The 60948-nt window shown below is 34.4% G+C and overlaps 3 protein-coding genes and 1 long non-coding RNA gene across 4 annotated transcripts in view; all 4 read left to right on the forward strand.

Moving 5' to 3' along the window:
- Nucleotides 1–1005, forward strand: part of LOC122305734 (protein SIEVE ELEMENT OCCLUSION B-like) — a 4650-nt gene extending 3645 nt beyond the window's left edge. Inside the window, exon 7 of the mRNA XM_043118294.1 lies at nucleotides 374–1005. Coding sequence (XP_042974228.1) covers nucleotides 374–799 — 426 coding nt within the window. The 3' untranslated portion in view covers nucleotides 800–1005. The remainder of the gene's footprint in view (nucleotides 1–373) is intronic.
- Nucleotides 1006–33613: 32608 nt separating this feature from the next.
- On the forward strand, nucleotides 33614–34563 carry LOC122303036. Its single transcript, XR_006240590.1, has 4 exons — nucleotides 33614–33701; nucleotides 33794–33902; nucleotides 34030–34093; nucleotides 34323–34563. It is a non-coding gene; the product is annotated as an uncharacterized LOC122303036 (long non-coding RNA).
- Nucleotides 34564–36260: 1697 nt separating this feature from the next.
- Nucleotides 36261–36930, forward strand: LOC122305030 (arabinogalactan protein 20-like). Its single transcript, XM_043117296.1, has 2 exons — nucleotides 36261–36564; nucleotides 36691–36930. Exons 1-2 carry the CDS (start codon nucleotides 36276–36278, stop codon nucleotides 36762–36764), a joined length of 363 nt encoding a protein of 120 aa, XP_042973230.1. The 5' UTR covers nucleotides 36261–36275; the 3' UTR covers nucleotides 36765–36930.
- Nucleotides 36931–47484: 10554 nt separating this feature from the next.
- LOC122305031 (casein kinase 1-like protein HD16) lies at nucleotides 47485–59191 on the forward strand. Its single transcript, XM_043117297.1, has 20 exons — nucleotides 47485–47688; nucleotides 48376–48686; nucleotides 49313–49486; nucleotides 49567–49781; nucleotides 51019–51144; nucleotides 51249–51322; nucleotides 51400–51469; nucleotides 51567–51622; nucleotides 51727–51798; nucleotides 51881–51975; nucleotides 52086–52152; nucleotides 52711–52840; nucleotides 53029–53247; nucleotides 53317–53447; nucleotides 54089–54263; nucleotides 54356–54446; nucleotides 55106–55263; nucleotides 55349–55537; nucleotides 57360–57466; nucleotides 58731–59191. The coding sequence occupies exons 3-19, from the start codon at nucleotides 49384–49386 to the stop codon at nucleotides 57417–57419; spliced, it is 2031 nt and encodes a 676-aa protein (XP_042973231.1). The 5' UTR covers nucleotides 47485–47688; nucleotides 48376–48686; nucleotides 49313–49383; the 3' UTR covers nucleotides 57420–57466; nucleotides 58731–59191.
- Nucleotides 59192–60948: the final 1757 nt, after the last annotated feature.

A 60948-nucleotide genomic window follows, 5' to 3' on the forward strand; every position in this document is an offset into this window, starting at 1 on the left:
TGCATATTATACATGAGTAATGTCATGGACAAATTATAAATGTATAAATCTTGCGCAATTCTTTAATAAAAAGGTGAACCCCACAAATAAAATGAGTTTTTCATACTTTTTCATGGTTGGGGTCTGCTTTTTTATAAAAGATCTGTATGAAAATTATACAATTGGAACTTGTATATATCATTATTCATTATGTACGCTTATATATCACAAGATTTTGGTGAGAGATCTTTAGGGCGCAAGATGGACACATGCACTCATCAATTCATCATGCACTACATTCATTATATTGCATGCAATTTTATGCCCAAAATCATATAATGTGCATTCAAATAATTAAATTTGAGGTTTGACACATACATATTTGCTCACTCAGCTCAAGAGAATATACAAGTTCTACTATGGAGGCAAAACAGAGTGGATCAAACAATTTACCATCGAAAAAACTATTCTGGTTGACGATCAAAGGATGCGAAAGTTGGCATGCATAGAATTTTGTTTCTATGGAAAAGGCCGGCTTATATTCAATCAGGACAATAAATCCGATCAGTCTGATCAAGAAAAGAACATGAAGCTACGAATCAAAAGGGAATACTCTCATTTGCTTGATCAGATCAATATTAAGCATGGATGGCTAGTGCTAACCGAAGGGAGTACGGTACTATTCACTTTTGATCAGGGTAAGATAATCCTGAAGGTCTTTGAGCAGTTTTGCAATTGGAAGAACAAGGTGAATGAGCATAATTTCGATGCATGTTTCAAAGAGTACTATGACAAGCTTCTTCAACCTAGGCGGCCTTGACATATATGCCCCATGGCCCCATCGCAGTTGAAAAGATCCTAATTAAAGCATATGAAATGCATGCATGGCTGTTCTTGTGATCCTTATCAAATAATGCTCATATAATTATATATGGTCATTTTGGCTCCTCTTAATGACCAGATCAATAATGATGATCAGATATTTATATATATCATAAAAATAATTGGGCCTTTTTTTTACGGTATAAATAATGGTCAAAATGGATAAAAATATATAACCTCATTTAATTGAAATGCAAGTAGTCTTGGGTGATTTTACTCATTGATCTTGAATCATAACTCTTTCACATAGTCAGACTTGACAAATCATGTTCGTGATGAAAGTTCAAATAAGTCCTAATTTTCAGCTAAAATTAATGAGATCTATGATGTAAATGGGTGAGGGTTTTACTAACTTTGAAATTTGGATTCGGGAATTTTGAATTGTAATTTGGCTTGTGTTATGCCATGAGGATCTCGACTAGGGTTTCTTAACATAAGATTTGGCCGGTTGCTAAGTGTTTAGGTCTCCTTGCCCCTTGTGGAGGAAGTGACCGATTGTGTAGGGTGATGGGCCTTGGAGTCTTAATGAAGTATGATAGTTTAGTGTGCATAGAACATTACTTTAGGGAAGAATTTAACACATATATAGGGGGTGTTTGGATAGCTTTAAGACTTTGGGTTTAGATAGAAGTGGATTAGTTTGCATATGAATTGGACTGCCCCTTGTAGTGGGTTTCGGCCAAGACTTTCATGGATTGGTTTGATGGGTCCAACTCTACATGGGCCTAATGGGACGGACTTCCTATGGGGCAGAAGCGTAGAATCGACTCTAGATCGATAAAATCCTAAACTCTTATGTATCTTCTAGATCCTCATGCATTAATCATGACAAACTCTCCCCCTGCCGCCGTCTTGACATCCCCATGCATGGCGCCACTGTAGTTGGAAAGATCCTAGAGCATACGAAATGCTCGACTGTTGTTGTGATAATTTCTACAAGCATTTTTTTAGGAGCATTTTTTTTCTTTTTACGGCATGCACGAATATGGTCAAAATGGATCAAAAGTCATTAGCTCATGTAATTGACATGCAAGTCTTGGTTCTTACACAGTCTTGAATTGTAATTGATCTTTACTCAGTCGACTAGGACAAGTATTAGCAATGAAACATTGAAACTAGTTTAATAAGTAGTTTTAAATCTGAGCTAAAAAAAATGAGATTTATGAGGTCATATTTTGACGATTATCTTTAGTTAGAACTAGGAAACTGTTTAAAAAAAAAAATCTATTTTATAAGCTGGTGTGGATAACACACTTATTAAAACTTACGTGGCATAATTTGATTTAAAAAATAAATTAAAATTTGAATATTACAAATCAAATATTATCATATTATTCAATATAGTTAATGTGCTCTACACACCGACTTAAAAAAAGAATAACTCTTTTTTAATTTTTGTACTCCTATAATACATTTTTTTTTCTCGTCATAATACATCATTTATTTATAGCATGACTATTATACTTAATCATTTATGCTTTGAATTTAAATGTCATATTTTTATTTTCATGATTTGAAAATTACATTACAAAAATAAGAATAGTTTGGAAATATATATATATATATATATATTGTAATTAATCTAACGTGCGAACGTCGCCTAATTGCATCGATGAGACTTGATACATCCGATAGAACTAAAACTAATGCAATATAGTGGCATATAAAACACGCGCTGAGGGAGGTGTGAAAGGGGCTGTACTGACCCTGTCAAGTGCAGGAGTGATGGAATAAAGGGCAAAAATAAAAGTCATGGGTGTGAGAAATTAGAAAGAAGATTGATTAAATTAATTCCACTGGTACTTTATCCTCTTTATTTTTTGTGAACGGTTCTTCAACGTACAAGCGCTGGATAGTCACTGCACAATTGAATGATGTGGCAAGGGGCCACTTCAGCTCATATATATAAATAAATAAAATAAAAAACACAGCAGTCGAGAAAGCAGATGAAAACACCAAGTCCATCTGTTTTCGTTCTTCGTCAGTCTTCGTGTGGGAGTAAGTTGAAGGAGAGAGTCTTCGTCTGGTCCTTCATCTGGTCTTGTGATCTTCTTTGATCAACCCAATAGCAACTAGATGTGGTACTGTTAGGGGATGAAACACCTACTTCTTCTTCAAAATCGTCCGAGGAAGGTAGCCAGTTCACGTCGATACCTTGAAGGAATGATTTAGTCTCTACCCGGCATGATTTGGAGTTTTGATCTACAAAATTTAATTAGAAGTGAGAACAAGTGAAAGAGACTGAGTTTTTATCGTGAAGCGGATGTGAAGAACGTACATGAAATGCATGACTCAATGAAAGGTGGCTGATTTAGATAAGGCTTTGGATGTGAACAAGAGAAAAGGTTGACGGAAAATATTTACTAAAAGTTAATTGTTAAAGAAATTAAACATAAAATAGAAAAAGAAGTAATATAATTTTTTACTAAGGTCCTTGAAAAGAAAAGAAGAAACAAACAAAGAAATAAGGAGCTTGTTTGTTTCTTGGGAAACAAAGCGAGAGAAAAGAAGAGAATATAATTTGCTAGAAACTAGATCCGGTCAGACTTAGGGTACAAAGAAAAACATGTATAATATATGCACCTGACGAAGGGAAGGCCTCATCTCAAAAGGGCTATGGGAAGATGAAGGGAGAGAAGCGTTGTGAGGGAGAGTGAAAGAAAAAAATAAACAATTTATTAAATTGCACACTGTTTGCGTGCCGTTTGGCGCTTGCAAGAAGCATTTTTCTTTTGTGAAACAATGTAACCTAAATGATCCCAACATAATGGGCACATTTAGATCATTCCCATCTAGCTGAGCGTTTCCTACTTTTTGCCTAAAATATAGTCCAGACTTCGAGGAGGTTGCCCCCTTCAACTCTCATCCCATCCAATTGAGCATTTTAGAATTTAGTTTTGGAATACTACAGTAGATCCGTCCTTATATTTGGAGAGTTATTGTAGATCTCCTTTTGAGTTTAATATTCTTTTCCACTGTTGTGTTGTTCAACCTCCCACATTCAACTCTCTCTCGCGCCTTACTTGCTCCTGAGTCCCCTTTGCGTCCATCGACGACAGCCCCTCTGATCGTCTTCTACACACACACACACTCTCTCTCTCTCTCTCTCTCTCTCTCTCTCTCTCTCTCTCTCTCTATGCCAGAGAAATCTTCATGAACCTCGCTTGCTCTCACTCTCACATAGAACAAGTTCCACTTGATTTCACCGAATTTACAATCAATCATTGTACTTCTCATATGATGAAATCTCAAACACATAATTTTGGGCCTCTTTCTATGCTTATCCAGGGTTTCTATGTATGAGACTTTGATTGTAATTTGTGTGATTTGTGATAGATTAGTTTAGTTTTATGCCATTCGATTATTTTCCATGAAATTTGTGATTTTTGTGTGATAGATTAGTTCAAATTTATTTCTTGTGCCATTTGTGTGTTCTGATAGATTTGTGATAGATTTTCTTTGCAATTTGTGTAATTTAGTTAGTTTGTGCTTGTCTAGAGTTTATAGGTATAATTTTACTCGAAAATGTGATTGGCAATTTGTGTGATTTCTAATGATTTTCCCTCCATTGCTTATGCATGTTGTTGTGCTATAATTTTGGGTCTTCGGTTCTTCTCCCTTTATTGCTTATATGTTCTTAAGTTGCATATCTATTGTTGTGAGAATGATTGTTGTGGCAACTCTTGAGAGTGTGATTTGATCACTCTATTGTTAAAGATCTTGAATTTGTTGTTGGAACAAATATTTTGCAGGTTCAGGTGTTGATATGCACAAGCTGTCGTTGGGGTTGTATTTCTAATGTAATGATGGTTGAATTGAATGTTCAGAGTGTAAAATCAACAAGTATTGTGAAATAGACTTTATCTCTATGGCACGATAACCCGGATAGCCATTTTTATTGTGAAAGTTTCACAAAGGCAACCGAAATTTGCAGTCATTCAAGCTTTTACTCCTTTCCTCTGCCTGACCCTTGACCATTTGGAGCCCCTATATTATAAGTTTATTATACTTTTCTCTTGTTTTCTCCACTGGGGTAAGTTAGCATCTCTTAAAAATGATAAATGTCAAAAGCTTATTGTACTTTTGTTTTTTTATGCCATTAACTCAAGTTATTCTTGGGGGTGGTTTGGCTGCCCCTTATGCTTGAAAATTTATGGTCTGTTATGTAATTATTTGGTTGCTACGTTACTATTAGCTTTTGGACTTGATGTTCTTAAGTTATGCAATTAACTCAAGTTGTTGTTAGGGTGGATTGGCAACCCTTGTGCTCGAAAATATATGTTGGGTAATTATTTTCTTTGTTATTTGGCTTTGTTGTGCTATAATTTCCAGATTTGATATTCTTAAGTTATACCATTAACTCAAATTGCTATTGGGGTGGGTTGCCAGCCCATTGTGCTCGAAAATTTACACTTTATTAGGTAATTATTTTGTTGCTATGTTATTTGGCATTGTTTTGTTATAATTTCCAGATTTGATGTTCTTGAGTTATGCCATTAACTCAAACTATTGGTGGGGTGAGTTGGCTGCCCCTTGTACTAAAAAATTTACGCTTTGTTCGATAATTATTATGATGCTATGTTATTTGGCTTTGTTGTGTTATAATTTTCAAATTTAATGTTCTTGAGTTATGCTATTAACTTAAGTGGTTGGAGTGGATTGCCAGCCCCTTGTACTCAAACATTTACACTATTGGATAATTATTCTATTGCTGTGTTATTCGCATTGTTGTGCTATAATTTTTAGACTTGATGTTTTTAAGTTATGCCATTTCAAATTGTTGTGATATTTGGTTGATGTGATGAATGTCTATTCTGGAATTATATAAGGTTGAGATGAAATCAAACTTCATTGGGGGAAAAGGGAAATGGGCACAAACTTCATAGTAGGGTAACTAGGATGGCCAATGTCGATGTCAAGACCCATGCTAAGTGGCAATAAATTGTTGCAGCCATAGGAAGAAAAGCTACTTGTGTCAGCATGGTAAAATACAGGTTTAGATGTAATACAAGGGACTAATAAAAAACATACCCAACTTTGAGAGAAAAATCTATTATACTTCAATGAGTATAATCAAAGTACAACGGTGTGAACAATTAAATCCTTAATGCATTGGTGGTTGATGTGACACTTCCAACTCCTACGTACGGACATGTAGAAATCAAGGCATTGGGATGATGATAACACGGGTCACACATCCCATCACTAAGTGCTAAGTGTGTGTACATGCAACATGTGTACATCAAAATTAACACAGTGGGTAATAAAAGTCTTTCAACTAAGTACCAAAATTTTTGCTTAAATATAACCTCGCTTAAAACAAGCGTAATAAAATATTACAAAGTCCAGAAATATCATAAAACCAAATTACATAAATTAAAACCAGGGAAATAATTTCGAATAAGTAACCAAGAACACCAAATCAATCCTTCAGCGAAACCGCCTCCTCAAACTCAGCCTCTTCCTCATCTGCATCAAAATCTACGGTACCAAAGACTGTACCGCAAGTAGGTAATATTCTAAATAATTCACAAAATAAAAATACATTAAAACTCAATAATATGCATAAACAAGATGTCATATGCATAAGATCCAAAAATGATCTTTTCCCAAAATAAACATTTTTCCAACGCACGCCAGAAATATCCTTTTTGGTCCACAATAATTCCTTTAAAACAATTCCTCGTCATTATCCCAAATAATGGCCCAAAACAATAAATCCACTATTTTCCAAGAAAATGGTCCACAAAAATCCATTATAAATTCCCGCCATTTTTCCAAAAAATGGCCCACAAATATTCTTTAATCAAAACTTGTCATTTTCCCAGAAAATGACCCATAAATATCCTTTAACTGAAACTCGCAATTTTTTTAGAAAATTGCCCATATCCAAGATCCAATTATTGTATGCACCATGATCTCCCCTAAGAATCATCCACACACTCTGGCTCCTATATCATACCGCAGGTAACGAGTACGCATGTGATATCTATACGAGTAATACCCAGCTCTGTGCCCAGCACGTACCATGACCAGACATCCTTTAGTCCTCACCAACCGAGAGACCATGGAGACTGCACGATAGCGTTACCGTATTGTCCGATCCTGTTGTCGCCTAACAACAACCTAGAAGATGTCACTCAATATTTTTCGCTCACGAGTGACCATAGGAGTTCCACCGAAATAATGCTCCATCTCGGCTTGGAGTTGTGATGCACATGCACCCAAAAATCCATTACACGTAAAAACCAAGTTTTCAATTTCTAACACATGTATATGCATGCACAATGCAATACAAATGGCATGACACAAAATATCCAACAATCCAAATCATCCAAACATAAATAACTCTATCCTCAAATCCATCCGACCCCCGACTCCTCAGACTCAATCCGGCATAGCCAACCAATCACAAATTATTGTTAAAGCAAAAATATATTTAAATCTCAAAAGAAATTTAGAAAATACTTACAGCGTTATAAAATATTTTTCGAATGATCAAGGAGGTGCAAAAAGCGACGACAAAGCAACGTAACAATGCAAAATACATTGTGGCTGTGGGTCATAAATACCCACTTTTGAATGGGAACAAATCCAGACTTGGGAAGGCTATTTGTAGGGCTTATGGATGTTGATGAGGCTAATGGAAGTGGTGGTTGACCGTGGGTGGCAGCACAAACGATGGTCGAAAGCCAAAAAGGCTAAAACGGAAAGTGAGATGGCTAAACTTCACCAGAGATTCTGGCTACTGCTACGGTAGAAGAAAAATAGATTATTTGTTTGGACAAGTAAGAGAGTAAAGTTATAAAAGTTTTGTAATTGACAATTACTTGTAATTAATTTTTAAACAATAAGATTAATTTGTCTAAGTTTGTCTGTCCCGTAGGGTTTTATTTTTAAAGAATTCTTTAAATGATTTCCCTTTATAACCAATCATTGTATTGTGCAGATTTGTTTATTTTCTTTAAGAATTTGATTCGTTTAATAATCATAATATTGAGATCTAATCAATTTGTTGAAAGAAATTAATAGACAATTTCGTAATTTTATAAAGATACATTAAGAATTTGAGAGGTTTTGAACTCTATAACTCCATTTTAAAGGTTTGGATGATATCAATCAGACCACATACTTTGACAACTATTTTCTGATATTTTCTTTCTCCGCTAAGTGGTCGATAATAGCTTATCTCAATAGTTGTTTTCGGCCCGAATTCACATTTGCCACAATTAAAACAATCTTTTCCATCGACATATATAGTTTGCACAGGCATAGAAGTCATGGGATAGACCTTCGGCACTACTCATTTTGTTGAATCCAAGGTTTCAAACTTTGTGTAATTATATATCTACACATAAATTTTGATGATAACAAATGAATTCAAAGAATAAAGAAGTCTCAAACTCAAGTTGTCTACACAATAGAGTCAAGCACATCAAGAAAACAAGCATAAGCAAGAAGGGAACAAGTTCACATTAAAATTATAGAGTAATGTTGTAAATCTCTTCAAAATTCGAAATTAGGATTAATGCTCAAAATTAATATTTTATCATAAAGCATTAAAATACATTTTCTACATGTGCATGAATATTTTTGAAAATTAAATTTGAAAATTTTGAAAGATAATTGATTGTCATCTTTTACATGTGCATGCCTTGATTAAAGGGTTGAACTTTGAAAATATTAAAGATGATTGATTGTCATCTTTCACATGTGCATCTTTTATTTGAATATTTTCAAAAGTGATTGATACTTTTTTTTTACTTATGCAAAAGGTAGATGATTTTGTTTGAAATATTTGAAAAATAAAGTGTACTCCTTTTGTCATATGCAAAAAGTAAAAGATTAGGTTTGAATTTTTTGAAAAGTAAAGTGTGCTCCTTTTGTCATATGCAAAAAGTAAAAAACTAGGTTTGATTTGTTTGAAAAGAAAAGTGTGCTCCTTTTGTCATATGCTAAAAGTAAAAGATTTTATTTGAATTTTTTGAAAAAGTGAATGATGTTGTCTTTGACATCTGAATCTTTTTTAATTTGAATATGAAGTCTCATATGCCTATAAATAGATCATTTGAGAGCTTCACATTCACAACATCCAGAGCCAACATTCATTCAAAACTTTCATTCTCTCTTCTCTAAGCATTGAGTCTTAATCCTTGTTCATTTTAAGAGATATAGTTTGCGCTGTATTGTTCTTATTTCACTCATTGAGGAGTGTTTTCTGATAACTTACCCACTATCAGCTCTTGTATCAGAAAAAGGGTGTGTATAACCCTTGTGTGTGTGGAAAGTGTTATACACGGGGAATAGTTGAATCACCACGTGTAAGGTGATTGCAAGTGTAGAGGGTGTTCTACACGGATCCTTTGTAGCAGTGTTGTTCAAATGTGTAATAGGTTTCTATCTCCACCTGAATGAGGTTGAATAGTGAATTTGGGGATCCTCAATGGGTAACTTGAGGCGAGGACGTAGGCAGTAGGGCCGAACTTCGTTAACATACTGAGTTTGCTTCTCTCTTACCCTTACTCTTTATATTTATTACTGTTTCACATTTTATTTATATTTTATATTGTATATTTGATTTATAATTATAATTTTTTTAAATATAACTCAATTCATCCCCCTCTTGTGTTAGTCATCTGGGCAACAATTGATATCAGAGATAGTTGACCTGTACTGTTTATACAGGCAGATCACTCATGGGAACTCTCGCTTGTGACTGTGTCACCGAAGCAAGACTTTCCGACTATGAATGACGGTGCACCAGTAGAGATGGTGGTTGGCTAGTCTGGTAGGTACAATTGTTAGGTGACATAGGTGCGGCCTATGATCAGTAACAATTGGTATCAGAGCTAAGAGCTCTATTATAAGATTAACTATCTTTTGAGTTAAGATCGTATGGCTAACATTGCAGCTTCATTTGGTGAAGGTCAATCTAGCAGTCGGCCTCCACTCTTTTGTGGAGATAATTATTCATTCTGGAAAGTTAGAATGAGAATATTTCTTCAGGTTCAAGGTAGAGAAATCTGGAAATGTATTGTAAATAGATCTTATATTCCAACAAAAGTGGTTGATGGAGTAAAGGTCAAAAAGGAAGAAGAAGAGTTTGATCATGAAGATGATAGACTTTATACTTTAAATTTAACTGCTATGAATTTATTATATAATAATCTTAATGAAAATGAGTTTAATAGAATAATGAATTGCGCTACAGCAAAGGAAGTTTGGGATAACTTGGAAATAAATGAATCAAAAATTTATATTCTTATTCATGAATATGAAATGTTTAAGATGAATGATGATGAATCTATTTCTAGTATGCACATTCGTTTTACTAACATCATAAACAGCTTAACAGCTCTTGGCAAAATTTATTCCAAGGTGGAGATAGTAAGAAAAATTCTCAACTCTTTACCAAAACGTTGGGAATCAAAAGTTACAGCGATTCTTGAAACTAGAGACCTCAAGAAGCTCGAAGTGAATGAACTCATTAGGTCACTTATCACCCATGAGTACACATTGAAAAGAGGAGAAGAAGAAGGAAAGCCAAAGAAGAGCTTAGCACTTAAAGCTGTTCCTCATGAAAGTGAAAGTGATGAAGATGAGGAAAATGAAGATAAAGATGAAGAAATTGTGATGATAACAAGAAGAATTCAGAGGTTCTTGAAGAAAAATAGAACTCCTCCTAGGAAATCTTTCAAAAAGTTTTCCAAGAAAGATTCAGGTACAAATGACACTTTAATTTGTTATGAATGCAATAAGTCTGGTCATATCAAACCAGATTATCCTCTGCTAAAGAATGATCGAAACAATGGTAAGAAAGTAATGAAAGTTACATGGGATGATAATTCAAGTAGTTCAGATAGTGAAGCAAGTAATGAAGAATCAGCAAATCTTTGTCTTATGGCTAAAGATAACATTGAGGTAACAAATCTTGATAATATTGAAGATCTTTCATATGAAAAATTACAAAATATTTTAGAATAGGTATATGAGGAATTTGAAAAATTGAGTATCAAGTATACTGCTTTGAAAAAGAAAAATTCTTCTTTAACAAACGAAATTGAAATTTTAAGAAAAAAAAGTATCATTTTGAAATATGAAAATCTTGAATTAAATAAGAAGAAAACCGATTTAGAAAATATTGTTGAAAACTTTACGAATGGAAAAAGAAATTTTGAAAAACTTCTTGGTAGTCAAAGATGTGTTTTTGACAAGGCAGGTTTGGAATATATGCTAAAACAAAAATACAAACCTTATAAAAATTTCTTTGATAATCATTCTACATCAAAGACTAATATTCAAAATGTTTTTCATAAAAATAATTTTGTCAAAAAAGGATATTATTATAATCATTCAAGTTTTTCATATATGTTACATGTTATTTGCAATTTTTGTAATAGAAATGGTCATAATTATCATACTTGTCCTATTAGAAGAAATCATACAATTACTATTAGGGCCATATAGGTACCTAAAAATCTTGTTTCTTCTAATACTAAAAAATAAAGGACCCAAAGAACTTGGGTACCAAGAAAAATCATTTTACTTGTTTTTATAGGTATGCATGAAGTCATCCACAAGTAAAAACAAGTGGTTTTTAGATAGTGGATGTTCAAGACACATAACGGGAGATAAGACTAAGTTCTTTGATCTTAGATCTAAAGAAGAAGGACACGTGACATTTGGAGACAACTCGAAAGGGAAGATCGTGGGAATAGGTAAAATTGGTAATGAATCTTCTCTCATAATTGAAGATGTTCTACTTGTTGAAGATCTAAAACATAATCTTTTGAGCATAAGTCAATTATGTGATAAAGGATTTACAGTTACTTTCAAAATGGATAAGTGCATTATTTTGAATGATCATGATTGTAATATTTGTTTTATTGCTTTTAGAAACAATATTGTTTATACAATCGATTTTGAAGAAATTACTTCACAATATGCTATTTGCTTTTCAGATCAAAATAAAACTAGTTGGTTATGACATAGAAGATTAGGTCATGCCAACATGGAACTTATTTCCAAACTTTCAAAAAATGATCTTGTGAGAGGTTTACCAAAAATAAATTTTCTTAAAGACAAAATTTGTAATGCATGCCAATTTGGTAAACAAACAAAAACTTCTTTTAAAACTAAGAAACATATTTCCACTACTAGACCATTGCAACTAATACACATGGATCTTTTTGGACCAAATAGAGTTGCAAGTTTAGGAGGAAAATATTATGCATTTGTTATTGTTAATGATTTCTCTATATATACTTGGGTCATCTTTCTTGCTTATAAAGATGAGGCACATAATACATTTACCAAGTTATGCAAGAGAATTCAAAATGAAAAGGGTTATACTATTTCAAGTATCCGAAGTGATAGGGAAAAAGAGTTTGTTAATAAAAATATTGAAATATTTTGTGATGAAAATGGTTTTGTGCATAATTTTTTACTCCTCGAACTCCTCAACAAAATGGGGTAGTAAAGAGGAAAAATAGATCTCTTTAAGAGATGGCAAGAACGATGCTCAATGAGAACAACTTGCCTAGTTATTTTTGGCCCGAAGCGGTAAGTACTGCATGTTATGTTATAAATAAAGTTATGCTAAGGTCTAAATTAGATAAAACCCCCTATGAGCTTTGGAATGAGAAAAAGCCCAACATTGGTTACTTTCATGTATTTGGATGTAAATGTTTTATTTTGAATAACGGAGATAATTTAGGCAAGTTTGATGCAAAATCTGATGAAGGTATTTTTCTCGGGTATTCTACTAATAGTAAAGCTTATAGAGTATTCAATAAAAAGACTTTAACTGTACAAGAATCTATGCATGTAGTATTTGATGAATATAATTCTCCACTCTCTAAGAAATCTATTGATGAAGAAGCAGGAGGTATAAATAATACGGAAAGTCTCAATCTCAACAAAGAGAACACAATAGAAGAAGTTCAACATGGAACAATCAGGAAAAATCATCAAAATTTAATACAAAATGCAACCAAACAGTAGAAATTTATGAAAGATCATCCAGTTGAACAAATTTTGGGAGAACCTTCACGAGGTATAAGTACTCGATCATCTCTTAGAAATATTTGCAATCATACTGCTTTTCTATCTCAGATTGAACTCAAAAATATTGATGACGCACTTCTTGATGAATTTTGGATTCTAGTTATGCAAGAAGAGTTGAATCAATTTGAAAGAAATGATGTTTGGACACTTGTTCCTAGACCCAAAAATCATACTATTATTGGAACAAAATGGGTTTTTAGAAACAAGAAAGATGAGTCTGGAGTCATTACTAGAAATAAGGCTCGACTTGTAGCCCAAGGTTTTAATCAAGAAGAATGAATTGATTATGATGAGACATATGCACCTGTTGCAAGATTAGAAGCTATTCGAATGCTACTTGCATATGCTTGTTATAAAGATTTCAAACTTTTTCAAATGAATGTTAAAAGTGCTTTCTTAAATGGTTTTATAAATGAAGAGGTATATGTTGAGCAACCTCCAGGTTTTGAAAATCATATTTCCCCAAATCATGTTTTCAAACTCACAAAAGCACTATATGGACTTAAACAAGCTCCTAGAGCTTGGTACGAAAGACTTAGTGGTTTCTTGATTGAAAAAGGTTTTTCAAGAGGAAAAATCGACACAACTCTTTTCATTAAATATGAAAATGATGATATTCTTTTGATTCAGATTTATGTTGATGATATAATATTCGGTGCTACTAATGAAAATATGTGTCAAGTTTTTGCTAAGACTATGCAGGAAGAATTTGAGATGAGCATGATGGGAGAACTTACATTCTTTCTCGAATTGCAAATTAAGCAAGCAAAAAGTGGGACATTCATCAATCAATCAAAATATATTAAGGAATTACTGAAAAAGTTTGGGATGGAAAATGCTAAGGAAATTGGAACACCAATGAGCCCATCAACTAAACTTGATAAAGATGAATCTGGCAAGCCAGTTGACTCGAAGATATATCGAGGTATGATTGGTAGCTTATTATATTTAACAGCCAGTAGACCAGATATTATGTTTAGTGTGTGTTTATGTGCACGCTTTCAATCATCTCCAAAAGAATCACATTTAATTGCAGTTAAGCGCATTCTTAGATATCTTAGTGGTACAATTAACCTAGGGTTATGGTACCCTAAGCACACATCTTTCGATCTAATCAGCTACACAGATGCAGATTATGCTGGCTGTAAAATAGATCGAAAAAACACTAGTGGAGCATGCCATTTATTAGGTTATGCATTAGTTTCCTGGTTTAGTAAAAAACAAAATTATGTTGCACTATCTACTGCTGAGGCAGAATATGTTGCTGCTGGTAGTTGTTGTGCTCAAGTTCTCTACATGAAGCAACAACTTTGTAGAGAAGCAACAACTTGAAGATTTTAAACTCATGTATAATCACATTTCAATTAAATGTGATAATACAAGTACTATAAATCTTTCAAAGAACCCAATACAATATTCTAGAAATAAGCATATTGAAATAAGATATCATTTTCTTCGAGATCATGTGCAGAAAGGCGATATAATACTAGAGTTCACAAACACACACAATCAGTTAGCAGATATTTTCACAAAACCTTTACCAGAATATAGATTATGTATTATCAGAAGAGAAATAGGTATGATGCATGTTATGAATATCTCTTAAAAGATAGATCAGAGTCAATAAAAATATAGATAAATTTTTTAAATAGTTTTACATAAACTTGAAATTCTTAGTCTCATGTTTGAGACGCTCATTCTCTTCATACAATATCATGTCATTCTTATTCATGGGAACCAGCAAGCGGAATGAAGAATCTAATAAAGATTTCAACTGTTTATTCTTCTGCCGAATGATTCCTTCCCTTATGTGAGACTCTTGAACAATTCATTGAAGTACAAGAATTTGTTCTTTGAGCTTTTCAACTTCATGATTTTTGGCTTGTAGCCGCTGGAAAAAAGCAACAATAGAGGAAGAGTAGCGAGTCCCAAGACTCACCAAGTCATAGATAGCATCAGAATCTGACTTATTAGTCAGATTATTATTTTCTTGCTGCAACATGGCACCAATGGCAGCTGCAGAAAGGACAGGAGGTTGAGATACAGAATGCCTCATGGATGGATCTAGAGAAATGTTAGAAGAATGAGCCATTGAGAATAGAATAGAAGGCTTAAAATGAGAATGTTGAAGGAATGCAGATGAGTTATAGAGATGAGAAGAAAACTTGATGCAGATTGGATGAACTTTAAGATTGATTTTATAGAGATAGCATAAAGAACCAGACGAGCTATCATCTAAGTCAAAGAGTAATGTGATTTTTTTTTCCGATCAGTGAAAATGACATTTTTAAGAAACTTGGAGCTTTCAATCTCGTTTGTCAACAACATCAACCGATTTTTTCAAATCTCCAGCCACACTTGTCGGGTCACAGACGAATCAAATTTATTTATTTATTTATTTTCAACTATCTACAGTGTCTACTAACGCACCATTTTCTTCAGGTCCATTTACTTGTTGCGGATCCTTTTTAATGATGCCAAAAGGGGGAGAAGTGTTAGATAGAACATTAACATTGTTTGAATTGCTAAACTTATTATATATGCTTGGAATTATATTTATACTTTTGCTTGAAAAACTAACGCACATTCTCAGGGGGAGCTTAAGTATCAATACCGGATTCAGGTTCTATCAAGTATTTGTCATCATCAAAAAGGGGGAGATTGTTGAACCCAAGGTTTCAAACTTTGTGTAATTATATATCTACACATGTATTTTGATGATAACAAATGAATTCAAAGAATAAAGAAGTCTCAAACTCAAGTTGTCTACACAATGGAGTCAAGCACATCAAGGAAACAAGCATAAGCAAGAAGGGAATAAGTTCACATTAAAGTTATAGAGTAATGTTGTAAATCTCTTCAAAATTCAAAATTAGGATTAATGCTCAAAATTAATATTTTATTATAAAATATTAAAATACAGTTTCCACATGTGCATGAATATTTTTGAAAATTAAATTTGAAAATTTTAAAAGATGATTGATTCTCATCTTTTACATGTGCATGCCTTGATTAAAGGGTTAAACTTTGAAAATATTAAAGATGATTGATTGTCATCTTTCACATGTGCATGTTTTATTTGAATATTTTCAAAAGTGATTGATTTTTTTTTTACTTATGCAAAAGGTAGATGATTTTGTTTGAAATATTTGAAAAGTAAAGTGTGCTCCTTTTGTCATATGCAAAAAGTAAAAGATTAGGTTTGAATTTTCTGAAAAATAAAATGTGCTCCTTTTGTCATATGCAAAAAGTAAAATATTAGGTTTGATTTGTTTGAAAAGAAAAGTGTGCTCCTTTTGTCATATACCAAAAATAAAAGATTTTATTTGAATTTTTTGAAAAAGTGAATGATGTCGTCTTTGACATGTGAATCTTTTTTAATTTGAATATGAAGTCTCATATGCCTATAAATAGATCATTTGAGAGCTTCACATTCACAACATCCAGAGCATACAACATTCATTCAAAGCTTTCATTCTCTCTTCTCTAAGCATTGATCTTTTATCCTTGTTCATTTTGAGAGATATAGTTTGCGCTGTATTGTTCTTATTTCACTCATTGAGGAGTGTTTTCTGATAATCTACCCACTATCAGCTCTTGTATCAGAAAAATGGTGTGTATAACCCTTGTGCGTGTAGAAAGTGTTCTACACGGAGAATAGTTGAATCACTACGTGTAAGGTGATTGCAAGTGTAGAGGGTGTTCTACACGGATCCTTTGTAGCGGTGTTATTCAAAGGTATAATAGGTTTCTATCTCCACCTGAAAGAGGTTGAATAGTAAATTTGGGAATCCTCAAGGGGTAGCTTGAGGCAAGGACGTAGGCAGTAGGGCCGAATCTCGTTAACATACTGAGTTTGCTTCTCTCTTACCTTTACTTTTTATATTTATTACTGTTTCGCATTTTGTTTATATTTTATATTGTATATTTGATTTATAATTATAATTTTTTTAAATATAACTCAATTCACCCCCCTCTTGTGTTAGTCATCTGGGCAACACATTTTTTTCAAACAACTTCATAATTGTATTTAGATATCGTAAAGGCACACCATGTATTTTTCATTTTTCTATCTTAATATATAATTATTCTAAGCTGGAATAAATAATACAAATTTCATATTATTTACGTGATATAATTTGATTTATAAAAATTTTTATGAATCTTACGAATGAAATTTTGTCACGTAAGGAATATATATATAGTGTGTTATTTACACTTGTTTGCAAATCAAATTATATGATACGAGTGACATGGCATGGAGCTAGGGCAAAAACTAGTTGGTACTGTTGAAACTATGACTGTTCATACGGGCCGAGTAAAACCCGGCCCGCACTGGAACCTGGATAACTGGGTTTCTGGTTAAGGGTTTCGGACCGGATTGCATCCGGTCCTAAACCCGCATATCCAAATCCGGGCCCCTCTGGCCCGGATGCGGTTTAAACACATGGGTACCGGTTTTTAAATCTGGTACCCGGGTTTATTAACAAAAGAAGTTCATTCAAACACGAGCATTCAGATGCCCTAGCCGCAACCCCCATTTCCCCCTCTCCCCCCCCCCCCCAACGAAAAAACTCCATCGCAAACACTCGCTCACCTCTAGTCTGCTATTTGCTTTTGGCTCTCTGTCGCTCTTACTCCATCACCATGTATTGATTTTCACTCCGTCGTCTCCATCTGGGTCTTTCTCTCTCGCATCGTCAGGGTCCCAGTCCGCGACCAGGTGAGTGAAATTTTGGTATTTCACGATATGCTTGAGTTTTGTGATGGGTTTTGAGTTTTGAGTTTTGAGTCAGGGAAGATGAGGGTTGGACTGTTAAGTGCCAAAACCCTAGCCTTCCTCTGACAAGGGCTGAAACCTACTACTCTTAGATCTTAATTTATTTTCTCTTCCTCCCCATTGATGGACAGGCACAGGCATAAACCCTACTACATTTGTTTGGAAACCTGTTTTATTTTGTGGTTTTCGTAACACTGGTATGATTTGCAGTTGGGTTAATTAAGAGATTTCGTTGGGGGTCCTTTGGTGGTTCTTGTTTAGTTTTCTGTGAATGAATTTATTGAGAACTGTTGTTATTATTATTAAAAATAGTGTGGAAAAAATTTAATCAGTAAATGCATGACATGCATCTTAAACTTAAACAGAGGGTGGCTGTCGCTTTATCCTCGGTTTCACAAAGACAAGAAAAACTGATTTGAAGATATTGGTTTTATTGGGTTTGAGATGATATTTAGATGATATTTAGATATGTACAAATGTCAATGTTTTATGGGAACTTGAATTCAAAACAACGTGCTATGCCAGCTTTCTTCTTAATGAATGGTTTTAATGTCTAATGATGCAAAGCAAATTTGAGTTCCAATTAAGACTTCAAGAGTTCATAGAGTTGGTGCGAGTTGAAAACAAGTTGGGAGTTATAACATATGCACGGAAGTACCTTGCTCTCCAGGACAAATTATTTTCCTAGCCAGCTAATTACTTATTACAAGAAGTATGTTCTTTTCTTTTTTAGAAAGGAGGGCGTAGGCTGTTGTTGTTGCATGGGATTTGGACCCTTAGTACTGGAATTGAGATTGTTCGAGCCGTTTGAAATATAAATTTTAATTCTTCTATACATTCAGAACTTGCACTCTGTGCTTTTGTTGGCTGAGTAGTTGCCACTACAACAAAAATGTTTTTTTGGGACGAAATTACTTTGGGACGAATTTAAAATCGTCCCAAAAAGTGGGATTTAGGAACGAAATTTGAATTTCGTTCCAAAATGACGACGGTTATGCCAGACCGTTCGAACGCGTTCGAACGGTATTCTTAGGGACGAATATTTTTGTCCCAAATAAGTTAACCGTTCGACCGTTAATGATTAACAGTTGGAACGTTTAATTTTCACCGTTTGAACGTAATATTGGCGCGATAGGCAAAATTATTTTGGAGGGAAATTGATAAACCGTTCGAACGGTTAATATTAACCGTTCGAATGATGCATATTCACCGTTCAAACGTTATTTGAATCGGTCGAACGGTGACAGAGTTTTAATTTTTTAAGTTTTTTGCCAAATTATATTTAGATTAACTAGTAATTATAAAAAATTGGTTAATTAAATAATATGAATAATCTAAATTAAGAATTAGTTTAGAAAATATAAAACAATACTATTGCATATAACTTAAATACTGAATTTACAAAACACAAAATATTGTCCATAAAAAAAACAAGAAATAAATAAATAAAATTTATCATAAAGTAATTAAGACCCCAAGTCTTTGCACACTTCCTCGACTGCAGCTATACGTTCCTCTATTTGTGTCAGTCGAGTACTGATGGTGACCTGAGTCGCAGACATGGCAGCAAACTATGTACGAAGCTCAGACACAGTAGAATGGATCTCCATACGCACTGCATCGATCACTACTGATGTCTGCTCGCTGATCGCTGCACGCACTATGTCAGCCATCTCCTCACGAGTAACACTGTGGACTGATGCCTCGGCCCGTGTAGATGTCTCTGCAGCTGCAGCTGAGACTCCATGATCTCCCGGCTATGCATCTCTGTGAAGATCAACTGGTTCTGGAACATGTGCACGAAAACGCAGTCTCGAGTGTCCCGTGCTGCGTGAGAGGGTGGTGCTGTTTATCGGTCCCATCGGCTCCCGTTTACGCTCAGCAACATCTGGCACAACACCAGCACATAGTAGATATCGGGTGATCAGGACTCCGAATGGTAGTATATCCATCGAAATGTACCGAGATTCTGATCGAATCCTATCGAATATATACCCCACCAAGTCGATAGGAATGCCACGAGCAACCCGTATCATAAATTTCGTCCGATCAATGCCAACTTCTGTCTTGTGCTGCCGAGGGTCAATATTATTGGCAATTATCAAATTTAATATCTTAAAGAAAGAAGATAAATCTGCCTGTTTGATGCTCTTCGTCCCGTCATACGGTGGAGCATCTGGACCGACAACCAAATCCCTCACCTCGTGATCAGCAAGGGTATCGACCTCATCAGTATAAACTGATGCCTCCTCCTCAGCTGTCTCCGCCTCAACTGAAGGATCAGACTCTCTAGGCACCACATTCGGATATGCATCTGGCAGCCTAGGAATACCGAGATGCTCAGCAAGTCCATCTCGTGAAAATACAACGGGTACTCCTCGGACAGTGATACTGTAGGCCCCAGAATCATCTGCGCTGGCACTGCCGAGTTCTCTATAGAACTCAACAACAATGTCAATGTAGGAGACTGGCTCCCATGCTTCCTCCCGTTCATCCAAGATAGGTCCCCAACCACGATCACTGAATATTGAGGGCAATGAATGACCCTCCCAGAGAAGACTCTGGAAATCAGAAATCTTCACTGGTCGCTCCAGTGAAACTGTCCTCTCCCGAACTGGACCACTACTACTCTCACCAAGATTGCGTCGCTTACGTGCCGGTCTAGAAGTAGACATTATAATCAACCTGAAATTTATAATTACAAACTAGATATATAACATTAACAAGAAAAATACAATAAAGAACTATTTACAGTAGTTTGAAACAAACAGCAATTTAATAATATTTGATATTCTGAACAACATTATCAACAATAAATATGTCACTCAATATCAATATTAATAATATAAATATAATATTAAAAACCGTTCGAACTTTTACTGTAACGGTCGAACGGTTACAGACAAACCGTTCGACCGTTAAGTTATATCGTTCGAACGCTACGGTAACGGTCAAACGGTTACAGACAGACCGTTCGACCGTTAAGTTATATCGTTCGAACGCTACGCATAGCGTTCGAACGATATTCGTGTCGATCGGGATTCCAGGCCGAGTCGACTCGGCCATTGAAATCCATGGAATCCTTCGATTCCCTGGATTTTACACCAAAATAAATGCAATAGAAACCTAAATAAACGTTCCTAACATGGATTTATGCAAATCTACCGATTATTTTGATGTATAAATCGGTTTACCCTAAGTTAAACAATTAATCTATCAAAAACCTAAATCTAAACGGTAAAATGTTTTAAAAATGAAAAATACCGGTTGTTAGAGGTAGGGGCTTCGAGTGGGCACTGTTGACGGCGGCGAAGACGGCGTTCAACGGCGGAGATCGACGGTTTGGAGGCTTTTTCACGGAGGAAATGCGTGAAAATGACGTCGGGATGGGCTTATATATGCAGTGCCGTTCGAACGGTAAGTTATACCGTTCGAACGCATTAACTAAATATTACTATTTATCCCTAATTAATCGGTTTTCAAATATTTAAATGCAATATTCGGTATTAATTATATTAAATATAATAATTAATTCAATTATAATATATTTTAATTGTTAAATATATTAAATGCAATATATTTAATGCACTTATATATTATTAAACACTATGTATTATATATATAATTTTTTATATATATAGTATATATTATATTATATTTAATTAAAATATATTATACTATTGAATATTATATAGTATATAGTATAAGTTATATTATATAGTATAATTAATATAATATAGACTACTATATACATGAAGCTATGTTCATGTATTTATATAACATATATATTATATGTGATATTAACTAGTATCACATATATATATACTAGTATAGATGACACTATATATATTAATAGTAGATATTCTATTATTAAATATCTACTATTAATATTATAGAAATAAACATTATATATATATATGCATGTGATACATATAACCCTATGCTATGATACCATATATATGTTATATATAATAGGTTAATATATGTAGTACTTGACTATAATATTAGATGTAATATGATATTTTATACTATATATGTTACTAAACTATATAATATATGTTTGATTATATATTATATAGTTGTATTACTATGGCTCTAAACTATAGTACATTTAGAAATTATTATATTTAAAGGTATAGTGCAAAAAAAATACAATAAGCAACCATATAACTTAAACGTTTGAACGGTTTACTATTGGCGTTCAAACGTTTAATAATACGTTCGAACGTTCATTAAACAACCGTTCGAACGTCAATGTTCTGCATTTACACGACAGAACCTCACAATCTCGGACTCGTTTCAGTCGACCGAGCATCACTCCCACGCTCATTTTGTTCCAACCAACGCCATTATTCTTCAATCTAGCCCTCAAATATTACAAACTCCTATCAATCTCTTATATTTTCGGATTAAGAGGTTGTTTTTACCATTTGGTGAAGAGTTTTTACCGTTTGGAATTTTTGAAGCTTTATCTCTCCAAATCAGGTATTCTCCTTAAATTTGACCTCATTTTAGTTTTTATATAAGTGTTTTCGTTTGCTTACATGAGTTCGTCATATATTTTGCTATCTTTTGATGTAATATGGACTGTAAATTTTGGGGTTTTCGGAGGTTGAAGACGAGTGATTTCTGGAAGTAAACCGTTCGAACGGTATTCGTGTACCGTTCGAACGACTGTATAGGAGATCGAACGGTCACGAGCACCGTTTGAACGATTTCTTGGGCAGTGTTAAAATAATTAACATTTTAAATGCAGGAGTGTAATTAAAAATTAAATATATATAATCTACATTTAATAATACTTAAATACTTAAAAGATTCAAATAATCAAATGAGAATGAATTAAATTACAAATCATCTAAGATTTGTTACAAAACTTAATTATTTATGATGTTGAATTATTTGTTTGATACATGTTAAATATTGGCATATCTTATATTGCTTGTTCATCAATATTAGCCTTAGACCCGTTCGAGAGTTATCAATCCGCCTTAATTGAAAGATTGATAACTCTTGAATTGTCCAGAGTGGACAGTTTGGAATTGTAAGATCATTCTCGCAAACTATCGAGCTATATCTGTTATACGTCCAGCATTAAGATTTTGGCAGATTTATCCCTTGTTCTCCGGATATGCAGTTTCGGTGATGTTGTATCGACGATGGATAAGTCGGTGCACACAACCAGACGAGCATATTTGGAGAACTATGGGGAGATGCTGCCGAAATTTTGTTGGGCGTGACAGATTATAGAGGATAGGTTTGCGACTATGATCTTACAGTTCCGAATGGGATAGGACCAACTACCCGGTGTAAGGTGGCATACTCCTTGATTGATACATGATACATGCTTGTTTGTTGATGCACACGTGATTGTTTATAATGAAGATAGTCAGCATGGATAAGAGTTGGATGCGAGTTAGCGATCGTTTGGGTCAGAATTACAACGTATATGCTGAAGGTGTTAAGAAATTCTTAGAGTTTGCATTGGGTACATGTGATAGTGATGGACGTATTAGATGCCCATGTAAAGAATGTAGAATTTGCGCTCTCATAAGATAGACTTGGTGAGAGAGCATCTGTTTGTAAAAGGTATTGACAAGGGTTATACTGATTGGGTCTTACACGGAGAACCATATCCAACTTCATTCGATGCTCCACATGAAGAAGAAGCTATCGATGAAGATGTACAACCAGATGTTGTTGGAGATGAGTATGATGAGGATATGGAAGAAATGTTAGGTGACATCGGTGCGGGAATGTTTATGAATGAAGGTGGCACGGACACATCAAGTTCAAATGATGGGGGTCATAATACTTTTGCACGATTGTGGAATGAGTCACAACGTGAGCTATATCCAGGATGCAGAAGACACAGTAAGTTGTCATTTACCGTAAGACTGCTACACATAAAATCAATGTGCCGATTATCAATTAAGGCTGTCAATATGTTACTCGAGTTGTTTAAGGAGGCACTGTCATCAGATAATACACTTCCTCGTAACTTCTATGAAGCAAAAAAATTGAAACGAGGACTTGGATTTGATTACAACGTAATACATGCATGTAAGAATGACTGCATATTATTTTGGCAAGAGAATGAGCAGTTGAACGAATGTCCCATATGCCACGAGTCAAGATGGACATCTGACAAACAAAATGTGCCGCAAAAGGTAGTACGCCACTTTCCATTGACACCTAGATTACAACGATTATATATGTCACGTGCAACAGCTGCAGACATGATATGGCACTCATCAGCCAGAGTTAGAAACGATGATATTTTATCACATCCTGCTGATTCTCAGGTGTGGAAGGAATTTGATAAGGAGCATACATGGTTTGCAGAAGAACCACGTAATGTGAGACTTGGGTTGGCAACAGATGGATTTAATCCGTTTGGGAACATGAGTACTAGTCACAGTACTTGGCCAGTCGTACTTATGCCGTATAATCTACCATCGTGGAAGTGTATGAAAGATCCATATTTCATGATGAGTTTGCTCATTCCAGGTCCGAGATCGCCGGGAAATGATATAGACATACACTTACAGCCATTGATTGCAGAATTGAAAGATTTGTGGGAGAATGGGGTTGTCACATTTGATTCATCAACAGGCAAGTCGTTCAAGATGCATGCTGCGGTTTTATGGACAATAAATGATTTTCCAGCATATGGAAACTTGTCAGGTTGGAGTACTAAGGGGAAAATGGCATGTCCAACATGTAACAAACATACTAAATCTGAATGGCTCACTTACGGGAGAAAATTATGTTTCATGGGTCATCGTCGATTTCTACCTGGTGATCATAGATGGCGGGGAAATTCACAAATGTTTGATGGTACTGTTGAATGGGGCCAACCTCCACCATATTTGTCTGGTGAAGATTTACTTGCACAATTTGTAGATGTTGGTTGTAATGAATTTGGTAAAAAACAACGAAAGAGAAAACGAGCTACTTCTGAGTTGAATTGGACTAAGAAGAGTATATTTTTCGATCTTCCATACTGGTCAAAGTTAAAATTACGGCACAGTCTTGATGTTATGCATATTGAAAAAAATATATGCGAATCCGTATTGGGAACATTGATGTCAATTGAAGGAAAAACGAAGGATACATTAAACTCAAGGAAGGATTTGAAGCGGTTGGGAATAAGACCGGAAATGCAGTTGCAAGAAAATGGTTCGTCCGTTTACATGCCGATTGGGTGGTATACATTGTCAAGGAATGAAAGGGCTACTTTTTGTGAGTGGATAATGAAAATTAAATTACCGGATGGTTATGCCTCGAATTTGACAAGGTGTGTGCGAACAAATGACTGGAAAATAACTGGGTTAAAAAGTCATGATTGTCATGTCCTTTTGCAGCGTATCTTGCCTATTGGTATACGTGGGTACTTGACTAGAGACGTGCGCGTGGCTTTGACTGAGTTGGGTTTATTTTTCAAAGACTTATGTGCACGGACATTAAATGTAGAAGCTTTGGATCGAATGGAACGGGAAATTCCCATCATATTGTGTAAGCTAGAAAGTATTTACCCACCGTCATTTTTCGATGTCATGGTTCACCTGGCCGTCCATTTGCCACGTGAGGCTCGACTTGCAGGACCAGTTCAGTATAGATGGATGTATCCCATTGAACGATTTCTTGGGAAGTTGAAACGAACAGTTGGTAATAAAGCTCGCCCAGAAGGATCAATTGCAGAAGCATATATTGATGATGAGTGGCATACCTTCTGTTCCAAATATTTCCACGGAGTTGACACTAGGTTTGATCGGCCAGAAAGAAACTTTGACGTTGACAGAGCAAGACAACGAAATGTGTTTTCCGTGTTTTCCCAACAAGTACGTCCACTTGGTGCAGTGCGTGGTTATGACTTATGTGGAAGAGAGTTTGAGAAAGCTCAGTGGTACGTGCTGAACAATTGCCCTGACATAGAGATTTACTTGAAGTAAGTATTAATCTTTTCTTAATTTAGTATTCGCTCATTTACTTTCGCAAAATTCTAATAATATAAAATACATGTAGTAATCATCAATTTCAGTGATCATATTAACATGCTCAAGGAACTAGGAGTAAATGATATAGACCGGAAACATGAAGAGGAGTTTCCGAGATGGTTTGAACAACGGGTAATGACATTACATATGCGACACTTCATTCAATACAAATAGAAAATATTGATTGTTTTTTTTTATTGATATAATAGACGTTTTACTTAATATGTAGGTTGTACAAATGCATGCCAATAATCCAAACGATATATCAGATGAATTGTATGCATTAGCGCGTGGCCCATCGAGATGGGCTACAAGATATTCTGCATGTATTTCTCGTGGTAGTAGGTATCACACAATAGATCGAGATCATTATAGGAAAACACAAAATAGTGGTGTCCTAGTTGAGAGAAGTCATGATGGAGAAAATATTGATTTCTATGGAGTGATTGTTGATATAATTGGAATGAAATATTTGGGGGAGCTTGCAGTGTATCTGTTTAAGTGTGATTGGTGGGATTTAAGCAATCCTCGAACTGGAGTCCGTGATGATGAATATTTCTTGAGTATTAATACATCAAGAAAATGGTACGAGGATGATCCATTTATTTTAGCTTCTCAAGCATCTCAAGTATTCTACTTAGATGACCCAAAGTTGGGAACTCAATGGCGAGTAGTACAAAAATATGCTCCAAGAAATATATATGATGTTATCCCTCAAGCAGAAGGGCGAGATGAAGAAGAAGATGATGCCTCTACTCAAGAAGCATACCAAGAGAGTCAGCCCGTCTTTAATTTGTTTGTGGATTTGAGCCAGTATGAGATGATTCCATTGAATAGCGAAGATATTGAGGCTGAAATTGTTGATGCGACACTTGAGCAAAGTGTTGATTCATCTGAACTATCTACAGAAGATGAGACTGAATTGTCAAATGATACTGATACAGATAGTGATTGACGAATTATATTTTCACATTACGTGATGATGAGCACTATTTTACTTAATGAATATTGTATCAGTTTTTTGAAATTATGCCTCCGAAGAGAAAGGAAGTGCGCAACCCATCTCCACCTGTTCCTAGCTCTCCTTCAGACTCACCATTAGAGATTGACTCTACAGAACAAGGTAAAATTCTAATAGTCATAAAAGTTATTAATTAAGATTATAATAGAAAATTGATTATAATGTTATATATCATGATGACTTCACAGTACAATCTCGTCAAGGTCGAGGCACTACGAGAGGCGTGACGTTGGAAAAATATCGTAAGGTGGGTAAGATCAAAGTTAACATTCTTGATGAACATACCGGAGGCGAAGGACAACCAGCAGCTTGGCTTGCATCGCATGTGGGTGCTCTTACACGAACTTATGCACCTTTGGCAACAAGTTCATGGAAGAAATTCCCCCAAGATGTTAAGGACCTTATCAAGAAGCGTTGTTTGGTAATGTTTAATAAATGAAATTTAATTGGACTTATAATTTTATTTTACTTTAAAGTTAGAATATTATAAATGATAATATTTTTGTCCAAACTTTTTTCTGTAAGGATGATTTCGAATTAAATTTTGGTCGAAGAGAGGAGCGTAAAACTGTGGAAGAGCTTATGAGTAATGCATTCCGCAAGTATAAGGCGAGGTGTCATGAGCATTATAATAAGTTTGAGAATAGTGAAGAAGCACGCCAACATCCTTTTCAAGATGTGCAACCTTCTGATTGGGAAAAACTTTGTGACATGTTTGAGGATTCATCATATAAGGTATAATTAATTTAATTATTTTAGTCCTATTTTTAATTTCGCTTTCTAATATTTTCAATTCTTATGTAGGAGCGAAGTTCTATAAACAAAACAAATAGATCAAAATTGAAGATTACTCATCATGCAGGCTCAAGATCTTTCCACCGCCTCTCTAAAAAATTGGTATTGCTATTCTTTCATTTGTATATAGTTAACTGAATATATCAATCATAATGACTTTATATCTTAACAAATCTTTATTATAGCAAGATTCAGATGCCAATTATGATCTGACAAAATTATATGCTGCATCACATACTAATCGTAATGGAGAGTGGAGTCATCCTGATGCCTGTGAAAATTATGTAAGTATTATAATTTGTTTTAAATAAATATATTTGAATATTTATGATGATATTAACTCTTTTTCTTATGTGTAGGATAAAATGGTTGCCCTGCGTGCTGAATCTGCGTCAGATCAAAGTTCCTCAAATACAGATGTTGAGATTTTTACACAAGTTCTGGGTGAACGTTCAGGATATTTGAGGGGTTTGGGTCGCTGTGTAAAACCTTCTCCCTCTTCCTCTTCTTCCGGGTCTGCCTCTATAGTTCAAGAGAATGCGAATCGTAGAATTGAAGAATTGATTGCAAAACAACAAGAGTTAGAGGCTCAATTGGCGAGACAAGGAGACATGGAGATGCGCCTCAAACAACATGAAGAAGAACAAGCAGAGTTCAGGAGAGATATGCAACTCCAAATGCAACAGCTTATGCAACAGTACATGCCTCCAACCAACTGATGGTTTTTTACGTCTAGCTTATGACATTATCTAATTATGTATGAACAATGCTAGTTTTATGGTTATTTATTTCTTCGCACTTATTATAAAACTTTTGTGAGTAATTAAACAGTTCTTAATTTATATTTTTCAAATAATATGGATGTCTATTTAGTTTTTTTATAATTATTGGTTTTAATAAAAAAATATCCGTTCGAACGACCGAGTCACATTCGAACATTAATGGGCATGCCGTTCAAACGATAATGTAACGTTCAAACGTCAACTCGCAAACCGTTCGAACGATACCAGATGCTCAAAAAACCGTTCAAACGCATGACATTACCATATCGTTCGAACGTTGATCATCACCGTTCGATCTCTTATACCGTTCGATCGTCTCATTTAACGTTCGAACGTATTTCTACTGATCGTTTGAACGTATCTTGATAACCGTTCAAAAGAAACATTAACGTTCGAACGGTATATGAGAAGCATTCGAACGCAATTATGGGACGAATTTTAACCGTGACAAAAAAATCCATCGTTCAAACGGTATCGAACGGTCACTTTCAAAATCGTTCCAAAAGATATATTTTGGGACGAAATTGTGATTTTTGTCCCAATATATCTTCTGGAACAGTGATGTTGGGACGACCTTGGGACGAAATTTTTTCGTCCCAAAAAATCTTTCGGAACGAAATCGATATATTTTGGGACGAAAATTTTCGTCCCAAAATATGTTTTTTGTTGTAGTGTGCATTTGTTCTTGATTACATAAATCACACATCCAAAAAGCAAAGTTCCGCATAAGTTGAGGCGTATTTAATCTTACTCACGTTGAGGAGACTATGCTTGAGTGTAATGCGAGTCAGTCTTGGGTAATTGATACTTAGATATAAGAGCATTTTGTTGTCATTTTCGTCCGAGTTAAAGTTATGATATTAAGAAGTGTATTTTACCGATCAAAAAGAAGTGGGGCAATTGTTAGATATACACCCTAGAAGAGGAATTAGGTTCTACTATGCTTAGAATAAGCCATGCAAGTGCAATTTGGATGATAATACAGTTCATATTGCTAAAACCACCCACTGGATTTACTGGATGCTTTTCTTGTCTTTTGCAAGCATGCATTCCTATCTATGGTGCATGTACGTAGCTTCACTAGTTTGCCATCTGAGAACTTGGCTTGTTGAAATTAAGTTTCTATTGTATATTTGGGCTTTGCCTATTCTTATTAATACTACCATTTACTTTTCAAAAAAATTAAGTTTCTATGGTAACTCTTGATATCCATGACTTATCTCACCGAACCTTTCGCAGGTACACGAGGACAGCATTGTCAAGGTTGTTTGGGTTCCTCCAGAATATGGCGACGCAGTAGCGTGCATTTGCACTGATGCATTTACAATTTTCATTCTATTTTATTTTTTGCAGGATCACTTTGAGGCCAATCACTTTGAAGTTGCTATTTGGTGTGGAAATTAAATCATTGGTTTTGTAATTCATATATTGTAATTTAGTATTTTGTAATGTAATGTAGAAATAACAAATAATATAATATGTAATGGATTGTATTGTAATGCATGCATACTTTGCATAGAAGAATATTGGAATTTTTTTTTGTTTTACATGCATTTTTATTAGAGGCAAATTAAGTGGAACTTTGATATAGTAGTTGATATTTTTCAACCTCTAAAGACAATCAAATTTATTCTTTTGTTTTTTATTAAAAAAATCAGAGCCACATGTGAAAATATTTTCACATTAGATATATATTTAGGTTTATATATGGGCTTAAAAAAACAAAACCGGATTTAATCCGGAACCCAAAATCCAGGTTTTGAAAAATTCGGATCTATCCGGGTTCCGGCTCATTTCTGACCCGGGCTAACCCAGTCCGAATTTCGGCCTGAATTTAAAATCTGAGTTTTGGTTTGGATCTATCTAAATTTTCAGATTAAAATCCGGATGAACACCTCTAGTTGAAACTGGAAAGAATTTTCTTTATATGATCACATTTTTGTTAGCTGCTGCTATCCCTTTTAAACTATTCTAAAAACGTGGCGTATTAAAATCCTCCAATATTTTTGACCTTCTAATTTGACTTGTATGGGATGCCTGCTTTGAAAATGACCCAAATGCTCACGTTCACATTTCTTCCGGTGGCTGAGAAACATGTACATCCCATTCAAATTTTCAAAGCCTTTTTTTGTCCATTTGTTTTGGGACAGCCTTCTAGATGTGCCCCTTCCAAAAGTGTCCAGTAATAAAAGTCTTCAAATCATTACGATTAATGTTCTCGCCAATCTCATAAAAGTCATTCTTTTATAAGTTTCTTCTCAATTTTCTTATATTTTCCTCTTTTAAAATATAAAATATAGAAAATAATTTAGTCACAAAAAAATTAATAAAAATAATTTTACAAATTAATATAATTTAAAATACATCAAATTATAAAATTACTTTTATTATAAAATAGATTTAATTGATCACATAAATCCACGTCAATTTATAAAATTATTTTTATGTAATTTCTACTTGATTTAAGTACTCATCGCATTATATTGAGTTTATTTAGAAATCTTAGAGATTGTTTAGATAAGTTATTTAGATAAAAATCGAATTCATGAAGATCTGCATTTACCCAGAATAAAAACTGAACAGAAATCAATCACTGCAGAAGAGAGTTATCGCAAAATGTCAGTAATTTGTCAGGAGACATCCTCGCGATAGATTCTATCTATCAGTAGAATCCTACGTCAACTAGAACTCTTTCCAGATTGTTTATTTAAGAGATCCTATTGATTAGGATATGCAGATATTCAGATCTCCATATTTTCTAGAGCACTTTCTAGTGCATATTTTGGTGAGAAAGTTTCTTAACGAATTTTTATATTTGTGGTCTCTCTTTAAGTGTGATCGTGCTTCAAGTTGTGAATGACCTTTGATTGAATTTTAGCCACTGGAGTTTTAGGAGAAAATTTAATAGTTTGAAAATTGTCAGAGGTTCTGGCTGCTATTATTGTAGAAGACAAATAAGTCATCTGTCTGGACAAATAAGAAAGTTAAGTAACAAAAGTTTTGTAATTGAGAATTACTTGTAATTAATTTTTAAACAATAAAATTGATTTTTCTAAGTTTGGCTGTCCCGTTGGGTTTTACCTTTAAAGAATTCTTTAAAGGATTTTCATTTATAACCAATCATTATATTGTACAAGTTTGTTTATTTTTTTTAAGTATTTGATTCGTTTAATAATCATAATATTGAAATCTAACCAATTTGTTCAAGAAAATTAATAAATAATTTTATAATTTTACAGGAATACATTAAAAATTTCAAAAGTTTTGAACTCTAAACCTCCATTTTAAAAGTTGGGATGATATTAATCAAACCACGTACCTTTAACAACCATATTTTGCGATTTTCTTTCTCCGCTAAGTGGTCGATAACAGTTTATCTCAATAGCAGTTTTCGACCCGGATTCATTTGCCACAATTAAAACAATCTTTTCCATCGACATTTGCAGAGAAGTCGTGGGATAGACCTTTCAAACAACTTCATAATTGTATTTAGATATCGTAAAGGCACACCATGTCTTTTTCATTTTTCTATCTTAATATAGATAGTGTGTTATTTACACCTGTTTGCAAATCAAATTATATGATATGAGTGATATGGATATGGCATGGTAGGGGTGTGCATCCGGACCGGATTTTTTCCGGATCCGGTCCGGAAATCCGGATCCGGGTGAATCCGGGCGGTTATCCGCCCGGATTACTCCCGGGCGGATTTATAAAACACGGATCCGGTTGTAAAACCCGGTAATCCGTAACCGGGTTACGGATCCGCATGGTTTTATTTTTGCCGAAAACGATACCGTTGCGGTCTCTTTCATTTCTTTTCCTCTCAACTCTCTCGAAGGCTCGAACGGATTGCTAAGCCTCACTCAACTTCAGTCTTCTCTCAACCCTAGCCGTGCCGTCTCTCATCGCTGTCTCTCAACTCTCTCGAAGCATACGGTATGTTAATCTCTCTTTCTCTATCTCTCTCTCGGTTTGGTTGGTTTTTTTTTTTCTGGGTTTGTATTGGATTTTCGCTTAGGTCTGTATTGGCTTTTTTTTTTTTGGGTTTGTATTAGATTTTTTTTCTCGGTTTGGTTGGATTTCCTTTTTCATGCTTTTGGTCTCTCTGTCTCTGTCTCTCTATCGGTTTAGTTAGATTTTTTTCTGGGTTTGTGTTTGATTTGTCTCTGCCTCTCTCTCAGTTGGTTTTTTTTTTTTTTTTTTTTTTTTTTTTTTTTTTTTTTTTTTTTGGGTTAAGTACCTGATTAGTGATGTGCTCCCACGATAAAGGTGACCCCAACATTGTCTGTGTTGTTAGCATTATTCTGCCTGCTTGCGAGAGGGGTTTTCGTGGATCACTTATTCATATATTCTGTGTTGTTAGTCTTTGGAGTCTCTTCGATTAAGCCCAATATAAGGTAGGAAATGTAAACATGGGAGGGGTTTTCGCTGTTTGAAAATATAGCAGTCCCTTCTTCCTTGGCGTGGGCTGTTTGGTTTCTCAAATGTCTTTGGCTTATTTTATTGAAGTTGAGATAATTTATTTAATCTTAGCAGTATTAATGTCTCTTTGAGAGTTTAGATATTTCATTTTTTTTTTCAATTTTTTTTATTACTTCTCATTTTAATTTATTGAGTCTTCTTCCACTGTAGAGCCTTAGACAGCCACCTAACTTGCTTAGTGGAAAAGTTGGCTCTTATTATAAGTTGATTGAACTTTATACAAATTATATAATTTAATAATGAATCAATGATTATAATTTTATATCTGAAAACAACCAGCCATTTAATAAGCAAATCGAGATGATGAACTCAAATTTAACAAAGTTTTGATCCAGGCATAGGCATATATATTACGGATATATAATTGGATAAACACTCACCACAGCTTGCAACTTCTTAAAACATATTCCAAACGCCATATACAGGTTTTATTCAAAGATCAGATACTACATATATATCACCCATATATGCATAATCATACGGTTGCCTGCAGGCTTCAGCAAGCCCACTGCATGCCCACACGAAAGTGAAACTTACCTGCACATATATATATAATCTAGTTACCTTTCCCTCACCTTTCCTTATAGCCCAAGACTAAAGCAGAAAGCAGCATACATTTTAATCTAGTTTATCCCTGTAGTCTTCATGTGACACTGTTTTTGAGTTAGAAGAAGCTCTGATATTACCATAAATCTTTTGGCCTAACCTGAAATTTAGATATCCTGTTAGCCTGTCAGAGAAATATTTCACATTGCATTGTCTTTTATTATTAGTATTATTCTGCTTTTGACCATAAATGGGCTTATTGGATATTTGGTTGTGGCACTGGTGGAAATCTTTTCAACAGATGCCCGAGGCAAGGATCCAGCGTCCAGCTGGTTCTCTGTATTCAAGTTGTACTTTTGGCACTGGTAATATTGTGGAAGTGTTTTTTGTCTTAAATTCATGAGAAAAATTTCCTAATAAAGTCGATTTTAAAATTGTTCTCTGTTCTAATTTTCAGGCTTGTGGCAGCAAGTGTTCTTATTGTTTACTTGGCTGTAATTTATGGGACATACGTTCCTGATTGGAAATTCACTGTCCTGAACAGCAATAGTACTGTTGAGATGACAGTAAGCCTTGGCTTCCTTTGATCTCATTCTTTTAAAATCAACCAGTTCTTGTTAAATGACATTGCTATTTTTTTTTTGTTTACTCTTTGTTGTGAAAGTAATAATCTTGGATTCGTGTTTAATTCAGTATTGATCAACATGGGAGTTGATTTATTCAGCAACAGCTGGAACATTGCTTGATCATTCAAAGGGTATGCTTTCAAAACTAATAGAAAGCTTGATTAATGATATTTTTTAATATAGAAGAGGCTGAAGTTGCTTTTACACACCTTGTTTCAACTAAGCTCTATTAATGGGTTTTCTGAGTTAGTTCTTTTATTGTAAAATGAAAGTCTAAAAAATTCTTGAACATTGATTATACAGTTTCTTGAACATTGATGTTTGGCTAGTCAGTTGAATTTTGGTGTCCTCTTTGCCCAGGTCAAGGCTAAGAAACCTTCTTGGAAGATTGGTTCCTCGTTTGCTACCAAGAAGGCCACAAAAAGTTCACCTAAAGTCCAGATTGATGCTGATTTGGACCTGATAGACGAAGATAGCCTAAAGTCCAGATTGATGCTGATTTGGACCTGATTTGGTTCCTCATTGTAATTTTTTTTTGTTTTTTTTGAAATAGTAGCAGCATTATATTAGTTTAATTAGGTATAATGTATTATTATTTATTTTTTTCTTTGTAAATTTATGTTTTATTTTGTTCTTTGTAAATTTCTGTTTTGCATTGAGATTTAAACAAAAATATTATCTATTTTGCATTTTTATTTATTTTGTTCTTTAATTTACTTTTTTTTTTTTTAAACTTATAAAATGTGTTTAAATTATTTTTTAAAACAAATTGGGCAATTGAAACAGGATATCAGATTAAAATTTTTTTTTTAGAGTTTTAAAGTCTTTGAAAAAAAAAAAAAAAAAAACCCGGATTAAACCCGGTTATAACCCGGATATCCGGGTTTTAAGGTAAAATTTTCAAAAAACCGGGTATCCGGTTATAATCCGGATATCCGGATTAAATCCGGTTATCCGCCCGGATTGGAATCCGGGTGAATCCGGGCGGATAACCGCCCGGTTTTTAAAAGCCGGATCCGGATCCGGTTATGGCCGAATATCCGGATCTGGATCCGGTTGAACACCCCTATGGCATGGAGTCGGGGCAAAAACTAGTTGGTACTGTTGAAACTGGAAAGAAGTTTCTTTATATGATCACATTTTTGTTAGCTGCTGCTATCCCTTTTAGACTATTCTAAAAACGTGGCGTATTAAAATCCTCCAATATTTTTGACATTCTAATTTGACTTGTACGGGATACCTGCTTTGAAAATGACCCAAATGCTCATGTTCACATTTCTTCTGCTGGCTGATAAACATGTACATCCCATTCAAATTTTCAAAGCCTTTTTTTGTCCATTTGTTTTGGGACAGCCTTCCAGATGTGCCCCTTCCAAAAGTTTCCAGTAAGAAAAGTCTTCAAATCATTACGATTAATGTTCTCGCCAATCTCATAAAAGTCATTCTTTTATAAGTTTCTTCTCAATTTTCTTATATTTTCCTCTTTTAAAATATAAATTATAGAAATTAATTTAGTCACAAAAGAATTAATAAAAATAATCTTATAAATTAATATGATTTAATGTACGTTAAATTATAAAATTATTTTTATTATAAAATAAATTTAACTAATTACATAAATTTACGTCAGTTTATAAAATTATTTTTATATAATTTATATTTGATTTAAGGACTCATCACGTTAAAAATCCTAAACTTTCTTGGTACAACTTCAAGGAAAATGGGACAGACACACTTTAATTGGAGTATTTTTTTGGTTTGTGTTTTATTATTTTTTGTTTTGTGATAATTTTTTGAAAAAGTTTATTGGGATCATTCCCATATATTTGGTGTGAATATATGTATTTTTCCAAGTTTTTGTCATAATTTCACACGGGATTTTCAAATTGTCAATGGCTGCAATTGTGGTGAAGCTTCTATAACATCCTCTCTTCTTTTTCTCGTTCAACTTGTCATAAAGCCTAACAACTTGGACTCTCAACTCCAAGCACCCCATCTTTCACGCCTTTCCCACGAATTCAACATGTTTCCACAAGGTATAATCCGACGGTAAATGCCATCCCAGCAAAGCATTTATTACATTTTTCCCGTCAAAATTGTCTTCTGGAAATTCCTCTGAGAAACAAAACATGAAACGACAAGAGGGCAGTATCCTAGTCCAACCCAACGACCCTTCCAAGCCACTTTCGTGTCCCTGTCGTTTGCTACTCGGTCAAAAATGCCGCCAACCGAGTAAAAAGACCTCCTTCGCGTCCTCCGCGCGTTCCTTCCAACCTACTCACACTAATCCCTTCACTTTCTCGGAAGCTGCACATGTTGTTCAAAACGCACCTAAACCGCACGCCTACGGCCACCTATAAAGACCGCACAATTCCTCCTAACCCCTCCCATCTTCTCAACCCCCTTCCTCACACAGCTCGTAGTTTGAATCCAAATTCATCTTTTTCATTCCTTCTTCTTCAGCAGTTTCATACCGATATCTTGAAGATGAATTCCATGAGATCTTACGCTTTCTCAGTCATTGCCTTTGTGCTCTCTACGCTTTTGCTGCTATCAGAAGCTCAGACCTTGGCTCCGGCACCCGGGGGTCCATTCAGCGATGGTAAGTATTAAGTAATCCTATGAATCTTTGTTTGTTTTCCTAGTATTCCAATTTTGGGTAAACCAATCTGAGTTTAATTAGTAAGTATTGGTACTTATTTCTTGCTGTTCTTGTTTGTTAATTCAGGGGCGGCGTTAGATCAAGGGATTGCCTACGTTCTTCTACTTGTGGCCCTTGCAGTCACATACCTAGTCCATTGATTTCCCTTATCTCTTGGTGCTCCAACTTGCTGATGTATTTGATATAAATTCTTTATGTATTTTCTCCTCTGATTAATGAGGAGAACTTGCAGCAATTTTTATTGGCCTTTTTGGTTCTTGTAATGTAAAGAGATCATATGCAATAAAGGGTTTGATCATTTTCACATATTTAACAGCCAGATCATAGGTTTCATTTTTGCTAATACTTAAGTTGATCTAAATACAGAGATACAGAGTATTAGAAGAATGAACGTCTGTGGAATTTGTACAGCAATGTGAAATGCTGAAAATGTGATGCTTTTATGTCGTTACCATCCATTGATCGCAAACAAACTTTCAGCCATTACAATAGATTAGGGACGCATTTAATTTTATTGGAATCAAAATGCATTTTCCATTAACCAAACAAACTTTCAGTTTCAGCCATTAAAATGGATTGGGAACATTCCGATGTCTCCTCAACATTAGTAACATCTTCCTCGAGATAATGCATTCTTAGCTAATAAATGAGCCACCATTTTTGCTTCTCTGCGCCCATGAGTTACAGCCCAACTCTGCATATATACACAAAAGAATGACCTAGGTTTCTTCTTTCAGATGACCATAGCTAATGAGATTCACTTTCCTCATGTGAAGGAAAATCCTTTGTAAGTCCCAGTTACCATCAGAAAATTGCTGCAGTTAGAGTTGCCTTAGCTTCTGCTACCACTGGGATTAATACAATAAAATTGTGATGATCTCAGTGTGGCAATCACGTCTCTTGGCCTTTCACAGTCCCTTACCGCAATCCCTCTACCAATATACTTCCTTTAGTTTTGTTCCCATTTCTACGTATTCTTAAAAGTCTTGCTATTTGACGCCCCTGCCCATCCTTCACTGCATTCTGAGATTCTTGTAATGCCTCTTCAGCATTACTGACCAGAGCATCCGATTCCATTAAAAGGTCTCCATCAATAACCAAGTTTCTTCTCCACCATATCCTCCACGATCAAGTAAAGAATGCAACTTTAACCAGAGCCCGAAAATCATCAACCTTACTGCCATGTTTTTGGTTCCAGCAACAAGTACTCCATACATCCCCTGCAGCTGCACAATCCCATAGAACATGCCCCTATTGTCTCAGCTTCTTAAATTGCCGTCAGTTTTGTCACATGAGGTAGGTTCAAATTCTGAAAAATAAAAACAAAACAAAAAAGCCAGAGAGAGAGAGTTGTGCAAGTGTAACACATTTTTTTTTTTTTGGGAAGAAAAAAGAAGAAGTAAGTTTATTATTAAAAAATTATTTTTTTCATATAAATATTATATTTACTCGTTTTTTTCAAAATGAGTGTAGAATTATTGTGCACTCTATGACAATTTCTCATTATAAATAAATGGAAGAATCCCAGCCTCCCACAATACGAACCAATATGAATCAAAATCTAAACAGAACCTATATACTCCATCCATAAAAGCTTATAGAGGTGGATGGATTAAAAGATTCATTTTCGAATCCGGGTGAGTTCTCTCTACTTGTATGATAATATGATTTGTAGTGTATTTGGATAAACATGGTTGGATGTACACAACTCTTTTCGCATATCCGCTGCACAATATGTTCGAATTTCTTATAAAAAAATATAATATAATTTTTGAGCAACACAATATTAAATATAATTCTTATAGGTTTATTCAAGAGCGGAGTAACTAAATTAGTTTTACCATATGAATTTAATTTCAAGTTCATTATTTTTTATCTGGTCTCCATCCACTTTTTGAGTTGCAAAGATATTCGTATTTTAAAAGTTCGATTCATTCAAAAATTTCGAAGGAACTTGGGCCTCAATAAGCTTGTGATTTATATACATAGAATATATAAGGTCTAAAGTTTTTTCCTATACAGTATATATATATATATATATATATATATGTGTGTATATATGTGTGTGTGTGTGAAATTATCACTTGTTCAAAAAGTTTAAGTTGATGGAAAGATATAGACTTTTTTATATCTTAACACTTTTCTCTCATGTGTAGGCCAGACTCTCCCTCAATAAGTGGGTCTAACACGTGAAATATTAAATTAAATTGGATAAAATATAGATTCATGGTTCAAATTCCTAAAAAGTTTAAGTTGCTGGGAAGATGTACAGCTGCATTTGGATGTTGAGTAAAACTGAACTAGACTGAGTTTTTTATTAATAGTATTAAATTGAGTTGATTGAATGAGTTATGTGAGTCCCATTTAAAATGAGTTTAGATATGTTTGATGTTAAGATAAGTTTAGTACTATTTATGAAAAGTTGAAAAATATTGTAGATTTAGCATATAAAGAGGTGTTGAGTTGAAAAAGATTGTCGATCCCACATGTAAAGAGATTTTAAATTGAGATGAGTTTAATAATTTGATAGTTAAGTGTTTGGATGTTAAACTCAATTTAAAATTAGACTAAACTGAATTGATCTCAATTGAGTCTTACAACCAAACGAGACTGTAGACTTTATTTTTTATTTTAAATATATATATATATATATATATATAATGTACACACACATACATATAAACAAATATGTATGTGTGTGACATGATCTAACCGTAGATATCTTTTACAAAGACAAGACAAAACATGTACCATTACAATATGGTAGTATAAAAAGGAGCATAGACGCATAGAAAAGGGATATTCTTTACCTTCTTTCCACCTTGTAACAAAAATGAAGAATTTTAAGCGCTTTGTAATAAGTAAATTTTCATCAAGAATGGTACTATTTTGGAATTGGGGTGTAGAGCATACCTTTTTTTTTTTTTTTTTTTTTTGGATAAACAGAACTTCATTCAATTGAAAATAGCATCAATGCATCAATTGTTATCAAACCATAAAGCATGATGAACAAAAGAAGGGATCTGCTCCCACCATAAATTGATACCGACAACGTTCCAAGCATGTCTAGCTAAAGAATGAGCTACCCCATTCCACAACCTATTAACATGTTGAACTCGGACTTCTTGGAAACGCATCATCAGATTCTTGGCATCATTGATCAAATTACTAGCACTTGCATAAGAATCTTCTGCAGATTGTAGCTCCTGAATTACATTAAGACAATCACTTTCAATAATTAGTTTTGGAATGCCAAGTGGGAGGCATAGCTGTAGCCTTCTCAAAACAGCAATTGATTCAATTGTGGCTGCCTCATCCACTTCTAACTCATTCTTACTTGCAGCCATCACAATTCCTCCACTTGTATCTCGCAAAAAAATCCCAACTCCAGCTTTCCTCAAATCAGCAAAAACTGCTCCATCTACATTTACTTTAAGAAAACCATCTGGGGGAGCTTGCCACTTAGATAGCTATTGGAAATTCTGAATCAGCTTATAAGCACTCTTGACAGAGAACTTGTCATTTGCTTCCTTGTCCCAAATCCACCTATCCATACACTAAGTTGCTGAAAATCGAATCTTTAGGGTCTCCTCAACTGTACTTGGATTAAAGAGAGCTCTAACCAACCATGCATTCCATGTCTTAGTAGTAGCATCACTGTCCACTATAGTTTCTTCATCAACAACTGGCCCATTTCTACCACCCAAAGTAGGTTGTAAGAGTCTAAGGCCAGGTAACCAAGAATCCTTCCAAATCTTCACTGATTTACCATTTCCCACTCGCCACCTACACCCTTCCAAAGGCCATCTCCTTGCTTCAAAAATGCCTCTTCAAGCTTAGGAAGGGTTAGGGCCTAAAGAAACTTGGAAAAATGTACAGTTAGGGTAATATTTGGCTTAAATATTCTTTGCATCAAGGAATTCTCATTTTGCAATAACCTCCACCCTTGCGTAGCCAATAATGACATATTAAACAAGTGTAAATCCCGAAACCCCATCCCACCTCGAAATTTTGACAGACATAATTTCTTTCAATTTAACTAGTGAATTTTCTTCTCATTACTTCTTTGATCCTACCAAAATCTCGATGTCATCCTTTCAAGTTCCTGGCACAAAGTCAAAGGTAATTTAAAACAGCTCATTGAGTGAGTGGGTATAGATAAAGCCACTGCTTTTATAAGAATCTCTCGACCCCCTTGAGAAAGGAGTTTTTCTTTCCAACTCTGCAAATTTGTCCACACCTTATCAAATGCTTGAGACTTAGATCTCCCAATATTTTTCATACTGTTGAAAAGTACTGACGCCCCATAAATGCAACAACTCTCGTTGTTTGATAGCATCCACATTTTTAGAAAAAACCATGGTTGTTTTCCCTTTGTTCACCTTTTGCCCATAAGCCATTTCATATTTATCTAACAAACCCTGAATAAAATTAGTTGTATCAACATCAGCTCGACAAAAAAGTATGCTATCATCAGCAAAGAGGAGGTGTGTTACCATTGGTGCCTCTCTACAAAATTTCACTCCTATCAAATTCCTCATTACCTTCGTATCTCTCAATAAGGCTATTAAACCTTCAGTGCAAAAGAGAAAAAGGTAAGGGGAAAGCGGATCCCCTTGCCTAATGCCCCTTGTAGGTAAAATGGGTCCATAAGCATTCCCATTAAGTAAAACTGAAAAAGCGACAGTTTTAACACATTCCATAATGAGATTAACAAATCTGGTTGCAAACCCCAATTTGAGCATGATTTTCTCTAAAAACCTCATTCAACTCTATCTTATGCCTTACTCATATCCAATTTAAGAGAAATACCCTTTATTTTCATGCCTTTTATTTCTTAGATAATTCACTAATTTGTAAGCTGTCAATACAATGTCACTAATCAGTCCTCCCCCCACAAAAGCATTCTAAGACTCCAATATGATAGCAGGTAAAAAAGCCTTCATTCTATTCACAATGACCTTAGAAACAAGCTTATAAATCATATTACACAAGCTGATTGGGCGATAATTAGAAACAAGTTCACAAGTTTTCTTCTTAGGAGTCAAACTTATAAGTGTATGATTTAGTTGAGAGGGCAGCTTACCTATATTAGGAGAATCCAACACTGCAGTTGTAATAGAATCTCCCACTATGTGCCAGTATGATTGAAAAAACAAAGTGGGCATGCAATCAGGCCCATGTGCCTTGGTAGTTTGCATTTGATTCAAGGCTAGCTTTACTTCATCCGCTACAAAGGGCTTGGTGAGTTCAACATTCATTTCATCAGTTACTCTTCTGTCAACAAAGCTCAAAACAGCCTCCTGATCATCCAGCATGGAAGAATTAAAAAGGTTTTTGAAAAAATCAATAACCAGCTCATCACGTTGTACACTCTTATGCCAAATTCCCCTCTCATCCTTAAGACCCCTTATTAAATTTCTATTCTTCCTGAGAGATGCCTTGGAATGGAAACACTGTGTGTTCTGGTCCCCGTCTTCTAACCATTGCGCCTAAGACATGGCCACATCACCTCTTCTCTTTCAAGCCACAACTGAACTTTCCTTCAAGCATGACTAAGGCCACCAAGATCTAGATTACAAGAGTCAATAAGCTGCATTTTCTCAAGCTGATTCCTTGCTTCATTAAGTTTTTTCCTAACATGCCCAAACGAGACTCTGTTCCATACTGTCAATTCTTCCCCACATCCCTTAATGAGATTAAGAATCCCTTCCATACCATGACTACTATCCCTGCTGCCCCAAACTTCATTCTGTTAACACATCTCTAAAAGCCTCAATCTGATCTATAGGTCGTGGTCTCCCACCTTGCTTTTCATGTAAATGCATCACTTCATTAAAATCTCACCCTAACAACCAAGGGCTTTGCTCAAAAGAATTAAGTGTTTTAATGAGATTCCAGGTAGAAAATCTACTAGAGGCTTCCGAGTGACCATACAAACCCATAAATCTCCATTCTGTTAAATCCTCCATTTTAGTATGAGCATCTATATGACTTAATCTCAACACCCAGGTTAGAATTCCACAACAAACTCAAACCCCCACTACGCCCCACGAAATCAATAGAAAAGCAATGTGTAAAACCTAATTTATATTTACAAACTTCCATAACTTGTGTTGTAAACTTCATCTCCTGCAAAAATAACAGTTCGAGCCCTTCTCTCATCAGGAAGATTTGGCGTCCAATCAGGGCTATGCGGTTGCAGGATTTGGGTTCTAAATTCCTTATTGTTGAGTTTGAGGATGTCAAAGATCAGGAGAGGATCTTGTATGATGGCCCATGGTCTTTTGACAAGCAATTAGTCTTACTAAAGCAATTTGATGATTTGCTTCAAACCCATTATATTAATTTGATGGAAGCTCTCTTATGGGTGCATATTCATGATCTCTCACTTATGGCCCGAAGTAAAAAACGGGTTGAAAAATTGGCGAATCACTGAGTAAGGTTTTGGAGGTGGATTTGTTGGATGATGAGTGTGAATAGGGGGAATTCATGAGGGTGCGAATCTGTCTCGATGTTTCTAAACCTCTTTTACGGGGGAAGCGACTTAGCTTGGGATTGAATGGGTCTTACTGGGTAAAGTTTTCATATGAACATCTGCTGGAGTTCTGCTACATGGCTTGCCAAATGGAAGCTACGGATGGGATATTATTGCCATATGGTCAATGGCTACGGGATTTTTGTCATGGAAGTCCTACGCCTTATCAGATTGGTCGCCGAAAGCCGTCTAAGGTGGTCCATCTCAACATTGAAGGTCATAACAGCGACTCATAGTTGGTGTCAAACGATTCTGCAATATCTCCGGAAGCGGTTACTACTGTTACTAAGGAGTCATTAAATGCGGAGGTGGTGGAGAACCCACTACCAGCAGAGATAGCGTAGTAGTTAAATGGGAGGGGGGGTTAATGGCATAAACATGGCTACAATGGCGAAAGGTGAAGCAGTTGATGAGATGTTTCATGCTAGGCGTGATTCTCATGTTCAAGTGAAAGTTGTCATGCAGAAGGCTATTGCAAAGGAAAGTAGTAAGAACGTGATGGGCTAAGATTATTGTCATTCTGAGATGGGCCGCAGTGACATGGGCCCATTACCTAACAACCCAGATAAGGACTTGCCTTTTGTACAAGGCCCAGCTCATGCTTTCTGGAAAAGAAAAGGGAAAGTGGTAAGGGATTCGTGATCTGAGGTTCCCGATTCACAAGCCACACGGGCTAAACGGCGCTCCACTAGGGAATTGAAGGAGCTTCCGGCGAAAAAGGGGAGGAGCATTTATGAGAATGTTCAGATTTGTGTTCTTCACGAGGTACCAATTGTGTCATCGATAGAGCACACTTAATAAAATATTTATATGGTAAAATTTAATTTTAAAATTAAATTTTAAAATTTAAATTTTATACATCAAATATTATCAAATGATGTAAATAATATATTCTACACATCAATTTGATAATAAAATAACGTTCTAGTGAGCATAGACATCAATATCCAACAACATAAATTATAGTATCCCTCATTTTATTTATAATTTTTTTATTCCGTCGATTTTTATTAAAAATATAATATACATAATTATACATATTTCTTGTTACCAGTTTAAACTTTTGAGAAAAGTTATGATTTTATAATCTCCAGGTTTATATCATAAGAATAATTGTTAACCATTGAGTTAGAAAATTGCTTTGACAATAAATATATATATAAAGTGTTTTCTCAGCATTTAAATAGAACAAAGATAATTGAAATTTCACGAACATTATGTTAAAAAAGTGACAATATAAACGAAATTATTTAGTCAGTAACGATTTAAATCTCCATAATCTATTTGGTAAAATAGTAAACATACAGATACTTATCAAAAAAAAGAAAATTGTAAACATATAGCTTCTTTTCTTTTGAAAATTCAAAAGAAAACGCATCCAAAGCTGAAAGGGATGCGAGATGCGGAGGAGCTTCGTGGTGCACGGGACCACGCGCTGGTCAAAAGGTGAATATGGCCAAATGGAAAGGTCGAACGGAACTTCATATGTCGTGGTGTGGCGTAGGCTTCAAAGAATCGGGTTTAAATCGGAAAATTTAATAAATTAAATTGGGTGATTATAATAATTTTGAATTAGATATTTCAATCTTAATAAAAATTATTAAAACTTATATTAGATACACTTCAAGCATTTTATATAATATATAAAAGAGTATAAAATATAAATTTATTTATAATTTCAATAAAAATATAATATGAATAGAAATAGTTTCAATAAATATGTAATTTATGCATTTAATCTTAATAGTGGACATTTTTTCTTTATATAGGAAAGATATAAAGATCATTAAGTTATAAACACATGACAAATTTAATATTTTATGCACAACCATAAACTTAATATAAAATACTCATTCATTTCTTTAATTTTTTATTCATAATTTTATATTCAACCAAAAAAATAAATAAAGAATTATACGTTTTATCTTTTAATTTTTCTGCAATTTTTATTGAATACAATGATGAAAAAGTTAATATATGTTTAGTTTTATTATATTTTGTACAAAAAAATTTTAAAAAAAAAATCTAGTTGTTATACAACTTAAAAATAAATACAATTTTAAATCAGTTCAAATTGATCTAAAATAGGCCGATTGAAACGGTTCATAAATAATTCAAAATGTTCACTAAAATCAATTTAGTATTTTATTTATTCAATTTGAATCGACATGAATCAAATTATTTTTTTGAGCTTTGGTTGGTATCGAAGGGCACAAATCTAAGCTCTAAAGTTCATGAAAAACAAGCAAGAACCAGAAAGTATACATGGACCAAAAAAAATATATAAAATAATAGATAGATGAGAGGTGAGAGGAAAGATAAGGCCATAGTGAGAAAAAAAGCCAAAAATATTCGAGAATAATAGCGCATGGGGCTCACACAAATCTCATAAACAAGACACTCGAGCCTCAGATATGATTAGTAATGAGAATTTTTGTTTTGGTTCGTGCAGAAAGGCAGTAGAAAAAATTTTACTCATCATTTCTATATTAACACAATACATAATTTTTTTCTTATAAAATGTGTGATGTATATATAAATGGTAAGTAGAATAATTTCTATAATTTAGCAAATAAAAAAAAAAAAATCACGTATAGTATAGGGATGATGACTAGAAGGGCTTTAGGCAATAATGGGTTCTAATTGTAGTCAATGTGCTTGCGGGGTGTAGTGTGTTCGCGACAATAGATCTTAAACAATGGTGATCGGAAATGGTGCGGAGGTTTTAAGGAGTTGGGTATGAAGATTGGAACTCAAGAGGAAGATGTAAGGACAGAAAATCAATGAGAAAAGTAGAAAAAGAGACTCCGGTTGGGGGTTTCGCTTGGGAGAGAAGGCTTGATAAGAGCTGAACTTAACACGTATTAGATATCCTCTTACGTAATTACTAATATCATATCATTAATAACTAATAATTATATTAATAATTTTAGTGATGTAATCTTTTACGATAGACGAGGATTACTAGCCCTCTAAGGTCTTGTTTAGATATTTAGTTCATCTCAACTGATCTCATTTTATTTTATTTAATTATTATAATTTTTTTTAATTTTTAAATAAAATATAATAAATAATTTAATTTTTTCAAATCTTAAAATAAAAATAATATTAAAAAATTATATTTTAACAATATTTTATTCAACTTTTAACTCTCATCCCATCTCACTTCAATTCAATTTACTATTGAAACCTCCCTTAATAGTGTATTTAATTGTTAAAATCAACTCAACTCATTTCAAATCAATCGTTGATGGGATCACTACTTTTTTAAATTTTTATAAAAAAGTTAAACACATCTTAATTTCATGCATTCAAATATATATATCAACCTATTTACATTCAAACACATCTTAATGAGATTCAGAAAATATTACTATTTATATATTAACTTAAATAATCTAAAATTACATCAACATCTAAACGCAGCCTTAAGACTTCTTAGTTCTTAATATCTAACATTATGCAAATTGCCAAAGATTTAGAGTGATGCTATTATGCCGGCCAATTTTGACCGTTTTGCGTGTTCCATATTGTAAATTGTAATTTTTTCTCAAATATTTTCTAAATATTAAAAAAATAATATATTACTAATCACTTTTTTAATTATTAAATAAAAAATATATATATATATATATATACAATTAAAATGACGAGGTAAAACCATAGGACATATTACCATTTTCCAAATATTTAGTGTTGAAGCCATGAGTTGGAGCCCATGTGAGATCCAAAACACACCAATAATGCGAGATTTCAAACATAAGTTTCTCCATTTGTCACTTAAATATTGTAAAACTCACTTAAATAATTTGTTAAAGTGTGAAAAAGAAAAATTTATTATCTAATTTTTTATCATTATCTCGTTATTTCATAACGAGACATTAGATAATAGATTTATAAGTAAAATATAATAAATAATTTTTAATAATTTAATGTCACATTATAAAATAATACTAAGATGATAAAAATTAAAATGATGAGTAATATCATTGTGTGAAAAAATAAGCTTGCAAATATATATTTTTTTAAAACAGTTGATTTTTTTTAAATATTAATAATTTTTTTATGCTAATTGATGTTATTGATTTTCATTTTAATCGTTTATTTGATAAAGAATTTTCTCTTTTCTTTTTTTTAATTGACAGCCACTTGGTCGGTGAGAACTTGTTCGGGGGCTGTGACAGCAAATTTCTCACACGCTGTGACACTAATCTCAAACAATGAAGCTAAGTATGCAATACGCAGATGCCCACGGAGTGAAGCTGCACGCCCAACATCACACACTACACGTAACCCACTACCCTATCGTGTGCATTAGGTTCGCGTGCACCTTCTCCCCCACGCTCACACCTTCTCTCTTGCTAACACACACATACCCACCCAAGTCACCGATCGTCAATTCATTTATCGCCTCTCTTTCATGAGCAGCCTCCATTTTCTCAAACATTCAATCTTTTGCAATTTTCTTGCGCCATCTTTATGATCATCTGTCCCAACCAACTTCAAATTTAGATTCATCTCGTAAGGTGCGTGTTTGTTGGAGTTGATGAGGTTTTGTTTTTTAACTCTCATCTTTCATTTCTGCAAATGGGCTTTATTAATTCTGAATAAGCAGTTGTATCACATCAATACCTGCCCATTATTCCGTATTATACTGATGATTATATAAATTTAATTTTAGTGTTGAAGGTGCATTGGTAGTTATGAGCCTGTGCGGGTGTTCATATTTTTGTCGGTCTTGTGTGTTTATGTGTATGATTGGGTTTGTGATTACGCCTGTAACGTGTTTACACGGGATTTTCTGGGAAGATAATATAATCGGTGGTTGGCCGATTGTGGTGGGTTTGATTTTGTTTGAGTAAAGTCGGAAAGTTTGAGCTTTTAGCTTGGCTTATGCTTTATGGATATATTTTCGGAATTCAGTTCTGTATCTTTTTTCTTTTGGATGTGCATATGTAACCGATGGGTTAAAACTCCCATTCCTCCGTGACTGGTTTACTTGCCAACTGAAGAAGATCAAATATGTTTTAGCTTGTAAGGAATAAAGGGACTTCTGGATTAAAAATAAAAAAGAATAAATTTTTAGCTTGAATCTGATTAAGTTTGATGAACTTTTATATTTAGTATGTGATATGTGATATATGAATCTGATAGATATAAGCCTGCAATGTAACTCTTGTGAACTTGATTCCTTGTAAACATTGTTTGATCAGTATAAAGGAAAAAGGAAGAGATGAAGGAAGCAATTACAATTACAAATGCCAAGAGCAACAAAATTGAATAGGAAAACCGAGATGGAGAACTCAAATCTAGCCAACTGTCCACGTGAATGGAGTGTGTAAAGTTGTAGCTGTAAGCGTATGTTTCATCCCCATAAGATCTGATTATCGCTGTCTTTCAAGAAACTCGGAATTAAGAACAATGCAGCCGTTTTTCATTCCTGTCTGCCATTGCTTGCAATTCTGACATGTCAGCCACAAAGCCACTTGGTGATGGAATTCTGCATAACAATGAGCCTATGAGGGTAAAAGAATATTTCAGCATAGCTGGTTTTGCATTTCAAATTTGGGTTTGAAAGGTCCTAATTACATAGCTCCCCGGACCTCCCCCCATGCAAAGAAAAAAAAAAAAGAGAGAATAGCTTAAGACCAATTATTTTTAAGTGCACACCATTGCGTTTTACACAAGTGTTATATTTCAGTTTAAAATCTCAATTTCAAGGATCATACTTTTATGCAATTAAACTTTAGTTGACACCATTTAGAAAATAGCCCATTAGAATTTCTTGAATGAAATAGTGCTCCTTGGCTTTTCACCATCATTTTTAACAATGCTATGGGACTGCTTTCTGAAACTAGCTCTTAAGTTTGGCTTACTATCAGGTTCTGGATAATTTCTGTTCTTCCCCTTTGTATATAGGTGGAAAGGAGATCTTATAAAGTGTGATACAAGTTAAATAACATTAATACTTGTGCACATTGTTTGTTCAAAGGTTATTAAAAGAGGGAAAATCAAAGGATCATAAAGACAAGTATTTTTATTACATATCTGACATTGACTCCCAAAGTGACCATTTTCTCAATTAAACAGTTACTAGAGGATTGTTTCTTCTTAAATGTTCTCATAATAATTCTTTCTTTGTTAGGTTAGATTTCAATAGTTCGAAGTTCTTTGGGTTTGGAGTGGAAGATAGACGGAGATTTTCTTTTTTATGGGAAAGAATGCCGGATTTGAGAAGTGGAGTTCGGCGCTCAAAGAGGGTGAATAATGTCCACGAGAATCCTCCAGTTGTAGTTCCAACTGTGTGGCCTGGAGTGGGAAAAGGTAAAGGCTCCAAAGCCTCAGTTTTTTAACCCAATTATGTAAAATCCAATCACCCCAGCATTTCTTTTTTCTCAATCCAGGACCAGCTGGTAACGGAAGAGGAAGAGGACTTAGAGCTATGAATCAAGGTAAGATCTCCAAGCCTCTTGGTGCTGGAGTTGGTGGACGGGGACGCGGGGGTTTGGACTTGCCTGGGAGACAGGTAGTTGCCATTCAGGATGAGTTGGTGGTTCACAAAAGTGCAGAAAAATTAGCTGCTGAAGAGGAGCCCAGCTCAAGTCCAATTCCTGAAAGGGTTATTCTTTCTGCTTTCAAGCTGCAGTCTTTAAATTGTTATTACTCTCTTGCTATGGATTCCTTGTACCTGTCAGTGATTGTTTCTATATATAAATCTATTGTACCCCTCATATTTGTTCTCTCTCTTCTTTTTTCTCTGATCATGTATAATTTGTATCTTTATCTGGATTAACATTAGTACGGTCAAAATAAATAACCTGAATAATTAACAAAAATCTCCATTTTTATGTGGAAAGTCAGCTTCAAATGGTTGATTTTCAAAATTCTTATGGGATTTTCATAGTACCAGTTTTTCAAGGCTCATCAACTGTGATTGGAGGCTTGTGTGAGTTCCATATGTGGTATCTTTGTAACTGATAGACAAATTAAATGATTAAATTCATATACTTCCATGATCGTATTTTGGGAAAATTGGTCATTTAATTTGGTATCAGATCAATTGTCCTGATTGGAACTGAGTCAACTCTATATTATCCCTATTTCCATTATATTTTCCTACTGTTGAGTGTACCTATCAAGTTAAATGATTAAATTCACCTCTTCTTATGGGCATAAGGTTTTCTGGACAATTGGTGATTCAATAGTATGAAAGAGGCATTCTTCCTTTGAGACACTGGTCAATTGACTTGTACATAACTTGTGTGCTTCTTAAATCCTCAGTCTGCTGTAATATATTGACCACATAATTGGGGCTTCATGTTTTCTAGAAAGTAATCAACAGTCTGGTTTGGTTTCTCTATTTTCTGGCTTTAAGTTAAGTTTTGATAGATAGTTAAAGAAGATGAAAGTTAGGCTTGCTTAGTGTGAAGAGTTAGGTTCTGAAGTTCACAGAGAGCTTTTTGCACTTTTTTTTTTTTGGGTTTTTGGGGGGGGGGGGGGGGGGGGGGGGTTGTTTGAAATTATAAATGCTCTTTTAACTCTTTTACTTGAATTGAAAAAAATGGTGTGGTAGTTTTGTGGAATAAACTTGAATATACAACTTAAAAACTTCCAAGTGGTTGAAGTCTAAATGTTTTTCGCTTTTCATGTAATGTATTTTGAAATCCAATTAAGAGATGATAGGTATATATATTGGTGATATGCTCTGATTTACATAAAATGTACATTTTCTGATGCATTCTTGTGTCTATATTAAGATAGAAACAACACAGCTTAACCCATAATGATTTTTCCCCATGCATTTATTGTATTGAAACATGTCTTGAGGTAATTTCCCCCCTAATTATCATTTTCAGGTTCAGGTTGGTAACTCCCCTGTGTACAAATTAGACAGAAAGCTGGGTAAAGGGGGTTTTGGGCAAGTATTTGTTGGAAGAAGAGTGACTGGTGGTACAGGGCGAAATGGGTCTGATGCCTCTGAGGTAGGTTTCTTCTCTTGTGCATTTCTGATATATGATTTACCTGTCTAGATTTACCTAGGAAGTTTGTTCTTTCCTAATGGAATTCTCCTGTACTCTTTTTGTAGGTTGCTTTGAAATTTGAGCCTCGAAAAAGTAAAGGAGGTCATTGTGGTCCTCCTTATGAGTGGCAAGTATACAGGTAAGTTTAATTCTTACTTTTAATTGAATTCTGATATTTATGATGTAACTAATCTTTTGATTTCAATTATAATAAAGCAATCTTAATGGTTGTTATGGACTTCCCCTGGTCCATTATAAAGGGAAACAAGGAGACTACTATATCCTAGTGAGTTTTTTTCTAGCACCTTTTTTACTCGTGTGTCTTATGTGCATTGAATCTAGTAACTGCCATGAATATTGATCATTCCTAATTGTGAATGTAGGTGATGGATATGCTAGGTCCAAGCTTATGGGATGTTTGGAACTCTTACAACCAGATGTAAGAAAAAATGAATGCTTCTCAAAAAGTATATCTTTCCGTTTATGGAATTATTGTTTTGAATTTATTGTTCTTGTCTCTTAGTTTCTTTGTTCCTTTGACAGGCTGTCTGAGGAGATGGTTGCTTGTATAGCCGTGGAGGCTATATCAATTCTAGAGCAACTTCATTATAAAGGGTACCTTGCAAAATTTTGTCGTTTCTTTTCTTCAAATTTTTTTGGGGGTAATGTTATTCATAATTGCTTGTTTTCACACCAGTTTTGTGCATGGAGATGTTAAGCCAGAGAATTTTTTGCTTGGTCAGCCTGGAACACCTAATGAAAAGAAGTTGTATCTTGTTGATCTTGGTTTGGGTATGTTTTTCTTGGTTGGATAAGTTATAACAACCTTTGACATCTGGAGATGCATCTATACTTATTCGTCAATAGAAAAATGTGACTTGCAATTATATTTTCTTCTTCAGCGTCAAGATGGAAGGATGCATCCTCTGGTCGTCACGTCGATTATGACCAAAAGCCTGACATTTTCAGGTGACCATATGCCTCAAAAAAACTTTCTTTAGTTCAGATCAGAGTGTGGTGGTTTAAAAAAACTCACTCCTGTTTGCTAATGCCTCAAGGAAAAAACTCTTGAGAATCATTCTTTACTATTCCAGAATGAAGGAAAGTGCTTAAAAAAAATCCTTATTTCAGAGGATAGGTTGGCTTAACCAAGTTTATATGTGATTTTTCTTATATGAAGCTTTTTTTTTTCCTTTTTATTTAAAAGTATATTTTATATGGAAAAATATAGTTGCAATTACAATTGTGCACTAATCTGTGCACCAATATGATGTGATTGGTCAAAAAGTAGATTTTATTGAAAACAGTGTTAATTTAAATTTTAAGTATGAATAAATCAGTATTGGTACACAGATTAGTGCGCGACTGTGTTTGTATGTAGCAAAACTCATTTTATATTTATGCCTCTTCAACTTATCAAAAAAAAAAAAAAATTTATGCCTCTTCTTACAATTAACTTCCTTTAGAGCTGCTGCATTTGTAAAGCCATAAGTTGTGATAGCCCAATTCATCTGATGCTTTTGACAGGGGAACTGTTCGTTATGCAAGTGTACATACTCATTTGGGTAGGACAGGGAGCCGAAGGGATGACCTTGAATCATTAGCATATACCCTTGTATTTCTCCTTAGAGGCAAACTTCCCTGGCAAGGTTATGTTGTAAGTTCACTTCAATTCTAATTCCTGATTCCATTCAACCATTCATTGACAACTACAACTTTGTGGCTTAAAGTCTATAGGGTTGCCATGTCTTTTCCTTCTCTCTCTCTCTCTCTCTCTCTCTCTCTCTCTCTCTCTCTCTCTCTCTCTCTCTCTCAATGTCAATGTCAATGTCTCTTGGGCTGCAGGGAGAGAACAAAGGATTTCTTGTTTGTAAGAAGAAGATGGCAACTCCTCCTGAGACTCTATGCTGCTTGTGCCCTCCTCCTTTTCAACAATTTCTTGAGATGGTGACCAATATGAGATTTGATGAAGAACCAAATTACTCGAAGCTAATTTCTCTTTTTGATGACAGCATTGGTTCCATTCCAACACTGCGACCAATCAGAACTGATGGAGCTATAAAGGTGGTTTGGTAATTTGACTTTTTGGTCTGCTTTCATGAACCATCTTTTAACTGCTTGTTGTGGATATAGGTGGGTCAAAAAAGGGGGAGATCACTTGTTGAGTTAGAAGATGTTGGGCAGCTTAAAAAGAAAGTTCGACTAGGTACTCCAGCCACCCAGTGGATCTCAGTCTATAATTCCAGATCAGCAATGAAGCAAAGGTAAGTGATGTTTAAATATTGTGTGATATGGACACTTGCTCTCTTTTCTATGTGAGTCATAGTATCTAGAATTTTCTAACTATATATGTTGTTTCTTTGCCTGGCAATTTTTGGTTGAATGTAGATTTGATAGTTTATCTTCTTGGTCTTATATAGGCATAAATTTTTGCATTGCAGTCTAGTTAGAACATTTGAAGCACCAAGATTGAGGGTCACCATGGGAAGCTATTTTTTGGTCTCATTATGTCTCCCCCTGCAGTAGATTTTTAAATTACTTTCCCTGGATCATTGTCTCCTTAACTTCAAAATGTTTTGGTGGGAAATAGTCACTAGTTCTGGATATCTTGATCATATTATAACTTTTGGCGTGTAGCCTGGCTACTCAATCAATTTCTTAAAGGATAATGTATATTCAAAGTTGTAGATATATCATAGGGATCAGTAGTAATTCTGCTTGTGCATACATTCTAGATTGCTATATAGGTTCAGCATAACAGAGCAAAAGAGCCTTTTAATTGAACCCATGACCATACACAAATATGCTTGATGACGAGGCCAGGCATAACCATTATCATAGGATTATCCTTCCCAGTTGTTGGTTTTAGAGTCTATATCTTATCGTGTGATTTCCTATACGATAGGTATCACTACAATGTTATGGATTCAAGACTACACCAGCATGTGGAGAAAGGAAGAGAAGATGGTTTGTACATTAGCTGTGTAGCTTCATCAGTGAATCTGTGGGCCATCATTATGGATGCAGGGACAGGTTTTACATCCCAGGTTTATGAACTCTCGCCTATATTCTTGAATAAGGTATGCATTACTGTAATTTGTCATCAATTTTGGAATTTTCATGTTTAATTATGTATCAATTTAGCAACTTTTTCTTCTATTTGTTTCGTCAGGAGTGGATAATGGAACAGTGGGACAAGAATTACTACATCACTTCAGTGGCTGGCGCAATCAATGGCAGTGCCTTGGTGGTAATGTCCCAAGGTGAGTGGCACACACATATTTTTCCTTTATTTTTGTCCCTTCACTCAGTTTATATCAATTTCTCAAAGAGCAACATTTGGTTCATTATAGTCACAGTAACTGAATTTCATTGGTTTAGGCTTCTGTCAAATTTTGATTCTTATCTGATTAGCATATCCATGATGTGCTACTACTCGGGAAAGAGTATAAACTAGGACACTGTAGGATGCTGAGGGACCTAACTTAATCTTCTTCACTAGTCATACTTTCCTCTCTTATCACAACTTTAATTGGCTGGATTACCTTGTCTAATGGATAGTCCACCTTATGGTCTAAAGTATGGTAGTTTTATTTCTCAATGCTCTCCACCATATCCAGATTGCTCGTTGGTTTCAGTGAAAATTTCTTCCAGCGACACATTTTGGTAAGGCTTGAAAAGTCCCTTTGAAACCAACTAAGCCAAACTACACAAACCTCAGATTCTGATGAAAGCTGGTTATGATATGCCTTACAGATTATGAACAAAAGACCTCATAGATTATAAACTTTTTTTTCTTGGTAATCATTCAGTATTAGGCTTCATAATCAATGGGCGGGTCTTCATTATCTTTACCCAGCAAGTTTTTGGTGCAGTTATCTGATATATTGCCAATATTACCTTTCTTTTTTTGGCATTAAAGGGGTGCCTTACACTCAGCAGTCCTACAAAGTTAGTGATGTATTTCCTTTCAAATGGATCAATAAGAAGTGGAAAGAAGGCTTCTCAGTTACTTCTATGACCACTGCTGGTGTGAAATGGGGCATTGTCATGTCCAGAAATACAGGTTATGCTAATCAGGTAATTCAGTTCCCCCCCTTGTCATGTTCTGCTTCAGATGGAATACTGTAAAAAGAACTAATTGTCTTCTGCTGTGTATTATCAGGTTGTTGAACTTGATTTCCTTTATCCAAGTGAAGGGATTCATAGAAGATGGGAGACTGGATATAGGATCACCTCTACCGCTGCTACAGGAGATCAAGCTGCATTTATACTTAGTGCACCCAAGAAAAGATCAGCAGATGTGGCACAAGAAACTTTGCGGACATCTGCTTTTCCCTGTAATCATGTGAAGGTACATCTGACCTGTATATAATTATATATATATATATATATATATTCCATTCCATTATTTAGGGAGAGATCTACATTGTTTAATTAGATTGGAAGAGATCTACGTAATATTGATTATGGCCTGTTTGGATTCGGAAAGCATTTCACCTCATCATTACAACTTTTCCAAATTCCCACGCAAAATATAATAAACAATTCAACTTTTTCAAATCCCAAAACAATAATAATATTAAAAAATAAAATTCAAACGATATTTTATACAACTTTTATTTTTCATCTAAAACCACTTCATCTCATCTCTGAATCCAAATATGGCCTAAGCCATCCAACTTCCTTTGCATCTAACTTGTCTTAAAGTTTGGAAAGAAAGAGCTTGTTTTGTGTGCTATACATAACCTCATTTTAATCTTTGGAAGTTGACAAATTTTGTAATTACTCTTTGCCCCCACTACCAACTTCTCCCTCCTCTCTCTCAATTTGAGTTTAGGTTAAGCAAGGACTAGGATTTTGATGGGAGAAGGTCTGAAAAATAGTAAGGAATAGGTTCATTCCCTGGTTTATGTTGCACATCTAGAGTACCCCAAATGTTTTTCCCAACTTTGTAAAATATCGATTTTCTCATTCTTCAAAAAATTAATGCTTCCCTTGTAAGGATGCTACGATGTCATCATTGTTTCCTTATGAAACCCCGAGGGGTAGCTCAGTTAGTCAGACCTTGGGTTTGCTCGCCAATGGTCATTAGTTCGAGTCCCCTCAAGTCTACTGGAAGTTCACTTGGCCGTTAACTTCAGGGTCCCGTGGGATTAGTCGAGGTGAATGCAAGTTGGCCTGGACACCCACAGATATATAAAAAAAATTGTTGTTTCCTTAGGAAAGAAGATGAATTGGCTTTAAGTCCAAGATTCTTCTCTTTTTCTAGAGTTGCAATCTAACAAATTCACAAGTTGAATTCTAAAGCCCTTCAAAACTTGAGAATGAGTTTTCTTGAATCATAGGAGAATAATGTAAATGGTGAGAATCCATTTTTTATTGTTCTAGTTTTATTCAATTTTTGGAGTCTAGGGGTTTTTTTTTTTTTTTTTTTTTTTTTGTAATTTTTAGATTTCCCTGTATGGGCTACAATTTTAGTGCAGTGCGATATGTTTTTCTTTTATTTTGTTATTGGGTTTTATTTGTTGGGATTAGTTATTATGTTAGGTATTAGATGCCTATAGATGGATGTTATTTTTTAAAAGAAAATTTATAATTAAACTATTCAATAAAGAAGATGACTTTGAAGATTTTCAGCAACTGTTACTCTTGAAAATTATGTGATGCTTAGGCTTATCTCTTTTTTTTTTTTTTTCTCTATTTTATACCAAATTCCAGGCAATATTTTATCTGATTCTAGATTGATTTAATTACAAGACCAATCTTGAAAAAGTCCTCAAACCACCGATCTATCATATGGCTTCCCAACAACCAAAAGTACCAAATTATCATTTTCGGATTACTGTTAGCAGCCCAGGAACGGGCATCCAAACCCTACTTTTTCTTCAACAGGCATCCAAACCATAGGTTTTCCTCTTTGATGGTCCACATCGCACTCTTCCCACATATCATAAGAAGGCTTATATTCTCGAATATTACCCACGAAATAAAACAAGTTGCTTCCAGAAACTTTTGCATTGGATTTTATATGACACCCTTTATTTTACTTCCAATGTTTCTTTAATTATTTGTACTTGTGGATGTTCATTTTCACAATTTCAAAAGGGTCGGTAGATTCTCTCTCAAGGATTTGCATATTGTTATATGAATGGATGCTTTTGTCTATATGGCAGGAGAAATGGTCAAAGAATCAATATATTGCATCCATCTGCTATGGAAGAACAGTGTCCTGACATATGGGGCTTGGAAGAAGAAAGTGCACCTGCACATTCTTAGCCAGGTAAAATATCCCAGCCTATCCCACATGATATATTTTAGTTTTTATCTTTTTTTTCCTTTTTTTTTTTTATAGGTGTTTTAGTTTTTATCTATTATGATTACAAGGCGTCAATTTTGTAGTAAGTAAGGAGTTTCCATTATTTAATAACTGCTTGATTCTCATTCTATGCTTGTCAGCATGATCTGTACTTTTAAAACTCGTCACTAGTTATTTTTCCAATTGGCCTGTATTCAAGCAGAGAGTACATCCCCTGAAAATTTTCTTACTGCACTCCTTGAAGTCTAGTGTCCATATTTAGTTAAATAAAACCCTGCTTAAAATTATAGTTTCATTCATGTTATAATACTAAGTCCTGGAGTTTTATGGGAAGAAAATGCCATATAGTGCCAAAAAAGCAATTACATTACAGGTTTCATATTTTCTTTTTTCCTTAGCTAGAGTCTAATGATACAGATTTTCCCTCTACATATTTGTGTAGATATTAGAACTTTCATAAGATCACGTTTGTAACCTGTATGGACATTGCTCACTGTCTATCTGATCAACTTTTTGTAACTTTAAGAGAGTTTTACCGCTCTCAAACTTTTGGAAGGTGAGATAGAGTTTGCCCACGTCCAATGAGATTAAATGTTTTGGTTTCTAAATCAGGAGGAGTATTAAGGCCTTGTTTGTGTACACAGGTATTCTCAGGTATTCTCTAATATTCTTAGATATTTCCTTTCCAAATATCACTTAAACAAAAAATACTTTTTCAATTCAAATCTTCAACTTTTTCATCTCATCATTACAACTTTTTCAAACTTTTAAACAAAACACAAAAACAATACGCTTTTAAATTTTCAAGAAATAATATTAAAAAATTATATTCAAATAATATTTTAACTTTATAATATATTTATTCAAGTTTTTCTCTCATTTTTCAAAACTCAATAAAACATCTTAACTCAAGCAATTTCACTACTATTAACAAACTATTTCAATACTATTCATATATTTTTTTGAGATATTATAAGTGTCCAAACGAGCCCTACATCCCAAAAAATTTGAAAATGTACACAAGTTGCGGAGCACCCAAATGAAAGCTGACTTTATTTCCGTAGAGGATTTTTCCCATTACAACAGAATAAAAGACGAGCATGGCTTAAGTTTTGTCTCCTGACTTGAGTTTATTTGTTGGAGTGAGTTCAGTACTTTATTAGTACTCTGTAGTAATTGGCTGGACTGGAAGTTGATTTTTAGACTTGATATTATCACTTTTTCACAGGCCTGCGGTTGATACGGCTTTTGAAGGATTCGGAATGTTTTGACCATGCATGGAGGTGGCTTTCCTTCATGTAGAATGGCTGCAAACAGAAACAGAGGGATAAGCTTCAACTGTGCCAGTATCAGTCTTTTTGGTCATGTCTGGCAGAGCTGTTTAATTTTGTTCAGTTCCTTATAAATGTGTGTATCCTCCGTTTTGGTATGATGGTTGAATACAATCAGTTAAACCTTGTTGACAAGAGTTTGAAAAGGATCGGTAAAGGTCCTAAAGCTCTGCAGGTGATGCAAAGGAGTTCAACCTCAAAATATTTCATATCATTGTTGTGTTCATAAAGGCATGTATGTTTATCAATTATTGTACCTAGCTACCATATTATTACAAAAATGGGGATAAAAAAACCAATTGAGCCATCGTTAATGTTTCAGTCAGTAAAGTTTGGCCATCTATCTTCAGGAGACTAATCGAGCCTCTTATCTTTGCAAACCCAGCATGAATCACAGTACTTCTACGTATCTTTCATAACTATTTTCTATAGTTCTGAATTCTTGTATTCTTAAAAACATATTGTATTCGTATTCCCTTGTTGCCCTTATCATTGCTTGCTGTACAATCCAATTTGCTTGAGAATCTCAATCCAGGTGCGAGGCCATAAAGGGAGATAGATTTCGATGGCATACATAATTGATGTATATATTTTAATATCGAAATAGCTTGGCATTCTTGATGCCCTGCAAAAAGTAGCCGAAAGGCGTTCTACATATTTTGGAGAACGATAAAAGTGGCACGAGAGGCTATTAAGAGCCCTTGAGCCTTTCACGTGCCTGTTGTAGCAGAATATTGAATGGGATCCACGTAACCCGGAAAATCTTGGATCAATCCATGTTTGGGTGGTTTTTAATAAGAGAATGGCTAAAGTTATTAAGAGGTTGTAAAAAATAAATTTATAAATTAACGTGGTTTTATAGAATTTGTTAAATTTATTTTATAATAAAAATAACTTTATAATATGATGTATTACATCAAGTCACATTAATTTATGAGTTTATTTTTGTATAATTTTTTCATGATTAAAGTATTTTTTTTTATTTTCTCTAAAAGTAATCATAGGATAAAGTTTTAAATAGACAAGTCTTATATAAGTTTTTTATTAAAAAGTGGGTCCCATTAATAAAGAGTATTTTATACATTTTTTTTAATTGGGTTTTTTTTTTTTTTTTTTTTACAAAGACTTGTATAAGGCTTGAAAATTTAGGAATTATACAAATCATTTCTCTTTTTCTAATAGAGAAATACTACTCTTTGTCTTAAATTTTGTTATTTTTTATCTTACTAATCAATGTTGTACATTTTAAATGATTTTATTAATCAACTACTTCAATAAAAAAATAATTTAGAAATACGACGTACCAATTGCTGTTAACAAGAATGATTTGAAAATCAACATTAAGAACGTCATTTTCCTTTTTAATACCGCACTTCGTCCTGCACTTTTCAAAAACATGGTGCGTACTTCTCTTTACCCAATTGAGCTGAGCCGACTGGAAACTCGTTAGCTTTGCAACAAGTTACAAGCTAGCCAACTTGGACCATTCTATTTCTAGTCTTATCGACTACAACATGTGCTTATATATATATATATACACACTTCTTTAACATGCATGTTTGACTCTCTGGGAGGAAATTAAGCTCTTGGTTTCAAAGCTTCATTGGGCAGAAACCTTGGTGCCGAAATGGACATCAGAAGCTGGTCCTGTTCACGCAGCAGAGCCATCCAACTGGGGAAGTGCTACGAAGAGGTTGAATCTACAAGCCTACCTTCTAGCAGATCAAACAAGTTGAGGTGGAAAGTGTTGTGGATGAAGTTCAAGAAAGAAAAGAGTAAGATTTTTAAATCTCCAGCTCCAGTTCATATGCCCTATGATCCATACACTTACTCACAGAATTTTGACCAAGGATCTTCATGGGATGAACCCGATACCCTCTCCCGGTCTTTCTCCGTTCGTTTTTCCGATCCTTCCAGGTCCTTTCGAAGGGAAAGGGTTATGTAAGCATTAGCAAAGTCAGAAGGAAGTTGGTATGGCAATATTATATGACTCCTCTGTATTTAAGCCTGGAATGCAGCATACTATTAAATAGCCATGAGTTTGAATCTCTATATGTGCGTTTGTGCACTCAATCTCCATCTGTGGATGACTGAAATGGTGAGAAGATTCTTTGG

Source organism: Carya illinoinensis, chromosome 3 (assembly GCF_018687715.1).
Source record: "Carya illinoinensis cultivar Pawnee chromosome 3, C.illinoinensisPawnee_v1, whole genome shotgun sequence".
In the NCBI taxonomy this organism is placed as follows: domain Eukaryota; kingdom Viridiplantae; phylum Streptophyta; class Magnoliopsida; order Fagales; family Juglandaceae; genus Carya; species Carya illinoinensis.

Excerpts from the sequence above, each read along its gene's own strand:
- LOC122305030 (XM_043117296.1), top strand. The coding sequence starts at position 36,276 with ATGTTGTTCAAAACGCACCTAAACCGCACGCCTACGGCCACCTATAAA. Across the intron at positions 36,565-36,690 it reads CGGGGGTCCATTCAGCGATG|GGGCGGCGTTAGATCAAGGG; the intron begins GTAAGTATTAAG and ends TTGTTAATTCAG.
- LOC122305031 (XM_043117297.1), top strand. The coding sequence starts at position 49,384 with ATGCCGGATTTGAGAAGTGGAGTTCGGCGCTCAAAGAGGGTGAATAAT. Across the intron at positions 51,470-51,566 it reads AAGGAGACTACTATATCCTA|GTGATGGATATGCTAGGTCC; the intron begins GTGAGTTTTTTT and ends TTGTGAATGTAG. Across the intron at positions 54,447-55,105 it reads CTTGGTGGTAATGTCCCAAG|GGGTGCCTTACACTCAGCAG; the intron begins GTGAGTGGCACA and ends TTGGCATTAAAG.